Source organism: Telopea speciosissima, unplaced genomic scaffold, assembly GCF_018873765.1.
Source record: "Telopea speciosissima isolate NSW1024214 ecotype Mountain lineage unplaced genomic scaffold, Tspe_v1 Tspe_v1.0106, whole genome shotgun sequence".
Lineage (NCBI taxonomy): Eukaryota > Viridiplantae > Streptophyta > Magnoliopsida > Proteales > Proteaceae > Telopea > Telopea speciosissima.
This window is the reverse complement of record NW_025317442.1, coordinates 12,790-84,878: the sequence shown is the minus strand read 5'-3', so window position 1 is coordinate 84,878 and position 72,089 is coordinate 12,790. Positions and strand designations below refer to the sequence as shown.

At 41.1% G+C, this 72,089-nt stretch overlaps 1 protein-coding gene and 1 long non-coding RNA gene across 3 annotated transcripts; one reads left to right on the top strand and one right to left on the bottom strand.

Moving 5' to 3' along the window:
* Nucleotides 1-13,890: 13,890 nt before the first annotated feature.
* On the bottom strand, nt 13,891-58,685 carry LOC122647646. 2 transcript variants are annotated; one of them, XM_043841005.1, is made up of 9 exons: nt 58,492-58,685; nt 53,660-53,847; nt 53,513-53,573; nt 53,337-53,385; nt 27,140-27,194; nt 26,976-27,063; nt 18,406-18,524; nt 14,781-14,906; nt 13,891-14,138 (listed from the first exon to the last, which is right to left on the bottom strand). In XM_043841005.1, exons 1-9 carry the CDS (start codon nt 58,682-58,684, stop codon nt 13,983-13,985), a joined length of 1,035 nt encoding a protein of 344 aa, XP_043696940.1. In that variant the 5' UTR covers nt 58,685; the 3' UTR covers nt 13,891-13,982. The 2 variants fall into 2 exon arrangements, with proteins under 2 accessions (XP_043696940.1, XP_043696941.1); XM_043841006.1 differs by having other exon boundaries at nt 14,008-14,131.
* Nucleotides 41,092-44,661, top strand: LOC122647647. Its single transcript, XR_006330944.1, has 3 exons — nt 41,092-41,201; nt 43,137-43,138; nt 44,482-44,661. It is a non-coding gene; the product is annotated as an uncharacterized LOC122647647 (long non-coding RNA).
* Nucleotides 58,686-72,089: the final 13,404 nt, after the last annotated feature.

Sequence of the window (72,089 nt, the reverse complement as noted above, 5' to 3'; positions counted from 1 at the left end):
GGTTCACCTTGTTCGTCGTCCTCGTGTTGATACAGCAACCACGGCTCCTTCGGCACCTGCCACGTCAACTTCGGCTGTTGATCTTGTTCCAGAGGTAACTGTCCCTGTTTCCACCTTCTAGTGATGTTGTTAATTCTTATCTTGATGTTCCATCTTCCAATTTTGATGCTGCTCCTTCTCATATTGATGTTCCCATTGCTCTACGCAAGGGGGTTCGTAGTTGTACACTTGTACCCAACGCCCTTTGGGTAACTTTGTATCTTATTCTTGTTTTTCTGACTCTTTTCGATCTTGTCTTACCACTATTTCGTCTCATCCTATTCTTAAGTCAGCTGCAGAGGCATTGTCTAGTCCTGGCTGGAGGACAGCTATGGAGGAAGAATTATTGGCTTTGGAAAGTAATGAGACTTGGGATCTTGTTCCGTTACCTACAGGTAAGACTGTTGTTGGTTGTCGATGGGTGTTTGTTGTGAAGTTAACCCTGATGGTTCTCTTGCTCGTTTGGAAGCACGTTTGGTAGTAAAGGGGTATACCCAGATCTATGAGGTTGATTACCTAGATACTTTTTCTCCTGTTGCCAAACTTGCTTCTATCCGTATTTTGATCTCTCTTGCAACATCCCATCACTGGCCTCTTTATCAGTTGAATGTGAAGAATGCCTTCCTTCATGGTGACTTACATGAGGAGGTATATATGGAGCAAGCTCCTGGGTTTATTGCTCAGGGGGAGTCTGGTTTGGTTTGTAAGTTGAACAAGTCACTGTATGGGCTGAAGCGGTCTCCTCGGTGTTAGTTTGGTAAATTTACCAGTGTTGTTCTTCAGTTTGGTCTGTTGCAGTGTGATAGTGATCATTCGGTGTTCTATCATCTCTCCAAGGCGGGTAGGATATTTTTGGTTGTGTATGTGGATGACATGGTCATCACGGGAGATGATGCTGAAGGCATTGTGCAGCTGAAGGCACATTTGCAACAATTGTTTGAAACCAAAGATCTTGGAAAATTGAAGTATTTCTTGGGTATTGAAGTTGCTCAGTCGAGCAAAGGCATTTCTCTTTCACAGCACAAATATGTTTTAGACTTACTCATAGAGACTGGTATGTTAGGTTCTAAAACTTTGGATACTCCAATGGATCCTAATGAGAAGCTTGTGGCTGATGAGGGTGACGTGTTGAGTGATCCTAAGAAGTATCACAGGCTGGTAGGTAAGCTAAATTATTTGACGATCACACAACCTAACATTCCTTTTCCAGTTAGTATCGTGAGTCAGTTTCTGTCCTCTCCCAAGACATCTCATTGGGATGCTGTCATTCGGATTTTACATTATCTGAAGAAGGCTCCAGGCCGTGGTCTTTTGTACTCTGATCATGAGCATGGGCGTGTTGAAGGGTTTTCTGATGCAGATTGGGCTGGGTCTCCTGTCGATAGGAGGTCGACTACTGGATATTGCACTTTTGTGGGTGGGAATCTTGTTTCATGGAAGAGCAAGAAATAGACAGTAGTGGTGAGGTCCAGTGCCGAGTCAGAATATCGGGTTATGGCTCATATTACTTGTGAGCTGATGTGGCTGAAGCAACTCTTGACTTAGTTTTGTTGATATTACTCCAATGCATTTGTGGTGTGACAACCAAGCAGCTGTCCACATTGCTTCCAATCCAGTGTTTTATGAAAGGACGAAGCACATTGAAGTTGACTGTCACTTCGTTCCTGAGAAGCTGCAACAAGGACTCATTTCTACACAGCATGTTCACAGAGGAGAACAGTTGGCGGATGTTTTTCTAAAGCTTTAGGGAGTGGGAGGATTGAGTATATTTGTAACAAGCTGGGCATGATTAACATCTATGCTCCAGCTTGAGGGGGAGTGTTAGAAGTATCGTGATCCAAGAGGATCTCGGTATTAGCGCTAGAGCTAATACCGAGATGGGTCCTTCTGGGGTCTTTTTGGTCTTTTCTTGTGGGTTACTCTTGTGGTTATTATTTAATGAAGTGGGGGAGTTCTAACCTATTGGTTAAACTCCCAAGAGTTTACAGCCTCTATAATTCTCTTCTCTCCCTTTTTTTCTCCTCTTTTCTCTTTATTATTAAATTTCCAATAACCATGAATATTCTTTAATTTATTGAGGGAGAAATGAAAAGGGGATTTGGTGAGACCTGGCATTACTCGATTTACCAACTTCATTGCATTGCAAAGCTTTTAGGATAAGATGGTTGGCCTGAGATCTATGTTTGCTAACAATGAGTGGTTTGGTTGGAGAGAGTTGGGCTCTCCAAGGGGTAGGGCAACACAGACTACCATCTCTAGTGACCAATTCTAGTTTGATTTGAAGAGGGTCCTTCTTATATTGGATCCAGTGGTCAGAGTCCTAAGGATGGTAGTGATTTGTGTCACACCCCGCTCCGTATACCTCGGGATGTGTGACTGGAATACCCCCGGTATTCCACACAAACCCCAAGGATCTACGCTTTGCAGTACCAGGTCACGAATCCCACAATCAAATCATAATTCAGAGTTGCAGCAGAAGATATTTAATGCATAAATGATAGTAGTATGTAATAAAGATCGAAGCTAAGATGATAATATAAGTATAAGTATTGGCTTAACTCAATAACCACAATGTTTCCAATACCAAGAAATATATTTACATATAAGTACCAACAGTTAAACCTCGCCAATAATTACATGGTTCTCAATTAACATCTAGAAATAAACATAAAGTAAAATCAAGTCCATTGGGCCCATAGCCCGCACTACTGTGCCCCGTAGGCACTTGCCTCGTAGACACATCCATGATCCTCCTCACCAGGAACTCCCCAGGCTTCGTACACCTCACCGCCTTGGTATTCCTGGTCGACCTCGATTGGTTCAACTACACCTGCATCCACACCTAAAAAAAGCAGTCCCTCGAAGGATGAGCTTCCAACTAAGCCCAGTGAGCGATTAAACCTGTAGACAGATTTAAAATTAGGGAAAGCTTGGATGATCTATTCATCCCAAGCACTCTTTATTTATAAGAGTAATAAAACAGTAAACATTTGTACGGTAGCAATGTGGGACTAAACCACATAATACAAAACTAATAAAATAACAAAGAAAAGAGGTCCAGAATACCCCCACGGTATTCTGGCCATATATCTAACACTCCCCCTCAAGTTGGAGCATATATATCATGCATGCCCAACTTGACTAAGATAGGATGAAACAGCTTGCTACTCAGTCCCTTAGTGAACACATCAACCAGTTGATCAGAAGACTTCACAAAGGGAACACAAATGAGGCCGGCCTCAAGCTTCTCCTTGATGAAATGTCTGTCAACCTCCATGTGTTTAGTATGATCATGCTGGACAGGGTTATGAGCAATGCTAATGGCTGCTTTATTGTCACAATAAAGCATCATGGGAAGATGGACAGCAACACCGATATCCTGCAATAATCCTCTAAGCCACAGAAGTTCACAAATTCCTTGGGCCATCGCACGAAACTCGGCTTCAGCACTGGACCTGGCCACAACATTCTGCTTCTTGCTACGCCATATGACAAGGTTCCCACCAACAAAGGAACAGAACCGAGATAGATTTCTGTCAGAGAACCAGCCCAATCGGCATCGGTATAGGCTTCAATCTTAAGGTGACCCGTGGGAGATAGAAGGATTCCCTTTCCTGGAGCAGACTTCAAATACCTCAAAATACGACGGACTGCATCCATATGAGAGGAATAGGGATCATGCATGAACTGGCTCACCAAACTCACAGCAACTGCAATGTCAGGTCGTGTGTGAGAAAGGTAGATTAACTTGCCCACTAACCGCTGATAAACACCCTTGTCAACAGGCTCACCCTCTTTCTCCCTAAGTTTTGTAGTAGCATCCATAGGAGTATCTGAAGGATGACAGCCTAGCAGCCCTGTTTCAGTCAATAGATCAAGGACATATTTTCTTTGAGAAAGAAAGATGCCCTTTGAAGAGTGAGTAACTTCTATCCCTAGAAAATATTTCAGAGGACCAAGATCTTTGACCTCACACTCACGGCCAAGGAGGAGCTTCAAATCCCTGATAGCATCACCATCATTACCAGTGACCACAATATCATCCACATAGACTATGAGAAGAGTTACCTTGTCACCAACTCGTCTGATAAACAAAGTGTGATCAGCATTACTCTGCCTATAACCTGCTGAAATCATAGCCTTGTGAAATCTGTTAAACCATGCCCTAGGTGACTGTTTCAGCCCATAAAGTGCACGCTTCAGTCTACAAACCTTGCCCTTGGTCCTGTCATCAGAGAAGCCTGGTGGAATGTCCATATATACCTCCCCCTCAAGCTCCCCATGGAGGAAAGCATTCTTTACATCTAACTGTTGAACATCCCACCCAAGATTTACAGCACAAGATAATAGCACCCGGACAGTGTTGAGCTTCGCCACTGGTGCAAAGGTCTCCTGATAGTCAACTCCATAAGTTTGAGTAAACCCCTTTGCAACCAGACGTGTCTTATATCGATCCACAGAACCATCAGCCTTCTGTTTGACCACGAAGACCCATCTACATCCAACTGGTTTCTTTCCCAGAGGAAGAGTCACAAGCTCCCATGTATTATTTTTATGTAGTGCTCTCATTTCTTCCAACATTACTGACGTCCACTTTCCATCTGTAGATGCTTCCTGCCAAGTTTTAGGAATCGAAACAGAAGAAAGAGAAGATACAAAAGCACGAAAAGATGGAGAAAGAGGACTATAAGAAACAACACGAGATATGGGATGTAAAGTACAAGTCCTAGTACCTTTGCGGTGAGCAATACGTAGGTTGGAAGAAGAGGGATTACTAGGAGATGGAGGATCTGGATCTGGAGCCGGCAATTGGATGGGTATTGGTGCTAAAGTGGATTGCAACTGCCCTCTGTTGGTTCTGCCCCTTGTGTAGGTAAGTATGTTGGAGTTGTCAATTCTCTTCAAATTCACCAATAGTTCTCGGGTAGTCGAGCTCCCCCGAATAGGAACATTAACAACAATATTTTCTATGGTCTCCCCCTGTAAAGGATTCCCATTAGGTGAGGGAGGAACAGCCGGAGGAGGTTGGACATCATCCAAAGGAGGTTGGGCATCAGTCAAAGGAGGCTGGGCAGCAGCCGTGGGTGCCATCAAAGGAGGCTGGACAGCAGCTAGAGGAATCTCTAGTAGAGGACTCTCAAAGGGCACATCTTCACTAGAACTCTCCCCTTGAAGAGGTAGTGAAGAATAATAAGAAAGGGTCTCATGGAAAACAACATCCATACTCACCAAGGTATGACGGAAAGGGGGATGGTAACACTTATAACCTTTCTGGGTTGGAGAATAACCCAAGAAAATACAACGGAGCCCACGAGGCTCAAGCTTGCCTGGAGATCTGGTATCCCTAGCATAACACACACACCCAAATACTTTGGGAGGGATAATAAAAGAGGAATGGCCCAGTAAAATATCAGAGGGGGTACGGGAATTAAGAACTCGAAAAGGGAGCCTATTGATGAGATAGGCGGCAGTGAGAACCGCATCCCCCCAATATTGAGAAGGAACATTCCTCGCAAACATCAAAGCCCGAGCCATTTCCAACAAGTGGCGGTTTTTTCTTTCTGCCACACCATTCTCGGCAGGGGTTTCAACACATCTAGTTTGGTGAATAATGCCATGATCAGCCAAATATTTTTGAAATTGTGATTCAGTAAACTCGGTTCCATTATCACTTCTCAATATTTGGAGAGTAGACTGGAACTGAGTTTGAATCATCATATGAAAATGCTGAAAACATGAGAAAACCTGATTTTTAGTGTGCAAAAGATATACCCAAGTGTTCAGAGAATGACAATCAATGAAAGAGACAAACTGGCGATGACCAGAAATAGAGGGCTTGCGACTAGGGCCCCAAACATCAGAATGTACCAAATTAAAACAAGAAGAACTCCTTTTATTTGAAATAGGATAAGTTGAACGTGTCTGCTTGGCCAAAACACAAGCCTCATAAAAAAAGTCATCCTTAGTATGTAGGGTGACCAAACTAGGAAATAAATGAGCTAAAATTCCTAAAAGGGGGTGACCTAACCGAGAGTGCCACTGGTAAAGTTCAGAAGAGACCAAGGAGTTCTGATGCAGCGGAGAAGGCAATGGTGGTGGAGAGAAGCGACCGTCATCAAGCAGGTACAGGCCACCATGCACTTTACCCAATCCAATCGTCTTCCCAAAGTCCAGATCCTGAAACACACAATGAGATGGAAAAAAAGTGACTTTGCAGTTAAGATCACGAGTAATACTACTAATGGAAAGAAGATTAGCAGTAAAATTAGGAATATGTAAAACAGAAGACAAGGGAAGAGAGGAAGTGCAGTTGATGAGTCCTTTTCCAGATATTGAAGAAAGGGACCCATCAGCCACTTTGACCTTATCTTTCCCAGAAGTGGGAGAATATCTGTGAAACAGACTAGAGGAACCGGTCATATGATCTGTAGCTCCAGAATCTATGATCCAAGGATGGGAAGCCACAGAAGCACAATGACCTACAAATGGAATACCTGACCGGGCAAAGTGTGAACCTGAAGGAGCTGAGGAATTGGCAGTAGCTGATGTAGTAGAGGCAGCAGCAGCGGAAGTCCTGAGCATACGTAGGAGTGCCTGTATATCATCCTGGGATAGACCAGTTTCAGTAGCAGGGGCTGCAGTAACAGTCGCAGTCTGATGTGCCTTGGGCTTTGTCTTTATCTTTGTCTTGGCAGCCCGCTTAGCTTCAAAATCAGCCGGTTTCCCATGAAGTTTCCAGCACTTCTCTTTGGTGTGATAGGGTTTGTGACAGTGCTCACAAACAACAGTCCCTATAGTAGAATCACCAAGAGAAGCAGTGCCACTAGGTGCAGAAGAGGCCGGGGCAGCAGCCTTGAGAGCTGATCTATCAGTAATAGGAGGGTGCAAAATGGCAGCCCTACGGTTCTCCTCAGATGAAACCAATGCATAAGATTGTTCGAGTGTGGGAAAAGGCTTATGGCCCAACACTAGAACACGAATTGGATCATACTCCACATTCAAGCTAGCCAAAAAATCATAGACCCCGATCTTGTCCACATGCTTCTTATAGGAAGCAATATCAGCAACTGTAGACGGGTGGAAGTCAGAGAAGTGGTCTAATTGCGCTCACACTGCGTAGAGTAGCATAGTACTTGAACTGAAAGTTCACCTTGAGTGGTATGGAGGACCTTCTCGCTTAAGTTCATATACCTGGGCATCATTGCCAAGCTGCCCGTAGGTTTCCTTGCAAGCAGCCCAAATCTGTGCAGCTGTGTCTAGAAGAAGAAAGTTATGCTGCAAATCTGTAGTCATTGAACCAATTAAGTAGGACAAGAGAACACCATTATTAGCGAGCCACCTGTCCTGAGCAGGGCCTGGGGCAGTAGGTTGAACACTAGTGCCATTAATATGGCTGGTGAGACCACGGCCAGCAATGGCAAAAGAGGCAGATCTGGACCATAAAAGGTAATTCGAGCCATCAAGTTTAATAGGATTTGGTGTGAAGCTGTGGTAGTCAGTCTTGTGGTGACCATCGGTAGGTGGCTGATCTGAAGTAGCTGAAGAATCAAGAGAGTCACCCATACTGCCAGTAAAGAAGTCCAATAATGTCTTCAAGTGAAGGCTGAACTAACTCCAAAAATCAGAGACAGCACCAGTGAAGAGTCCTATATCGATAATATCAGGGTTTTTTTTTATAAAACCTGAATTGCTGAAATCGATGAGGATAATAAGGAGTCCAAAATTCTGCAGAAAAATGGCTTCAACTGAGGTCAATTAACCCTCTATACTGGAAGAAACAGCCTGCAGAAAAATCAAGAACACTGGGCTGCAACAACTCCAAGATCGATAGGTGTCAGGGTTTTGCAAAAAACCCTGTGATAGTAGGATCGATCTCAAGGAGGTCTTCAAATCTGTAGATAAGAACTGAACCAATAAAAAAGGAATCCTGCTGCAGTTTGTGGTCTTCAAAGGAAGGAGTTAATGCCTTGTAGTTGTTGTAGAAGCAAGCTCCAAAAAAACTGAAGATCCAATATCGCAGGCAGGCTTGGCAGGTCCTTATCGAGCAGAATTATAGTGCATAAAAGAGGTAATGGGGGCAGCAACTGGATCGTATGATCACCTCATCAGTGCTGCCCTAAAAAAAATATGGGAATGGAGAACAAGGGAGAAGAAAGAGAGAACTAGAAGAGAAGAAGATCGAAAGAGAGAGGGAGAAGAAAACTGAAATTCGAAGGAGGGGTTTTGTCCCTAACTCGAAATTTGCTCTGATACCATGTAGACAGATTTAAAATTAGGGAAAGCTTGGATGATCTATTCATCCCAAGCACTCTTTATTTATAAGAGTAATAAAACAGTAAACATCTGTACGGTAGCAATGTGGGACTAAACCACATAATACAAAACTAATAAAATAACAAAGAAAAGAGGTCCAGAATACCCCCACGGTATTCTGGCCATATATCTAACAAAACCATACAAGCAAACACAGACAATCATGTATGCACAATCCACCAGGATGCAAGGAATGTATAATGAAATCATTTTATTATTATCCACCTAACAAACAGAATGCCTAAGTCTTTAGGATAAAGTGCTACTGCAACGTCTCTTGGGTGGCATCCCCGGCCTCCAGAGTCCACACAGATAACTATTCGGCAATGACACCCTAGTTGCAGTTGGAAACCTGCGAGACCGGACCCCCTCACCGGGTTGTCTGCAAGCCCCCGATATAATCCTAGCTCTTACCCAAATACCGGTGGTCTGTTGAGAATGGCACCCCAATCCATCAGAAGCTACCCTCGGTTACCCAACAATTTTCCCCCTGTTGGTAAGGGGTGTAGCACAAGGGAGTATGATCCTAACCATATGCATCTAAATGCATAAAGGTACATGCATACGTATAGGCCAGAGGTCAAGTCCATAGTTGTCACGGCGATCCAAGTCGGTGGAGGGGTGTCACGTCGATATATCGACATGGCGAGCAGGTCGACCATGTTTTATTTTTTATTTTCTCTATTTTTAATGTTTTATTAGATGTATACTCAAGCCATGCTTTATTTTTTCTCTATTGTTTCTCAAGTTTTAAGGATGGCAATCTTGTAATTAAGCAGAATCTAAGAAAGGGCATAAAAGGGTTTTGATTTAATGACTAAGGGTAAACTTGGAGGGATGTGTAAAGTATGGACAAAGGGGAATAAAAGAAGAGAAGGGTACTTTAGGAAAAAGGCAAAAATAAGGGTTTGTAATAACCCACGATCGGATTATGGATTTATGGTTGTCTTCAACCTTACGACTTCAGCCTAGGACGGAAAACAGCGCAGTACGAAGGAGATAACTCCTTCAACTCTTCTCGGTCCAGTCTAAACCTTCAGGCGAAGCATCGCCACATCATGTTCTATCAATTCCAGCAAGAACTCATCACAGAAATCAACTAAACAAGGAGTATTTAATTCCTAGAATCAGATCTGGCGACTTCTTAGTTGCAAAACAGAGACAGAGAGACAGGAAGAAGAAATCGAAGAGGGAAAGAAGAAATCGAAGAGGGGAAGAAGAAATCGAAGAGGGACGCCATGGCGACGCCATGACAACTATGGTCGAGTCCATAGTGCCGAAATACCGGTGAGCCCACCTATACTCTCGCCCCCTCTAACTTACACGTACACATACAAGTAGATTGGGTGTGATACCGAAAACACGGTCGACCGGTCACATCCCAATCCAAATCCACGGCACCAACACATATCATCAATCACATTCTCACATATCATTCACAATACATCATTCTCACTTACCATTCACATTTCCATCTCATGGCGATCCCAAGTCCGGCATCACTCACGGCACTTGGCTCCCATCAATAACATTCACCACATATTCGCATATTCATTTCATTCACCAATTCACAATAACCAACATCACCATAATCCATTCAATAACATGTCCTAATTCTCTAGCATTCAACATGATACATGTATTCCACCTTCACCCAACTACCTCATTCATCGTTTTATCCAAACTCATAACCACATGTTCCCGCATATTCATAAGCATATAATAATTAACATTTCACATGCATGAATGGCATCCTACGCAATCCACACAAAAGCATTCCATAAAATAAGGTCAACTGTCTAATCCACTTACAATTATCATAAAGTATGCAATCTCGGGTTCTGTGCAACGTACGCCTTCGTCGTAGATTTAGATTATCCTAACAAGTCATTCCATAGGTGTACAATAGGTGAGATAAGGTTTGCGATCAAATCCTAAAGCTAAAATCTAACTACAGTTCTGTTTCTGTTCACAGTGGACAATAGGCTAGCAGTCGATGCGTATCGTCCGCAGCCTATTATCCGCAAGATTCAACATTCCTGCACCATATTGGCCTCAGCGGACAATGGGCAGCGGCTGATACCTATTGTCTAAAGGCTATCGTCCGTTGGCTCGCAGAGGCTGTTTTACAGCTTGGATTGATTCCAGCCTTGGCTCAAGCCCTTGGGACTGCAGGAGGATCATTTGGGGAGTATAATTAGCCTTCTAAAATGTTAATAATCACAAGTATTTGATTCAATTAAGATTCCCTAAGAGGGATTGGGTCCTAAACATCAAGAATTACTCAATTTGGGAGTTGTACAATGGGGTTTCATGGTGGTTTGGTCATGGGTTGGGGAATTAGTAGATTGGGGTCACAATTAATCATCAATAACACCAAATAAAAGGTCTAACTACAGTAAAGGAAGAAGCCCTATGGTTAGTTTAAAAATTGGATAGATTCCAACAACAAGAATCCTCAAATTGGAGGTTCTTCAAGAGGGTTTAATGGTATTTGGATCATGGAACTGAGAATCCATCGATTGGGGCCATTGATGGGTGTCATTAACACCCAATAGAAGTTCTAAATACAGTAGGGTAAGAAGCCCTAAGATTTGGCTAAGGCCTAGGTAGGGTTTCAATCAAATCCAAATGAAAATCACCTAGAATATGTATGAATTAGCTTACTTACAATAGGGTTAGCTTAGGGCAGCAAAGGGGGCAAGCTTCAAGGCTGTAATGGGGTTGCAACTCTTCTTTCCCACGAGCTCCTAACTCCAAGCTTGGATCTCCAGCTGATTGCGAGGTGGTTTGCACTCAAGAGAGGCTCCAATGGAGGTTGGGGCTCCTCCTTCTCTACCTTCTTCTTCTCCTTCCTTCTTCCTCCTTCCTTAGTCTCCCACGTTTTCTCTCCTCTCTCAGGTGTTAAAAATGATAGAAGTGAGGAGAGGAATAGGGTTTTGCTTGGTTTAGCTAAGTGAGTTAGAGTGTGTTTGGTTGGGGGTGTTTTAAGGTCCAAAATGGGTTTCAAACATTTGGGATTCCAAATAGGTCTTAGGGTTTCCATCTTAGGGTTTAGTTAGGTCTATTAGGGCATACATAACCTTAGGTTAGGCTGTGGTTAAACCCTAGGTTCAAGCCCAAGTCAAAAGTGTAAAATCAGGCTGTTTTTAGCCTCTGCGGATGATGCGGCTGCGGTTGATGCACTTCGTCCGCAGGCCACCCAGGCATGATCCGCAAGGGCAAAATACAGCAGACCTCCGCTCATTGTTTTGGTCATAACTCAGTCAATACATAACGAAATGACGCGATTCAAAATGCATTATAAACTAGACTCAAAGGGCTACATTTTTCATGAAGAAATCTGACTAAATCAGAAAGGAAGGCCCTTGAAATTGGGTTCAAAGATGGCTGTAGTGCATTGACAGCAAACCAGAATTGAATTGACTCCGGATGGCACGTGGTTTTCCTCCGGGGTGTTTGTACATGAAAGGAGGGCATGCGAGAATAAAAATAATGTACATAGAAGCTAAGACAATGGTCAAGAACCAATCATGCAAGATGGGCATACAACAAGGTACGAAGTCGAAGTCTAAAGCTTACCTAATCAAAGTCTTCCTCCGGGACTCCGAAGGGCTGTCCAAGCTACGTTATAACATGCACACTAGTACAATAAGTACAGATTGGGGCACGGGTGTAATAATTTGAGCCACATTATGACCAGGGAAGTTCTGGACATAGTAGGAGTCAGATTTTAAGGGTTCCATATAAGCATATTTTCCCTACCCTCTGGACTATAAGAGACTGAATAAAGATTTTGAGTTTGGTTAATTGGTTTCTGCTACTTTAGTTTCAGTCGTGCCCGAAGATCTTCTTGTTCTTTCCTGACCAACTTTTCTTACCTATTTCGGGATTCTCTTCATTGTTTTCTTCTTTTCAATTCCTTTGTCTAATAGTTTTTTATATTTTTTTATTTTTCTTTCCTCTTTATATCTCTTCTTTATGCTTGGTTTCCTCTTTTTACTATTCTTGTTTCACAGAACTGATAATTATTCCCCTTATTTTTTCTTGTTAAAGGTTACAGGATGTGGACAGCCCTCTCATGTAAACACTTCCATTTCTTAAACCCTGTTCAACCCTGATATACCTAAATATGGCCATCTAATGGTGGCACGCCACGTGGCAATTATCATGGACAGTCCGATGGATAAACCTGTCGGGTCAAACTCACATAGTATCCAACCAACCCGGACAAGAGATTCATCTATAAATGGATGCCTTCCCCCACACGGGAGATTATCTATCCAAATCCTAATATATCAGACGGTTAGCACTGCAGTCCTACAAGGAAGCCATATCCCCCCAAAGGGCGGTGATATGGAAACTGACGACTCCTACTAACTAGGGAAAAACTTTCCCACAAGGACTCTGCCATGAAATCTCCTACCACGAATATAAGATTCAGTATATGAGACTCTCCATCACTGCCTCTACCTACAGTTCACATTATATATATATATATATATATAGATCACAATGATCATCTTGAATTCTATTACTTTGTCTGCTGCTAAAGAGACCTGACTTAGGCATCGGAGAGTCCCTCGCCGGAGAAGACTGGCTCTCCCTTGCTTATATGTTCCTCTGCGCAAGCTACATCCTCGGTGGATCCACCAGACAGTTTCTTGATGCAACAAATCCTATCCCATACCCCACCACCTGTTCTTGTAGTTCGACATTTGAAAATCTATGACTCTAGGCTGTGCTGCATCAAACTTGGTCCCACCTAGGCACCATGGCAACTGACCATCGCCTTGGCTCACCTTGTCGTCATTACAATTATGTTTGTAAGAGCATTAGGTGAAAATGGAATTTGACCCCCAATCTGGGGTACAACTTCCATAGGCTTTACCAGTGAAGCACCATGGCATCTTTCTATGCAATGTTGGTGCAACCCTGTCACTGGAAATTCATGTTCTGCCACTTTAATGAGATCTACTGTCTGCTGATTCACATGGAAGACTCTATTGTGCTTTAATTATTTGCACCATTTAGAATCTGCAATCAATCCTTCTTGCCATTTCTCAATTCTACCATAAAGCTTTATCATCTAGCATCTCTGTTGACGCTAACAAGATCTGATTTTCAAGATTTTGGTATCATTTGTTTCAGGATTCTCCTCTCCCCTTTTTTTTTTCTGGTCTCCTGTGTGATTGTGAAGTTTCACAGGATTCGGACTTCATTATCAAGTCAGGTTCCACATGTTTTCATAAAATTGATCGAAAAGACAAGGCAGCCCTTGAAGAAAAGAACTACTTTCCTTTAGGATTTGGATCCGCACCCAGCCGGTCTTGGTGGGTTTGACAAACCTTCCAGCACCAGGAAGTCTAAAGTATGTTTGAATATTGAGTGCTTTTAGCATCCTTCAATCAATCTTATTTTAGAACTACTACTTGTAAAAGTGCTTACCGACTAAGCAATCTGTGCTTATCATCAGTAGTGTAAAGTCTAACTACATATTAGGAATAATAATTTAAATAATGGACCAAAGGGATTTCTATTACAAACACAAGAGAGAGGGAGAGAGACAAGCAAGCATGGCAATATTCATAATCGTCTTGAGAATAACAGCATGCCATAATGCAAATTGACTAGGATAATTGTAGAAAACAATCCTCAGTAACATGGGTGCCATATTTGAATAGATGCTTACCATTTCCATCAAAATTACCCCACCATCCATCACCACTCCTGTTAACATGCTTAGCCAATGCCCTTGCACCCTTGGTTAAGGTACTACCTTTAACCTCAAACCACAGAAGACAAACAGTATCAAGCAATCGAGTAATTTAGGCAACGTTCCTGAACATTGTAAGGAAATAAATATAGATTAAGCAAGAATATGTTTCCTTGATCCACTCTGACAAGCAAAGCAAAGCAATTCAATACTTATAACTATAACACTACATAAAATATTGAGGATAATGAATTCAGGACACCTAGCATACATTCAATGTGCCAACTGCCAAGGAACAGTCATTTAAACTGTTATCACCAAGGTCACCCAAATGATACAATCTGAACCAAAACCTGGACAGTTCACTCGTCATAATCCTTTCCATTAGAATCTTTAAAAAGCTAGAAAGCTAGGTCCTAGAAAATCAAATTGGGTCAATTTTGTCCCAGCCCCGCCCCCCCCCCTCCCCTACTAGGTGGGCTCATTAAATGAGCATGCCTTTACCGCCATTCAAGAAGCCAGCTTCTTCCCTACCCACTGATCGTGATAAGAACAATCATCTAGACCGAGCTTGCAATGTATTCCTCACTGAAACCATATAAAATGGCAATCTTTACTTCTCTATACATAATAAATTAGAATGAATGAATTGATAATAGCTGAGCTTAATCATAGTTTAGGCAACGAAATGATTAGTCAAGAAAGTACTTACATTTAACTTATGAGGCATCACAAAAGATGATAGCAGAGCATATCTTGGTGGAGGAAGTGCATCAGGAGCTGAACCCACAGTATGGGCCAAGCCCAAAAGTCTACGTATGCCGTCGTAACTCAATCCCTGGATAAAAGTTAGAAACAGTTATTACTTGCACACTGTTTACCAATGACATTGCAAACTGCAAGTAACTCAGATAGGTAAATGTATGTGTGCTTGGAATAATACTATAATAGTAGAAAAAATTTCCTCAACAATATCAGGATACTTGTGATACTAAAGATATCTAGGAGGAAGTATGCATGCTAAATAAGATTTTAGAACAACGATGAAATCATACTAGTCATTCAAAGATATAAAATACTGAATTCCATAACTCATAATGGGAACATAAAGCCATCATCATGCTCCACTCAATGCAATAATTCCTACATCATACATCACATGCATACATTCCACCATGCTTCCAAATGAAAATTTCATACATCACGACCTATACATCTAATTAAAAATAATATAACATCATAAAAGAAACTTGAGAAATTCAATGCAACCAATTTGAATTGCCTAAGGGGAGTACATCATTCTCAAAAAGATAGAGGGAGTAATTTTCATTTATCTCATTAAAGAAACATTATTACTTAATTACATCTTATACAATATGAACTCCCATAACCAGTACCAATCATGTAAACTTCATATTACAATCCTCAAAACAATATGAAAACACACAATGTGGCAAACATGCTAACAGAGAGCCCAACTCCGTACCTAGTTGCAAACACTTTGACGTCATACCTCTGGACACACTATCGCCATAAAATGCAAATTAATTAAAACTCAACCATATATTTTGTATCTGATGGACACAATACCCAACCGTTTGAAGTTCTCTATCAGATTTTTCCGGTCATGATAATCTTAATCTAGCCAATGGCCATTAACTTCAGGCAGTATTCTGGTATTCCATTACCCATCTTCTAACCTTCATTTTTATATTGGTTTCAGCCTCATCCCTTGGCTGAATAGAGCTGTGACTGCAAGTTGCTAATATTCTTCACATAGTTTCTAATTCTGTGGAAGAGCCATTATTCCACATCCAGCCATCCATTGAGATTGAACTTTTGAATTGTTAAAGAGTATCCCAGACCCTTCCCTAGTTCCCTCAATAGCAGTTTGGGCTCCATCCATGGCGTCCATCGATGGCTGTTGCTCATTGAAGTTTTGGCCTTTAGTTTCTAATTTTGGAGTGCTGCTGATTTGAAGATTCTGCTGGTTGGAATACCTTGAGTATGATACATGTTATTTCAGCTATTTAGTGGATGACATATTATTTTGATGGTGAGTTACTGTGTTGGTGTGGAGTTAAGGTTACTAATTCTGAAACTTAGTGGTCATTTTGATGAACATACAATATCTCTCTAATGCAGATTCATCACCAAAATAAACTTGTTTTATTAAGAATAAGTCTAGGTTGGGGTTATATACATGTTGGGCCTTTGATCCCATGGGTTTTCTATGTAATAGGCTACTTTATAGGCTTCAAATATGGGTAATTAGGTTGCATACGGGATTAGTTGTTTTAGTTCCGTACTTAATTTTATTTTGGTGTTTTTATTCATAAATTGAACCGGTTCAACCAATGATTCAATTTAAGTGATTTTTTAGTAGTTTTCTTTTAAGTGTTTAGTGGGGCTAGATTAGAACTCTGTTTTGAGTCTATTTCAGTTTCCTAGTCAGTTTAAGTTACATAATAGGTTAAGGATTGGGTTAGGCCTTTTTTTTTTAGTGTAGGAGTTTTAGTCGGGCTGGATTAGGACTCTGTTTTGAGTCTATTTCAGTTTCCTAATCAGTTTAAGTTACCTAATATGTTAAGGATTGGGTTAGGCCTTTCCTTTTTAGTGTAGGAATCTAATTTTGAGTCTTTTATATAAGGTTATAAAGGGGCAAAGTATTGAACACGAATTTTGATATTAATGAAAAGTTTTGCTGCTCGCACAGTATTGAACACGAATTTTGATATTAATGAAAAGTTTTTGCTACTCTTCTTCTCCAATGAAGATTTTTGTCTTGTGTTTGATCAAAGCTGGTGGGATCGGTGTTTGATCCGATTGACACCTTGCAGTGGGAAGCCCGGGTGGTTCATTGGTGGGATTGGTGTTTGATCCAATCGACACCTAGTGGTGTGAAGCCGAGGTGGTTCTTTTGAAGCTCTCCTTCAAGTTACTTGAAGAGTTCTTTGAAGTTCTAGTTAAAGATCCAAATTTTATTCAAGTTTCATCCTCAAACAAGCTGCTGCCAAGAGTAATCTGCTACTACAGTAAATTTGAGACATCCCCATCCCCATCCTTCTTCTTCTAATCCTCTACAACCCTAACCCTAGTTTTCCCCTTTGTTATTTTCAAATTTCCCATATCCTAAATTCCCCACAGACCTAATCAGCCATCAGAACTTCATCAAACTTCAACCACAACCACCCCTGTCCATAAGCAGAACTCGATCTCCCTTGCTGCCCATCCCAACCACTGAAACCCTAATTCCCCCCATCTCAAATCAAAACCCAAAACCCTAATTTCTCCCCAGCCCAAACCAACCATCATAATGATCTACAAATCTGGCCAATTATCCCTCATACCCTACTAAGAAAACCATTCAAGTTTGGTTAACTTCTGTCCAGCCAAACCCTAGAAATCCATCTTTTCCTCTTTTCCAAAACCCTAAACCTAAGTTGCTGCTTATTCAAGTTTACACACTTCCATTCATCAAAACATCTCAGGACCTTCACTGATAGACTCCCCTACCTTCACTTGACATAACCCATACATCAAACCCTAACCCTGATTTGACCAAAACCCTATTACTCTCCATCCCACCGTTGGATTGAGATCACTTTTGGGGATATTGAAGAGCCTAGGGGGATCATTTATTGCTGTTGATTTCGGCTGACAGATTTGTAAATTGGGACTAATCTTGATGTTCAAGCCTCTAGTTTTGTGAGCCATACAATTCTGTTGATAGGATTCTGATCTCTATGGTAATGTTAGACTGAACCCACCAGGTATTTTGCTTTCTACATTGGCCAAAACGATATGGAGGGGTGTTCAATGTTTCAGTTTTTCCACTGAAATGGACCATAGTTCAGTGCCATTTCAACCATGTCAGTGGCATATTTCAGCCATTTTGGTTTCAACCAGGTCGAAACCGATATCTTGAACCTTGCTTTCAATAGAACGAATCTGAGAAAGAACAGAAGATCGCTGATAAACTAAGAAACATAAAGTTTATTTTTCTTGTTTTAAAAAAAAAAAACAGTTTCCTTTTTCTTTATATTTTTAAGAAATATAGTCACATTCTTTTCCTCTTTAAACTCTTCAAGAATCTCTTAGTTAACTCACAGATGTTAAGCTTGCAAAGGACCAAAAAATTAATTTTCCAAAAATATTGCTAGTCAAATGTGAAATACAGCAGGAATTTCAGAAAAGACCATAGCTTTGGGCAAAAACCACTCCTCGTAGATAAAAAGAGAGCTACACTAGCAAAGAGTCATCCACAACTTAGTCTGTAAAAAATTTAATCAATATGGCTTATGAAATCATAAAATTCAAATAAGAAGCATACTCACAGAAATTATGCCAGCAAGGGAAATGTAAGGCTGAGAAGTTGGTTTTGTAATGCAAATTGCAAGGACACCATTAGACTTTTCCTTCTCTTCTGTATAAAACTTACGATAGATTTGCACACCTGAAAATGTCAAATGCTCAGTAACTTTGGAGGCAAAGCATATAACTAAATACCAAGAACCTGATGGATGAAATTATCTTTTATTATTTGTTTAGATACTCAGAGTAATGCATGTGACAGAACAAAAGCAAGGGAATCTGACTTTGGGCATCAACAGGAATCATGGTTCATACATGCATGGCTATGAAGTAATTTATTATCTATTTATGTATTTTATTTTTTTGGATGAATAAATAATTCAATTACCAAAGGGAGAAGAAAGGGTGGAGGGGAGGTTACAAACGAAAGACGACACAAGCCCTACCAAAAGCAGGGACAAGACAAGGGGCAAAGCCCAACCCAAAAAAAAAAAGGCTCAAAAATAACAAGCCAGGCAAACCAAAGAACCAGAGAGCCAAGCCCAGCTCAAAGAAGGCCAACTAACCCGGGTCAATAGGCTCACCGCTTAGAGCATTAATCACCTGAATATAAAATTGACCTTCTTCCCATTAGGGTTGTAGGGAGGAATAGGAGGAACCACCCATCTCCCACTTTGATTCTTCAAAACAGAGGAAGGACCATAAGACGGGCCACTGTCTATTGCTTCCGAAACAGCATCAACAGGATTAACTTCAAGCACTACATGGATCTCACCTCCTCGAGCTACAGAAACTTCATCAAAGTCTTGGGCTTTGTGCTTCTCAGATTGCAAAAGCCTTAAGCTTGATTCGTTGGTAACCTGCGGCTGGCTTCCAACGTGGGTAGGAGTCCTATGTGTTCTTGGTTGACCCTCTCCAATTGGAAGGAACTGACCTCCAGCCTGGCAGTGGGGTTCACTATGACTGTTCACATTTGTAAATTGAAGCACCTTTGAGACTGTGGTGTTCACATTGGAAGGAGTATGCGGATCTGAAAAAGGTTCTTTCCCTCTCTTACACAAACTGCCGGACATGTGGATATCTGATTGGGAAGGCAAATCCACTAGCAAAGGATCTGATCCATGCAACACTTCAGCAGTTTCAACGGCAGGGTGTTGACTGACATCCACCCACTTCTGTAGCATTAATTCTGTATCAGTCACACCCTCTTCACACGCAAGAGCTGTAAACCTATTGTGGCTATATTCGGGCATGACAGCTAGCTCTTGGTTCAAATGAGAAGGTTGTTGATCCAAAAACATGCAAGCTTGGGCCTGCAAAGATCTGTGTTCTTCCCATTGTTGCAGCTCATCCGCCACTCCCACCCTCTCATTCAGTATCAAATCAGACTCAAGAGCCACATCAGCTCTTGAATAATTATTTATTCATTTCTTTGTTTTCTTTTATAGATATGTTTTGGAATTAAGAAGTTCGACTCCAGAGCCCAGCCCTTACCCCTTAAATTTTGTTGCACAAGTAGAAACAATTCTGGTGCAACAATCCAAACAGACCTAGAAAAAAAAATGTCTTCACAAATTGATATGTAATTGCACACAAAAAGCTTAACCATTTGACTGTTCGGTTGGTTCATGACTCCATGTTACTAGAGCTTTTAATTTATGGGTTACTATAAGCCCAAATTTGCAAAGCCTTTCCTCTTTTTTTACTTGCAAAGCCCATTGAGCATATGAATTTTAAGTCTCAAGTTAGAGTCATAGTCGCTTTGGGAATCAGTTTATTTGAATTAAGTCTAGGATTAAGACTTAAGAGTTAGAGATTTGCAAATAGACAAGCTAGTAGGATGTAATTCTCATTTTTTTAGTTTGGGAGTAGAGAACTGAGAGACTGAGTAAATTCAAGTGAGTATTGCTGGAGCTTCTCAGGGTCACATCCTAGCGGATTTCTGCCTTGTGCTGCTGTTTGCTTCTTCTCACAATTCCAATGAATTGTTGCTATTTTCTGCTTATTTCCCAGCACCAATCGTATAATTATTTATTTCAGCCTGAGTCAAACTGAGTTCCTAACGGCATATACTTTTTTTTCCTTATTTTCAGAGACATCAGATTTTTCAGCACCTTCACCAATTCTACTATTTTAGCCTGGATTAGCAACACTTGTGATGCAAATAGATCACCTAAATGGGCTTATTTTATTGGAAATAAGCTTTGGGTTGGGTTATGTATGCGTTGGGCCTTTGATCCCATGGGTTTTCATTGTAATGAGCCACTTTAATGGGCCTATAATGTGAGTCGAGGCTAGGCATACGGGATTACTTAGTTAAGTGTCTGTATTTCTTTATTTTAATTGTTATTAAGTGTTTTAGTTAGACTGGATTGGGACTCTATAAGTCCAGCCCGGTTTTGAGTTAGTTTCCTTTAATATTTCAGTTTCCTAGTCAGTCTATGTTATAGTTTGGAATCAGAAATAGGAGAATGATTTGACTTGTCATTAATGACAGAGGTCCACTTTATTAATAATGATTACAACCCCAAGGGCAAAATAGTAAAGACGAAAAAATAAATAAAACCCTCAACATACAGAGAAATTATTCCAATCCCACGGTTCTCAATGCTCCCCCTCAATTTGGTGCGAAAATATCAAACATGCCCAACTTGGAGACCAGTGGATGGAACATCTTACAATTTAGGCCCTCCGCCCATGGTGAAAACATCAGTTAATTGATTATCTGAACTAACAAAAGGGTTGCAGATCACTCCTCCTTCAAGCTTCTCTTTAATGAAGTGTCTATCGATCCCAAGGTGTTTGGTGCAATCGTGCTGGACGGGATTATGGGCGATACTAATGGCTGCCTTGTTGTCACAGTAAAGGTGCATAGGATCTTCAGTAACAACTCCCAAATCACCTAAAATCCCTTTAAGCCACATCAGTTCATAGATGCCCTGAGCCATGGCACGGAACTTAGCTTCTGGACTGGAGTGAGAGATAACAAACTGTTTCTTACTTCGCCATGTGACAAGATTGCCACCAAGAAAAAAGCAATATCCAAAAGTAGATCGCCTGTCATCAATGGAACCTGCCCAATCAGCATCAGTAAATATTTCAAGCTGTAAGTTCCCATTACTAGAGAAAAGGAGACCCTTCTTAGGGGCAGATTTCAAATATCGCAATATGCGACTGACTGCTTCGAGATGAGATGTCCTGGGGTCATGAAGGAAGCGACTAACAATTCCCACAGCATAAGCAATGTCAGGTCTAGAATAAGACAAATAGATCAACCGACCAACAAGTCCCTGGTATTGTTCTCTATTGACCGGATCACCCATACCACTGCACAACTGATGATTTACCTCAATAGGGGAGTCTGCAGGTTTACACCCTAACATGCCAATGTCTTGGAGAACGTCTAAGACATACTTTCGCTGGGAAATAAAGATTCCCTTAGCAAACCTTGCCACTTCAATCCCAAGAAAATATCGAGGGGACCCAAGTCCTTGGTTTCAAATTCTCTTGCGAGCAAGGACTTCAAATGGAAGATTTCATCATCACTATTCCCAATTATCACTATGTCATCGACATAAACAATAAGGGCGGTAAGTTAGGTCCCATCCTTTTTCACAAATAAAGTGTGGACACCCTGACTTTGACGATATCCGAACTTTTGCATTGCTTTTAGAAATCGACCAAATCAGGCTCTAGGAGATTGCTTGAGTCCATATAAGGATTTCTTCAACTTACAGACTTGACCAGTAGCTGAAGGGAATGAGAACCCAGGAGGTAGATCCATGTAAACCTCTTCTTCAAGATCACCATTCAAGAAGGCATTCTTAACATCCAATTGTTGGAGATTCCAACCCAAGTTGGCACCACAGGACAGTAATGCCCTAACCGTGTTCATCTTCATTACACAGGGGCAAAGGTCTCTTGATAATCAATCCCATAGGTTTGTGTGAAACCCTTTGCAACCAGACGTGCCTTGTACCTCTCAACAGTACCATCAGCTTTCTGCTTCACTGTGAATACACTCTTGCAGCCTACTAATTTCTTCCCTGTTGAGCAAGGAGTGAGTTCCCAGGTACCATTTTTATCCAAGGCTTGCATCTCTTCTACCATGGCAGCCTTTCACTTGGGATCTTTGATGGCTTCCTTCCAATCATGTGGAATTGACACAAAAGACAGAGAAGAAACAAATGCCTGATAGGAGGGAGATAAAGAACTATATGAAACAAAATGATTAATAGGATGTTGGGTACATGAACGAACTCCCTTCCTATGGGCAATGGGACGGTCATCATGAGCAACAATAGGTGCAGAATCAATAACAGGAGTAGCAGGAGAAATGTTACCGAATGGAGAGGGCAGATCTGGTGGAGACACCACAATGGGTAGTGGTTGCGGATCAGCCATGGTATCCCTTAGCTTGGATTTGTTCCAAGTGTAGGTAATCACGTCTGGGATAGGGACAGAAGGTGTCTCCCCCTAAGTAGAAACAGCAGGAACAGGGACAGGAAAACTACCAACAATAATAGTAGTAAGGACACCTCTTCTTCCTCAAGACTCTCCCCCTGAAGAGGTGTCGTGTAATATGGTTCTGATTCATGGAAAGTAACATCAAGGGTAATATAGAGGCGGCGGGAGGGGGGGATGATTATATTTGTTCCCCTTTTGAGATGCCGAGTACCCTAAAAAAATGCACTGTATAGCATGAGGATCCAATTTGGATTTGGAGGGAGACGAGTTATGGGCAAAGCAAACACACCCAAAATTTTTGGGGGGTAGAGAGGAAGCAATGGTCGGATCTGGGTGGAAGGAAATGGGTTAAGGACAGCATCACCCCAATAGGTTTTAGGAACCCCAATAGTAAATATTAAAGCTCGGGTAATATCTAAAAGATGTTGATTTTTCCTCTCAGGGATGCCATTTTGTTCAAGTGTTCTTACACATGAAGTTTGGGAGAGAATCCCATGGGAAAGAAGGTATTGTTGAAAGGCATCCTCAAGATATTCAATGCCATTATCACTTCGAAGAACCTGAATGGTGGCATTAAATCGGGTATGAAGCATGGCATGAAAAGATTGGAAACAAGCAAAAACATTAGATTTATTGTGCAAAAGATATACCCTGGTGAGACAAGTGCAATTATCAATAAATGTAACAAACCAACGAAATCCATTACAATCAACGATCCTAGAGGGACCCTACACATCAGAATGAATAATAGAAAAAGGTTGAACTTTTAACATTACTAATAGGGCAAGAATCTCTAGTGTGCTTTGCAAAGTCACACACGTCAGAATGAAGCTGTTCCAAACCACAAATTTTAACTAAGTCTGGAAATAAAGAATGCAAAATATAAAAACCAGGATGTCCCAAGCAACGATGCAAATTTTGAAGCTTGGTCAAGGCACTATCAGAACGAAGGGTGTGAGCAGAAAAGGGAAGAGATGTTGATGGAGGAGAATCCAAGTAGTAGAGACCATCACAGACCCGACCATACCCAATCTTTGCGCCCGTAACCAGATCCTGAAACACATAGTCAGTAGAAAAGAAGTGAACAAAACAATTCAACTTAGTAGTTAGGCGATAAATAGATAATAAATTCGCACATAACTTGGGAACATGTAAAACAGAAGAAAGCGAAAGATGAGAAGAACATGAAATGGGACCTTTACCAAAAATAGAGGACATAGACCCATCGGCAACGCATACCTTATCCCGCCCAGAGCAAGGGGTGTAGGTATGGAATACCTCAGAGTTACTAGTCATATGGTCAGTAGCACTAGAGTCAATTTACGACAAAGGACTCGAGGAGGAAACAAGAAAGTAATCTGACTGAGCAAGGTTGGACGAAGAGGAAGAGGTAGAAGTAGAAGCTAATTATGTCACCAATTTTTGGATGGCAGCCATCTGATCAGGAGAGAAAGATGCCACAATAGACGTGGGAGATGCAGTGTCAGATGCTTCAGTAAGGTGTGCCTGGGAACGATTGCTGCCTAGTTTAGGATTACGCCCATTTTTAGGGTGCCCATGTAACTTCCAACAGGTTTCCCGTGTGTGACAAGGGCGACCACAATAATCACACATCACGAGTACTTGTGCAGTAGGGGAAGACTTGGAGATATCTGTAAGAGCCGGAGCAGGTGAGGGAGGGGTAGTAAGCAGTGCAGACCGAATAGGAGCAACTGGAGGCATCATAACAGTCCGTCGGTGTTCCTCAGATTGAACCAAATTATGTCTGAAGAAGAGTGGGAAACCTGCCACGTCCCAAAATTTGCACCCTAATCTGGTCATACTCAGAATTGAGACCAGTCAAAAAATCATATACACGCTCCATTTCCCGTTCCTTTTAAAAGGTGCCAACATCATCAGGGCAGACCATAGGAACTGGTTGGTAGAAGTCCAATTGTTGCCAGAGGGTAGTCAGGACAGAGTAGTATGCCGTAAGGGAGAACTCCTTTTGTAAAAAGTATTACGAACCTGACATCGTATTTCATATATCTAGGCAAAATTTCCTGCTTAGGAGTAGGTCTGGCGAACGACATCCCATAGTTCCTTGGCCAAATTAAATAAAACAAAACTGGAACTAATAAAGGGTTCCATCGAATTCAGAAGGAACGACATTACCAGTGCATCATTGGACAGCCAAGTAGCAGCAGCTATAGGATCAACTGGTTTGGGAGTGTCTCCTATGAGAAAGCCAGAATAATTGTGTCCTTAAAGTGTGAGAAGACATGCTCGGGACCAAGTGAGATAGTTCTGACCATTTAATTTAATAGGTCCAAGTTGAAGATTGTGATGCCCAGTGGTGCTAGATCGACCAAGAGTTTGCCCTACAAAAACCCCAGAAGTGACGGTACTGGTATTCTCATCACCCATGGGAACCACGAAGAAGAGAACTCAGAAGCAGCATGGTTGTCAAGGCATCGCCTAGGCGCCGCTGCGTCCAGGCGCTTTGGTCGACTTGGGCACCTTGGTCGCCTACTTGGTGTCAGCTTTAATTTTTACCCTCTCCAACGCCTTGGGTCGCCTAACCGCCATGAAAACTATGAGAAGCAGTGTAAGGAGAAGTCAGCAACACCGACCGTGGAGAGTCACGGTGACCTACGGGTCACGACGATGGCAACGCCGGCTAGAAGAGGGTCGACGGATATGGTGCGGCGACTGGATGTCCCGACGAGTGGCAACACCGGCCAGAGAAGGGGCCGGCGGATGTGGTGAAGCGATGGAGGTCGAGGCAAGAGGCAGCGTCGGCAAGAGGAGGGCCAAGTGGGATGGCACAGCGACTACTAGTCGCGACGAGACGGCGCCGGCAAGAGGAAGGCCAGGCAGTGTAGGCACGGCGACGATGGGTCGCGGCAAGGCAGCATCGACAATAGAAGGGCCGGCGGATTTGGTGTGGCGACCGAGAAGTCGCAGTGGGCAAAGGAGGTGGCTGCAGAGAGGATGCCGATAGGGAGAGAGTCGGCGGTCAACAAGCAACGTCAGCAGCAATGGAATCGAGAGCGCAGGGAGCAGGCACGGTGGAAGGAGAAATCAAGTGTGCATGGTACAAATATTGTCTACCATGCTAGACGAGGAGGCAAAGCCTCCAAGGCAAGCGGCGGTGGTAGTAGAGAGGACTATGCAAAAACCAAGAAAGATTTTCCTAGGATTTTGCACTCTAATACCAAATTCGGAATCAGAATCAGGAGATTGATTTGACTTGTCATTAATGATAGAGGTCCACTTTATTTATAATGATTACAACCCCAAGGGAAAAATAGTAAAGAATGGAAAATAAATAAAACCATAAACATAAAGAAAGAATATTCCAATCCCATGGTTCTTAACAGTTATCTTATTAGTTAAAGAATGGGTTAGGCCTTACCTTTTTAGTGTAGGAGTCAATTTTTGAGTCTTCTATATAAGTTTGTAAGGGAGGCCAGCATTGTACACGAAAATTGGTTAATGAAAAGGCTATTGCTGCTCTTCTTCTCCATTGAAGAATTCTGGTGTTTGATCAAGGAACCCCTTGTGTGTGATCAAGGCTTAGATTGGTGTTTGATCCAGTCGAACAACCTTGCAGTGTGAAGCCCGGGTGTTTAATTTCTGTTTGTTCTTATTCTTCCATCTTTTTCCTGCCATTAACAAGTTCAGACCTTTCATTCTTCCATAATTCTGTCATATATCAGATTCGATTGGTGATCAATATTCTGTTTTCGATTTGATAAACTGATTTGAGATCTGACTGAAATACCCCTTTCCTAGTGCAACAAGGATTGGGTCTTAAACTCAGATTTGTCCATCGGATTGATCTAAGGTTCACCCCCATAGAACAGAATTCAACCTGAGTTCTATTCTGATCTGACCATCTGATTTGCAGCTATCTGTGATTTCTCTTAAATCTAGGAACTATTCTTTGTGAAAAAGGTCCTGTTTTGTTCTTTCAATTTCAGTACTATATTAAATTGACTACTACTTACGGCCATTTACCTTTTTCTTATCAATAGTTTACTATGTAACCTTCATTGTCTATGTAAACCAATGATTGATCATAAAGAAAACAAAAAAACAAAAAAAGATAGGGAGTACAAAGGATGAGCCTCTTGGCCCTTGCCTTCTTCGATTGAATTTACACCAGGCAGAACCTTTGGAAGGGACTCTAACTCCAACATCGCAGAAAATGAATCATACCGTCTAACATCCTGCAAATAGTCAGAATCTCTTATGGATTAAGGAATTTAAAATTAAGCAAGATCAATCACATGAAAAATTTATCACCTCAACTTCAAGCAACAGACATTTGTTGAAGAGAAGCAAAGCCCCTGATCCAATTCTGTGATGGAGAAAGGGGGGAGAGGGAAGAAAGGGGCTACATATGAGAATACACACAACTACCAACCAAAAAAACTTATGGAGCTGTGACTAGAAGAGTCTTCTGCATTTTGTAAGAACAGACAATAACTGCAAATGCTTAATCACTTTCACGTTAAAATACATAAATGGAAGTGTCAGAATCTCTGGCAAACAGATCAACATGACAATGAAGCAATATAGTATGTTAAAATTTGAAAGAAGAAAATATCTACCCCAAGATCTAAACTATGCAATAACATGTTAACTAGTAGAAATATCATTTGCTTGTAAGCTTATACATTGATGCTTCATCCAGGTGGTCATGCTATTACAATTGGCAGCTAACAAATGCAAAACAATGCTATGTTGAGCCTAAGATACAAAGCTAAATCAATAGGGGGTGTTGGATGTGATACACCCAAAAATATCCGACCAACAAGTGGTCGACATGTGGCAGAATCCCAGCAGGCAGCCAGCAAGACAGATCACGCGACACGTGTCACAGAGCTTGACTTGGAGGGCAAGCAAACACTCAGAACACGATCCAAAAAGTCGTTAGAGGAAACGGCGCATAGGAGGGAATCTCGTTTCCCACTAGGGGACGTCCCCCCTCATTGAGGCAAAAAACCGACCCCACTACCACTACGTGTCAGAAGGTGGGAGACTGGGAAAGCTATCAACTGCCTCGATAACCGTGCCAGGTAAAAAAAGGGAAGAGGGTGACCCAGGTACAACATTCTGAATTTTACTTACTGTTCTCTCCGTACCCCTTCTCTGACTATTCATCTGTGCGCCGGACTAACTTTGGCATCGGAGAGTCCCCCCTCGGAGTCCGCTCCGGGTCTCTTCTTTGTCTTTTCCCACCTTGCAGGTTGCACACATCATCAAGAGACTTTCCGGCGGCAACAGAATGTGACAGGGTTGATGATCATCTTCACCAACTTGCCAAGTGGTAAAGAGGGTGGGTCCATGTAAAAGCTCGATAGAAGTAGTGGAAATTCCTTAAAAGGGGGTTTAAATTGAACAGAAAATTACAAATGATGCCATTATGTTCCATTAAAGTGAAATGAATTCTTGTAATTTTATGGCACTTTAAACCCAATTTTAGGGCACTTCTTATGCCCTGTTTCAGGCTGAAATTTGACTTTTCAGATAGAGTAGAGTCACTATCACATGTTGCCCAAGTGGGTCCATGTTTGTCATGTAGCAAGGGAGTGGAGTTGGGACCAACCATTGATACGTTTAAATTTCCAAATTCAAAAAATAAATAAACAGAGAGTACATAGAAAAACAGCTTATTTTGGTCTCTTGCGCATTATAATCGATAGCTATTTTAAACTAAAGAAAACGCTTTACATATTTATGAATGATAATAGAAACTAACCCAACAACAAACTCAGCCTTATCCCAACTTAATGGGGTCGGCTACACGGATCCAAACAAAATAAAGTAGGGAAAACTGAGGTCTAAACAAAAAAGGGAATGAAGAGATGAGCATTGAAAACTGGAAACTGACAATAAAAGAAAATAAAAGAAACCCTCCAAAATATAAGCAAAGAAGCCCACTTAGAATTGACTTTTTTAACACCATAAACAAAAACAAAACCATCTTAAAGAAACCCTCAGGCACTACAAAAAAGAATTATCTATGAACCATCCCACCACCATACATGTAAGCTTTTAAAAATGTAAAGAACAAACTTGATGGTTTATAAGTTTCATAGAAGGTTTTGGTTTGTAGTGCTAGTATTCCCAGTTAAAAAACAAAAAGAACTGCAACCACCACTAACCCCCCTCCTGGGTTTATCTGAAGCATATCTCAGAAGGTACGAGGAAAGAGAAGCTTCACTGCTAAATAGAAGTTCCAAACAAAAAGCATTCAAGCAGAGACAGGATGATAAGTTGTAACTGGCTTTTACAGAGAAGTCACTTTCTTTTCCCTCTTCCCCTCCCCTCGGTTGCAATTGGTAATGACAAAAAAAAATAATGTATGATGCACATTGCTTTGCTGTGAGTATAGTAAAGAAGAAACAAGAAAGAAAGAAATATCAAGTAGCTTTATCCTAAGCACTCATCTAGTTTCTTCACTCACACTTGCTCAGGGCTATCAAAAGCACCGTATTTCAAGAAATATTTTGGTTTCAACAGATGTTGAAACGAAATCACAAATGAAATGGAAGGGTCGCAGTTTTTTGGTCGAAATTTCAGTCTCAAGTATAAAATGAAAAGTTTCAAACGAAATAAGTTGAAATTTTGACCCATTTCATTCACTTTGCTGGTTTCGACAGAAAGGATTGGGAATACTTGGGTTTTTTGTGATTTTTGCCCTAACCAGTCCCGTTCAAGCGTGGAATAAGTTGTCGGGAAGCAGTGGAACACATTGAAAGCAACGATTTTCTGCATTGTTGGAAGAAGTGTGCAAGATTCAAAGTTGAAGGTATATCACCTTTCTTAAAAATCAATTTTTGCAAAAAATATGGTAAATACTTGGTGACTGGCCTTCAACGTCTTTGGCCAATCTACGGCCTCAAGGAGTAGTTTTTTTTCTTATTCAAAAATAAATTATTTTATTTTTTGAATTTAAAACTATTTTGAAAAATAGCAGAAAATTCAGGAAAATAAGGAAAATTTTCAGTTTTGGACCTTTGATATGAAAATTCTTTAAAATTTATATAAGAATTGTTACCGTATTTACAATACAATTGAAAAGATGGCTCACATTCCATAATTATTTTTTATAAATAAGTGTATTATAATTTTTTATTAGGAAAAAACTATAAGAGTTAGGGAAAAGTAGGAAATAGCTATATTATTGTTTTAGGAATCTCAAATAATGTAGAATAGTTAATAATGTATGTGTTTTTTGTATGGAACAGCGAAAGAAGATTGCACAATGGTAGATGGTAGTAGTGGAGACAACATGGAAGCATGGTGTACCAATAGGGCAATAGGGAATGACAAGAAAAAGTCATAATGTAATTATTGTGGCAAGATGATAAATTCAGGGAGGGGGTATTAGACTAAAGTGGTATCTAGCTGGTCGCTGCAAGGATGTGGCACAATGCCCTAAGGTTCCTAGTGAGGTATAAAATGCCATGGCTGCCCTCATGAAGAGAGGAAGATAGAGGAAGTTGGAAAAGCAAAGGGGAAGGGAGGAATTAGATGACGCACTGCTATAAAGACACCCACCACCAGCAGGGGCAGACTCTAATAGTGATTATATGTCTGTTGATGTGGAAACAGAGGCAGAGAGGAGACAGATATGACAGTTCAAACAACGAGCCGAGTCACACATCAAATGGAGCGGCCTAGGGCTACAGAGATGGGGAGAGAAGTTGGTTCCTCTAGCTCTAGAGCAATTGCACTAGAGGCAGGGGAGAGGAGGAAGAAACAGAGGCAGGAGGATTTGCTTTTCTGGAGCTAACAGAGTGTGAGGGCAGCCCCAGCAGCAATAGTAGTTGATGACGATCACTTCATTGAGGTCCTTCAGCTGGATCCTTCCATATATAGAACAGGATGCCAGCAAAGAAAGCTAAAGCATGTCTGGACTGATTGGAAAAGTAACATGGGCGACACCGTCTTGAAGTGGTTCTTTTGTCATAGCATCCCAATAAATGCCAATGATGGGACCAATACTACCAGAGCATTCTTGAACTATGGGGGAAGGCTAGCACAGGAGTGAAGGGGCTCGCTACAAACAAACAAATGAATTTTTATTTGCCCCCAACAACTAAAGGAGCTGGAGGAGTACATTGATACATTGAAGGGGACATGGGAAAACTATGGAGTGACTGTGATGTGTGATGATTGGAACAAGTCCACTAGACAACACGTCATCAACTTCATGGACTATTGTGATGGTAAGACCATGGTACTAAAACTCCGAACTCGACCCTGGGAAAATCGAGTGGACTCGAGATATCTCGAGATCTCGGTCGAGTTGGTGCATATTTTTTTTTCAACTTGAAACCTGGTTTCGGTGGGTTTTAGACTTAGTTTGGGTCTGAAACTTGGTACTCAACCTATTTTAGGCCATTTAAACACAATGGCACTATCAGATTTTGCAAAAACAAAGTCCAAATAGGAGTTTCACTTAGTGGGAAACCAGGACAGACACTTATGCCAAAAACCAAGACAAACACAGGACAAACACTTATTTACTTAAGATATTATTCACAAATAAGCAAAAACCCCCTATTTGAATCCAATAAAAATAGTTAAAAAATCAAATTCCAAAAGGAAAAAAATTCAACCCCCTAGTTCAAGAACAAAATCTGGATTTTCGGCAGTAGATGCAATTTTCAACTTTCTAATGCTGGGGTTTTTCTCAAATCTAAAAATTCCATAAATCTTAATATGGTAAAACATTGCTAAAAACCAAAAGTACGATAAAATATTCATTTATTTTGATGTCTAAAAAAATATTTTCATCCAGAGCGTATTTGACAACATTCGCACACACCAAATTAAGTCAATATAAATCAGATTTAAGCAATCTTGGATTTGTTGGAAAGCTTTCAACAAAGCTTACCAACAAGTCCAAGATTGCTTAAATCTGATTTATATTGAAGGAGTTATTTACCGGTCAAACTTAATTTGGCGTGCGCAAATTCTGTCAAAATCGCTCTGAATGAAAATATTTTTTTGGACATCAAAACAAATGAATATTGTTACAAATCAGACACTAACTAATCAGTAGAAGAGTGGAGAAGAGGAGAAGAGGCACACTGCCGAGAGAGAGATGAAGGCAGCCTGCGATAAAGCTTGTGTGTTCTATCGCAGGACCTGGGTTCTATTAATAATAAAGGGCAGAATTAAGGTAAGTTGGTTAGGGGTTTATTATGAAATTACCCCAAAGCCCTTACCAATTAGAACTAAACAAATAAAGACAGAAAAGAAATTAAATAACATAGAACCCCAAAACCCAAAATTACTATGACTAAACTACCCCTAATTCTCAACACTCCCCCTCAAACTGGAGCATATAGATCTCACATGCTCAGCTTGTTACAATATGTGCTAAAATTAGGGGCAAACAACGACTTGGTGAAGACATCAGCTAGCTGATTTGAAGGCAAAACAAATGGGGTCTCAACTAGCTTTTTCAAGACGGCATCCCAAACAAAGTGACAATCCACCTCAATATGTTTAGTCCGCTCATGGTAAACAGGATTACTAGCACTATATATAGCTGCTTGGTTATCACAATACATCTTCATCGGCGTAGGCACAGGAAATCCCATCTCAAGAAGGAAAGACCTGAACCACATCAACTCAGTTGTAGTGTGGGCCATAGCCCGGTACTCCGCCTCTGCACTAGACCGCGCAATAGTAGTCTGTTTCTTACTATGCCACGAGACAAGATTACCCCCAACAAACATACAATAACCTGTAGTAGAGCGACGATCACTTGTCTATCCAGCCCAGTCTGCATTAGAATAAGCAACTAGATCCATATGCCAATTAGGATGATAAATCAACCCTTTACCGGGAGCACCCTTCAAATAACGAAGAATGCGAATGGCAGCATCCCAGTGAGCTTTCTGAGGAGTTTGCATAAACTAGCTCAGAACACCAATAGCAAACGAGATGTCCGGTCTCGTGACAGTGGGGTAAATCAACTTCCCAACTAAACTCTTGTACTGGTGCACATCTTTAAGAGGATCTCCATCATCTACACCAAACTTCTGATGAGGATCCATGGGAATATCCACTAGCTTGGACGCAAGCATGCCAGTATCAGATAAAAGATCTAAAACATACTTCCTCTGGGAAAGACTGATACCTTTATTGCTTCTCACAACCTCAATGCCAAGAAAGTAGTGAAGATCACCTAAATCCTTGGTCTGAAAGTTCTGTTGTAAGTAAGCCTTTACTTCAGCAATGCCTGACCTCATCACCATAAACAATAATATCATCAACGTACACAACCAGAATAACCACCTTGCCACCACAACGACGAACAAACACAAAATGATCAGAGTAACACTATGAAAACCTGCAAGATACAACTGTGGCATTGAACTTCTGAAACCATGCTCTGGGTGATTGTTTGAGGCCATAGATTGCTTTCTGCAACTTGTACACCCGAGTACTATTCTCCCCTTAAGCAACATACCCAGGAGGTTGCTCCATATACACCTCCTCATGAAGATCACCGTACAAGAAGGCGTTTTTAATATCCAACTGAAACAAGGGCCAATCAAAATTAATTGCCATAGAAGCAAGAAGGCGAACAAAATTCAGCCGAGCAACAGGAGGAAAGGTCTCAAAGTAGTCCATACCATAAGTCTGTGTATACCCCTTGGCAATTAGATGGGCTTTAAGGTGCTCAACAGAACCATCCGGAAGGTAATTGATGGTGTAAACCCAGCAACACTTAACAAGTTCCTTTCTAGAAGGTAGATCAACCAAACTCCAAGTTTGACGAGATAAGAGAGCATCCATTTCCAAATCCATGGCCTTCTTCCAACCAGGAAGACGAAGAGCCTCAATATGATTTTTGGGAATAGGGTTGGAAGACAAGGACAAGGCAAAAGTATGAATAGAAGAGAGTAAGTGAGAAAGGGACACATACTTATCAATGGAATATAAAGCAATGGACTTTTGAGTGCAAGAGCGAATACCTTTACGCAAGGAAATAGGTAAATCATCAGTAGAAGGAAGTGGAGCTTCACAAGACAAAGAAGCTGGCAGAGGTAGTGAAAAAACAGGTGGAGTCGTTGGAACCTCTTCTTGGGGTACTGTCTTGTCACGACGCTGATAAACCAGTATTGGTGGGGTAGGGAATGGGACAAGAGGAAGAACAGGAGGAGGAGCATCAACACGCCACTCATCCTCAGAGACAGAGGAGGAGGAAGAAAAATAAGAACAGTCTTCAAAGAAGGTGACATCAGTACTCACAAAATACCTATGGGAGACAGGGTCATAACACTTGTATCCTTTCTGGGTACAAGAATATCCAAGAAAAACAATTAGCGGACCGGGGAGAGAGTTTATTAGAATGAGCATATAGATTGTGAACAAAACAAATACACCCAAAAACACGAGGAGGTAAATGAAAACTGGGCTGACTAGGAAAAACAATGGAAAAAGGGGACTTGTCGGCAAGAACAGAAGAAGGCATTCGATTAATTAGGTAACAGGCAATAAGTACCCCTTCACAAAAAAATTGCTTTGGAACATAATAGTGCTGGGAACCTCAAGTAAATGTCTATTCTTACGTTCCGCCACCCCATTGTGTTGTGGAGTGTAGGAACAGCTAGTTTGGTGAATCATACCATGAGAAACACAAAAATCAGATATATCACGTTGAACATACTCCAAAGCATTATCAGAACAAAAAATTTTAATAGATAATGTAACGATCCAGCCCCTCTATTGGCATGCTATTGTCCTCTCTGGCCCAATGGGCCTCAAGGCTTTAAAACGCATCATACCAAGCCGAGGACTCTACTCTTTATCAATAGCTCAAGATCTCCCTCCCTAGCCGATGTGAGACTAATTTTGCACCCCCTCACTGATCTCCCAAAACCCCCTGGAACTAGGCCGTCTCTTGGTGGGGACACCTCACCGATCTCCCAGGTGGGCCTGTACTAGGCCGTATTCTTGGGGTGTTACATTCTACCCCCTTATGGCTCATCCCTACTGTGGCCTCACCACCGGTGTCAGGAGTTTGCTCTGATACCACTGTAACGACCTAGCCCCTCTATTGGCATGATATTGTCCTCTCTAGCCCAATTTGTTGGCATCTATCCCTGTTTAAAACAGTCATCCCTAAAAAGTAAAATTCTTAAACAACTACAATAAAATGTCTAAACATGTATATCATAGACCTCAGCCAAACTTCCAAGAATAGCAAGGTTCCCTTCAATCCAAGTGATCCTGCTCGATCACAATTTCCTTTCCTTTGTCTTTGGCTCCTTTCTCTGTAAAAACATTTATAATAATGGAATGAGCTTGACAACCCAGTAAGCAAGATAAACAATTATTCATAATCAGACATACACTTTATTTTAATCATTACTAGTGTACATGCATCTTTCATTATTTCCATTTTTCTTTATATCGTTCGCACGATACCCGCTTAACATTCTTAGCCTTAATCTCAACTACTCATTGGAAATGGTTTCCTTCCATGCCGGGCCATGTCTTAGCTAAACCCTCAACACCTCTCAAAGCTTTTTGTGTCGGATCATTTTTTGGCTTTAGCCTCAATACCTCTCAAAACACTAATAATTACCATTCCGAGTCGTTTATTGATTTAGACTTTATTTTACATTCTTTCTTAAACGTTTGACTTTCATTATGTACATGTGTACCTTTCCGTTAATTACTCTTAGCCCTATCTTGAACATGTGCGTATTACATAGGGGCATAATATAGTTGTAAGGCACAACATAAGCATAAACATTCAAATCACGTGTAAAGTTCATAAACAATCATCATGCATTTTTCTCATTCATATTCTCAATTGTACATATAATGAATACTAGTATCTTTCTTTATATATATAAAGTTCTCATTTCCATTCTAACATACACATTTTTATACACTACACACACAAAGCTTATAAGTGCATAAAGTCATTCATTTATCCAATTGATCATTCATATATACATTCATTTAGTAACTATACATTCTAATATGATCGTGTATCGTTAGTTATAGTTCAACGTTTCCAAAACTCCCAACTTTGAAACCGATTTTCAGGTGGCCCTAAGGGTCATCAAAACATCCCATGTATAAGTCATTTTTGGCGTCCAAGGACCGACCAATTTATAGAACAAAGCTATAAGATCAATTTTTGAAAAATCAAAATTTTAATTTTTGGGACCTTTCTGCCTAGGGGACTGGTCGACCGGTTGGTCCCTGGAAGCATGGACCAGTCGACCGGTCCATGTTGCAGAAAAATCTGATTCTTTTAAAAATTTAGGGGAAACTCTCCAAGCTTTGGGGATTTCATCTCCCAGCTTTCATACTTGAATTACCCTACTGAAACCCCACAAAAAGATTTTCTAAAACCCCTCAGAAACATAAAATAATTACTAAATAAATCAATTTAAGAATCAAAAGGAAATACCTTCTCTTTCAAGGAAAAACCCCCAATTCAAGTGTTCTTCCTTCAAATCCTCTATCAAATCATGGAGTCCCGTCAATTCCACAATGATTTAACCTCTTTGTAACCTAAGCAAGAGCATTAAACCTTCAATTTCATAGATCCATCATTTAATTTCAAAAACTAAAACTAAAATCAAGCTTTCTTACCTTCAAATTTAAAATAGGAGATTATCCCTTCAAATCAAGGCTCTAATCCTTCAATTACCCCTTTAATCTTGCTTCAACAACCCTCAATTTCATTAAATCATTCATCAAAACTTCAATCCCAAGCTTTTCCCCTCTCTCTTCTTTTCCCCCCTCTTTCACTTCTTTAGAAATGCTAAGAGAATCTCCAATCGTCTGTCTTAGCTCCTCATAATGAATATTTATAATGCATGGCACTTTTATAAATAACAAGTCTCCTCATAGAAATACCCAAAAGTCAAGCAAAAAGTCTAAACCCTAATCTTAACATCCAATAGTGCTCAAAGATATGGTATCTAGCTAAAGTCTTTTACTAGAATACCCTTAGTTCTATTACTAGGTTAAGATTCACTTAAATCAACCTAAACCAAATGAACCAAAATAAACCCAAATTCACAAATGAGCTCAAAAAAAATATAATACATCATAAACTAGGCCCATAAACAAAATAAAAACCATGGGCTTTTTTAAAAAAAAAACATCATAAGGCCCATACTTAGCCATTAATCAAGAATAAGCCCATAAACCATTTTAACACAAGTAAAATCATAATTACAAGAGAATTTTTACAAAAAACAAGCAATATCGTACAATAGAATCTATCTCCTTCCATTCAGTCCAATCATTCTATAAAATAATCAATAACTGATATTAAAAGACAGTACTTGGGTCGGGGTATTACATCCTCCCCTCCTTATAAAAATTTCATCATCAAAATTAACGTACCTTGATCATCAAACAATTGGGGATACTTTTTTCGCATGTCGAACTCAAGCTCCCATGATGCTTCTTGGCTGGTATGATTCTTCCAAAGGACTTTCACTAACGGGACAACTTGATTCCGCAAAACTTGATCTTTCCGATCTAAGATCTCCACTGGTTCTTCCACATATGAAAGATCTTCCTTTAATTGTAGCTGTTGATAGTTCAAAACATGAGATGAATCACCAACATACTTTTTCAGGATTGATATGTGGAAAACATTATGGACATTGGAGAACTCCGGTGACAAAGCAAGTCTGTAAGCCACTGGTCCAACTCTTTCAAGAACTTCAAAGGGTCCTATATACCTCGGACTCAACTTTCCTTTCTTCCTAAACCTCATAATTCCCTTCATTGGAGCTACTTTCAAGAATACTTTATTGCCTTCATCAAACTCTTATGGTTTCCTTCTCAAATCTGCATAGCTCTTCTGTCTACTTTAGGCTGTCTTCATTCTTTTCTGTATCAATTCCACCTTTTCACAAGTCTGTAGTACTAAATCTGGCCCCAAAATCTGTCTCTCTCCTACTTCAGTCCAGCAAATAGGTGATCGACATTTCCTCACATAAAGTGCTTCATAGGGTGCCATCTCAATAGTGGATTGAAAACTATTGTTGTATGCAAATTTGAACAATGCTAAGTGATCACTCCAATTTCCTTTTAAATCAATTATACATGCTCTCAACATATCTTCTAAAATCTGGATGATCCTTTCTGACTGACCATCAGTTTGAGGATGGAACGCCGTGCTGAAATGCAATCGCGTACCCAAGGCCTTTTGTAAACTCTTCCAAAAGCGAGAGGCAAACCTTGGATCTCGGTCAAAAACAATAGAAATTGGCACTCCACGCAACTTCACAATTTCATTCACATAAAGCTATGCAAGCTTGTTCATTGAGTAGTTAATCCTGATAGGGAAAAAATGGGTTGTTTTTGTCAATCTATCTATAATCACCCAAACTGCATCATAACCTTGCGGAGTCTTTGGTAAAGCTGTAACAAATCCATAGTAATCCGCTCCCATTTCCATTTAGGCAATGAGAGTGGTTGTAAAAGACTAGAAGGTCGTTGATGCTCAACTTTCACTTGCTAACACGTCAAGCACTTCTAAACAAACTCCGCTATCTCCCTCTTCATGTTGTTCCACCAATAGACTTCCTTAAGCTCATGATACATCTTAGTTCCACCTGGGTGAACGGTGTACGAGCTGTAGTGTGTTTCTTCCATCAAAATCTTCTTTAGTTCATTGTCATTGAACACACACAGTCGAAAACATTAGTGGAGATCCTAGATCTGAAGGATAAAGTTTTGCGGAATCGAGCTGTCTCGTTGGTGAAAGTCCTTAGGAGGAATCATACTTGTCAAGAAGCATCTTGGGAGCTTGAGTTCGACATGCGGGAAAAGTATCCCCAGTTGTTTGATGATCAAGGTACGTCAATTTTGAGGACGAAATTTTTATAAGGAGGGGAGGATGAAAGACCCCGACCCAAATACTGTTTTTTAATATTAGTTTATTGATTATTTTATAGAATGACTGGACTGGATGGAAGGAGATCGATTTTACTGTATGATATTGATTGATTTTAGTAATAATTCTTTTGTAATTCTGATTTTACTTGTGTTAAAATGGTTCATGGGCTTATTCTTAATTAATGGCTAGTATGGACCTTATGATGTTTTCTTTTACGGCTCATGGTTTTTATTTGATTTATGGGCCTAGTTTATAATGTGTTATATTTTGGGCTCATTTGTGAATTTGGGTTCATTTTGGTTCATTTGGTTTGAGTTAATTTAACTGAATTTTAACCTAGCAATAGAACTAAGGGTATTTTAGTACGAAGACTTTAGCTAGATATTTTTATCTTTGAGCACTAATGGATGTTAAGATTAGGGCTTAGACTTTAGGCTTGGCTTTTTGGGAAATTCTAAGAGGAGACTTGTTATTTATAAAAGTGTCATGGACTATAAATAATCTTTATGGAAAGCTAAGCCATACAATTGAAGATTCTCTTGGCTTTTCTAAAAAAGGGAAAGAAGGGGAAAAGAAGAGAAAGAGGGCGAAAAGCTTGGGTTTGAAATTTTAAAGAATGATTTGATGAAATTGAGGGTTATAGAAGCAAGATTAAAGGGGTAATTGAAGGATTTGAGCCTTGGTTTGAAGGGGTAATTTCCTACTTGGGATTTGAAAGTAAGAAATCTTGTTTTAGTTTTAGTTCTTGAATTTAAATGATGGATCTATGAAATTGAAGGTTTAATTCTCTTGCTTAGGGTACAAAGAGGTTGAATCCATGTGGAATTGAAGGGACTCCGTGATTTGTTAAAGGATTTGAAGGAAGAACACTTGAATTGGGGGTTTTTCCTTGAAAGTGAAGGTATTCCATTTGTAATTCTTAAATTGATTAATTAAGAAGTTATTTCCAAGGGGTTTTAGAGCATCTTTTTGAGGGGTTTCAGTAGGGTAATTCAAGTATGGAAGCTAGGAGATGAAATCCTCAAAGTTTGGAGAGTTTTCCTTAACTTTTTAGAAGGATCGGATTTTTCTGCAACATGGACCGATCAACCAGTCCATGCTAGCAGGGACCAACCGATCAACCGGTCCCCTAGGCAGAAAGGTCCCCAAAAAAAATGAATTTTTGTTTTTTCAAAAATAATTGCATGGCTTTATTCTATTTTTGGTTAGTCCTTGGACGCCAAAAATGACACATAAATGGGATGTTTTGTTGACCCTTAGGGCCACTCGAAGATCGATTATAAAGTTGGAAGTATTGAAAGCATTGAACGGTAAGTAATGATACACGATCATATTAAAATTTAAGGTTATAAAATGAATGTATTTTTTAATGATCAAATGAACAAATGAATGAGTGTTATTATGCAACTCATAAATTTTGTATGCATAGTATATGAAGATATGTATGTTAGAATGGAAGTGAAAATTTTATTTAAATATAGAGGAAAATGATAATTAGCATTATATGTACGATCGACAATATGATTGAGATAGATGCATAATGATGGTTTATGAACTGTACGTGTGGATTGAATATTTATGCTTATGTTGTACCTCGCAACTATGTTATGCTCCTATGTATTACTCACATGTTCAAGATAGGGCTAAGAGTGATTAAGGAAAAGGTACACATATACATAATGAAAGTCAAATGTTTAAGAAAGAATGTAAAATGTAGCCTAAGTAAATGGACGACTCAGAAAGGTAATTAATGGTGTTTTGAGAGGCATTGAGGCTAAGGCCAAGACATGACCCGACATAAAAAGCTTAAAGAGGCGTTAGGCTTTAGCCAAGACACGGTCCGACATGAAAGGAAACCATTTCCAATGAGGAGTTGAGATTAAGGATAAAAATGTTAAACGGGTATCGTGCGAACGATATAAAGAAAAGTGGAAATAATAAAATATGCATGATACCCTAGTTTTGATTAAAATAAAGAGTATGTTTGATCATGAATGATTGTTTATATTGCTTACTGGGCTGTCAAACTCATTCCATTATCGTAAATGTTTTTACAGAGAAAGGAACCAAAGACAAAGGAAAGGGAATTGTGATCGAGCAAGATCACTCAGATTGAAGGGAACCTTGTTATTCTTGCAAGTTTAGCTAAGGTCTATAATATGCATGTTTAACCATTTTATTATAGATGTTTAAGAATTGTACAAGAGCTAGGTCGTATTCTTGGGGCGTTACATTCTCCCCCCTTATGGGCACAACGTCTCCGTTGTGCCCTCACCACCGCTGTCGGAAGTTTGCTCTGATACCATTGTAACAACCCAGCCCCTCTATTGGAATGATATTGTCCTCTCTGGCCCAATGGGCCTCAAGGTTTTAAAACGCGTCATACCAAGTAAAGGAGTCTACTCTTCATCAATAGCTCAGGATCTCCCTCCCTAGCCGATGTGGGACTAAGTTTGCACCCCCTCACCGATCTCTCGAAACCCCATGAATCTAGACCGTCTCTTGGTGGGGACACCTCACCAATCTCCCAGGCGGACCGGTACTAGGTCGTATTCTTGGGGTGTTACATTCTCCCCCCCTTATGGGCACAGCATCCCCGATGTGGCCCCACCACCAGTGTCAGGAGTTTGCTCTGATACCACTGTAACGACCCAGCCCCTCTATTGGCATGATATTGTCCATCTGTAAATCCTTTAACCTCTGTTTATGTTTTGAGCTAAGAGCCGATCAATTTGAACAAGGTTTGAGGCCCAACATTCGAAAGGCAATGGCTACTTTTCAGCTCAAAACATATAAAGGGAACACCCAACCTGAGGGTGAGGCACCAAAGAAGAAATTTAAACCCAACAACTTTAAAGGAAAATGGATTAAAGATCAAAAGAAGAAATTTCAAGACAAAGGACCTAAGATGGAATGTCCCAAGTGTGGCAAAAGTCACAAGGGAGAATGTTTGATGGGGACCACTACTTGCTTCAAGTGTGGTAAGAGTGGACATTATGCTAGAGAGTGTAGGGTTGGAGGTGGTTATCAAAGGCTTGAAAAGAATGATGAGACTGGTAAGAAAGTTATGGAGAACCAGAAGCAGAAGACTCCTAGTAAACTTTATACCATGACCGCCAAGAATGCTGAGGTTTTACCTACAGTGGTGGCAAGTATAGTTTTCTTTTATGATTTATTGTTGTAATATATATTATGATTCATTTAGGACATAATATATGATTGATGATATGTTCCATATTTAATGTTAATGTTTAACAGGTATAATGAATATTTCTGGTATGCCTGTATATGTCTTATTTAATTCGGGGTCTATGTACTTCTTTGTTTCTTATGAGTTTGCTAGTAAGTTGGATGTGGAACCTAAGAGTATGGATTTTCCTTTGTATGTGTTTACACCTTCTGAACATGTCTTGGAAATGGATATGATCTATGACTCTATGAGTCATGTACTATAGATCTAGATGGAAAGAGACTTGAGGCCAACCTAGTGTTATTTTACATGAAGGACTTTGATGTAATACTAGGGATGGATTGGCTGGCAGCCTACCATGCCAGTGTGTTATGTTTTGAAAAGTTGGTGGTACTTAGACCGATTGGAGAACCAGAATTTAAAGTTTCTGGAGTTAAGATAGGAGCACCACCACCAATGATGATTTCTGCTTTACAAGCTAGGAAGTTGCCAAGGGTTCTTGGGAGCAGTTCATGACACTACAGCTAAAGAATTGTTGATAACTGATGTACCTGCAGTGTGTGATTTTATAGATGTCTTTCCAGAGGATTTACCAAGAATACCTCCAGAGAGAGAGGTGGAGTTTGGTATTGAAATTCCACCCGGCACGGTGCCAATCTCAAAGGCACCATATAGGATGGCTCCTATTGAGTTAAAGGAATTGAAAGAGCAATTACAAGAGTTACTGGACAAGGGTTTCATTAGGCCAAGTGTTTCTCCATGGGGAGCTCCAGTGCTTTTTATAAAGAAGAAGGATGGTACAATGAGAATGTACATCGACTATCGGGAATTAAACAAAGTGATTGTATAGAACAAATACCCATTACCCCATATCAATGACTTATTGGATCAATTGCAAGGAGCTAAGGTCTTTTCCAAGATTGACCTTAGATCAGGGTACCATCAATTGAAGGTTAGAGATGAAGATGTTCCCAAGACGGCGTTCCGGACACGATACGGCCATTATGAGTTTCTTGTCATGCCTTTTGGGTTAACAAATGCACCGGCAGTATTGATGGACCTTATGAACAGAGTGTTCCATGATGTGCTGGACCAACAAGTGATTGTATTCATAGATGATATCTTAGTTTATTCTAAGAGTGAATGAACAACATGAGGAACATTTGAAAGCAGTCTTGCGAACATTGAGGAAAGAGAAGTTGTTTTCAAAGTTCAAGAAATGTGAGCTTTGGCTTGACAGAGCTATTTTCTTAGGCCATGTGATATCAAAGGAAGGCATAATGATGGATCCACGAAAGGTACAAGCAGTAATGACTTGGGCAAGACCGATAAATGTTACAAAAATAAGGAGCTTTTTGGTCTAGCCGGTTATTACAGACGGTTCATTGAAGGATTCTCCAGTACTGGTGTTCCATTGACTAAGTTAACAAGGAAGGGAGTTCGTTTCATATGGTCTGAAGAATGTGAAAGGAGTTTCGAACAATTGAGCAAAAACTTGTAACAGCCCTGGTTTTTACTATTCCTACAGAATCAGGGGATTTTGTCATCTACAATGATGCTTCAAGGAAAGGTTTGTGTTGTGTGCTTATACAACATCGCAACATGGTGGCTTATGCCTCTAGACAGCTGAAGCCACATGAACAGAACTACCCCACTCATGATTTGGAGTTGGCGGTAGTAATTTTTGCACTTAGATATGGAGGCATTATTTGTATGGTGAAAGATGTGAAATCTTTACAGATCACAAGAGTTTGAAGTACATATTCACCCAGAAAGAACTTAACTTGGGACAAAGAAGGTGGTTAGAACTACTGAAGGATTATGATTGTAGTATTAACTATCATCGTAGTAAGACAAATGTAGTTGTAGATGCCCTAAGCAGGAAATCTCAAGATTTCACAACAGCACTTTTGACTAACCAGCCTCACATTTTAGATGATGCGAGGAAGTTAGATTTGGAAGTTGTACTACCCAATGCTTCAGGAATGTTAGCTAGTCTACAAGTACAACTCTCCATCAAGGAGAGGATTAAATCAGAACAGTTCAAGGACCCATTCCTTGAAAAAGTAAAGAAGGAGATTGGTGAGGGCAAACGGGCTGATTTCCATATTGATAATGATGGATCCTTAAAATTTAAAAACTGACTGTGTGTGACTAATGATTTTGAACTAAAGAAGTTTTTTATGGAAGAAGCACACTACAGCCCATACACCGTTCACCCAGATGCATTTAATATGTATCACGAGCTTAAGGAAGTCTATTGGTGGAACATGAAGAGGGAGATAGCGGAGTTTGTACAGAAGTGCTTGACGTGTCAGCAAGTAAAAGTTGAGCACCAACGACCTTCTGGTCTTTTACAACCACTCTCATTGCCTAAATGAAAGTGGGAGCGGATTACTATGGCCCAACCTCTTTATCGGCATGATATTGTCATCTCTGGCCCAATGGGCCTCAAGGCTTTAAAACACGTCATACCATGTAGAGGAGGCAACTCTTTATCAATAGCTCAGGATCTCCCTCCTTAGCAAATGTGGGACTAAGTTTGCACCCCCTCACCGATCTCCCAAACCCCCTGGTACTCAACCGTGTCTTGGTGGGGACACCTCACCGATCTCCCAGGCGGGTCAGTACTAGGCCGTATTCTTGCGGCGTTACATTCTCCCCCCTATGGACACAGCGTCCCCGCTGTGGCCTCACCACCGGTATCGGGAGTTTGCTTTGATACCACTATAAAGACCCAGGCACCCAGCCCCTCTATTGGCATGATATTGTCCTCTCTAGCCCAATGAGCCTCAAGGCTTTAAAACGCGTTATACCAAGTAAAGGAGTCTACTCTTTATCAATAGCTCAGGATCTCCCTCCCTAGCCGCTGTGGGACTAAGTTTGCACCCCCTCACCGATCTCCCAAAACCCCCTGGTACTAGGCTGTCTCTTGGTGGGGACACCTCACCGATCTCCCAGGCGAGCCGGTACTAGGCCGTATTCTTGGGGCGTTACATTCTCCCCCCCTTATGGGCACAGCGTCCCCGCTATGGCCTAACCACCGGTGTCGAGAGTTTGCTCTGATATCACTGTAACGACCCAGCCCCTTTATTGGCATGATATTGTCCTCTTTGGCCCAATGGGCCTCAAGGCTTTAAAATGCGTCATACCATGTAGAGGAGGCTACTCTTTATCAATAGCTCAGGATCTCCCTCCCTAGCCGATGTGGGACTAAGTTTGCACCCCCTCACCGATCTCCCAAACCCCCTGGTACTCAGCCGTGTCTTGGTGGGGACACCTCACCGATCTCCCAGGCGGGCCAGTACTAGGCCGTATTCTTGATACGTTACAAATAAACTAAACTGAGTTTTAATTTCATTATAAAATTTTTGAAATACAAAGAGAAACTTGAAACGATCCTTCAAGAGGTATAACCATGTGAGACGAGAATGGTCGTCCAAAAATGTGACAAAATACATGAAACCACTCCGATTCTTAACACGATAAGGACCCCAAATGTCCGAATGGACTAAAGAAAATAAGGACGAACTACGAACCATAGTACAAGGGAAAGAGGCACGATGATGTTTTCCCAACTCACAAGCTTCACACTCTAACCGAGACACAGACTTAAAAGAAGGAAATAATAACTTTAACCTAACTAAAGACAACTGGCCTAAAGGACAGTGCCACTAGAACGAAGTCACTCCACCAACAGAAGTAGCAGCGGCAGATGAGGAAAGAACACCAGGGTCAAGGTAGTAGAGTCCATCTTTTTCACACCCTCCACCAATCTTCTTCCTCGTGTGAAGATCCTGAAAAACACAACAAGAAGGAAAGAAAGTCACAGAACAATGCAAAGTTTTAGTTATTTGACTTACAGAAAGAAGATTCAGTGGTAACTGAGGAACGTGTAACACAGAGGAGAGACTCATGGAGGAAGTGGGAGAGACAGTACCATGCCCAAAAATAGGGGTAGGAGAACCATTTGCAAGGATAACAGGAGATGATGAATGTGTAGGTGAATAAGTGGTAAATAAAGATGACTCACCAGTCATATGAGCAGAAGCCCCGGAGTCAATAATCCAAGATGGAGTAGTAGTGGTAAGAAGAGCAAGCGTACCTGCATGAGCTAGAGTAGCAGAAGAAGAAGAGGGCCCAGTGGATGTAAGACTGGATGCCTCCAAGTGTTGTAAACGCCGTAATATCTGGGAGAGATCATCACGGTGAGGAGCTGTAGTAGAACCACTATCCGGTAGGGAAGCCTGTGGAGAATCACTATGGGCAGTACCATCACTACCCCCTTCAGACACTGCATGATTGGCAGACTGAGTTGCCTAATCTGGCTTACCATGCTTGTCCAAATAAAAATCAACAGTGTGTCCAATTTTCCCACAATGAGTACACTTCCGAAAAGGTCTATCACCTGACTGACCACCAGTTCCACCACCACCACTACCACCACGTCCTCCCTCGGAGCTACGTCCACAACCAGCCACAAAGGCAGAATTCTCCTTGGGAGAAGAGTCAGATTTCCTAAGAGAAGTGATACGTTGTAGGCGAGAGATCGTGTCAGCAAGAGTAGGGACAGTTTCTCCAGCAAGAATATGACCCTTGACAGACTTCAAATCAGAATCTAGCCCAGCCAGAAATTTAGACACAAAAAATTCATTCTGTTGTGCTTTTAATTTGTCAATATCAGTGGTGAGAGGCTGAAAAACATTTAATTCCTCAACAAGGCCTTTGAAGGTGTTGTAGTAGTCTTGGAGAGGTTTGTTGGACTGCCGGAGCTGAAAGAGTTTCTCATATAAGTCATAGACTCGATTCATGTTTTTGTCCTGTGAATAGGTATCCTTCAAATCATCCCACACACCCTTAGCAGTGGTGTGAAACATCACGTTTGCAGCAATCTCTGGTTCCATGTTGTTCCATAACCAAATCAAAATAATGGCATTGTCTTGCATCCAATCCTCGTAATCTTTTGAATCGGAGGCAGGTGGATCGGAGGTAAGATACTTGAGTTTCTTCTTGGCCATAATGTAATCCTTCACACCTTGAGCCCATAACAAATAATTCGAACTCCCTTTCAACTTGATAGAGGTAATAGTAACATTCACAGTGTCAGTTTGAGATGTAACCACTGGATTATTTTTGTTCTCTCCCATAGCACCAATAGGGAAAAATAAAACCAGTAAAAAAAGAACCACAAGGGAACAGCCAGCCAACGATAGGGCAGCAACCACTCAACAAATAATGAATAAGAAGTCACCAACTGTAGCAGCCAACAATAGAGCCACAATCACACACAAATCATCAACTGTAGCAGGATTCCAGAGTAGCTGGAGAGGGAATGAAACCCCAAAAGATCAGGTGGAGCAAGTAAGCTGAAACCCAGATGGTGGAGCAAGTAAGCTGAGCAGAAACTATGAAGCCAACTGTAGGGCTCAAAAAGGCTCAGAAAACAGAGCAGCCGCAGGTACAACTATCACAATATGTAGAAAGACCAAAGGCAATCGATCAGGCCACCAAACCAGAGTGAAAAACAGGTCGAGTCTCCCTTTAAGCAGATACAAATAGTCCTCCAAAACTCAGAAAAAGGAGATACTAAACTTTCGAAGAAACTCTATTCTTTTGAATTCTGAAAATAGAAGCAGCAGAAAATAGAAACCTTCCCATCCTCCAATCGAAACTTCAAGAGAAGGTCTGCACATCACCAACAACTATCACAAAGAGTACTCCATTCGTGTATAAGGAGTATTCAATCCATTAACCCAAAAAAAAAAAAGGAGCAGCAGGTGGCTGCACACCAGAAAACTGAAAAATCGAAAGAGGAATCAGCAGAAGGAGATTAGAGAGAACCCTTCTACTGATTAGTAAAGCTCTGGTACCATGTTACAAATCAGACACTAACTAATCAGTAGAAGAGTGGAGAAGAAGAGGCACACTGCCGAGAGAGAGATGAAGGCAGCCTGCAATAGAGCTTGTGTGTTCTATCGCAGGACCTGGGTTCTATTAATAAAAAAGGGTAGAATTAAGGTAAGTTGGTTAGGGGTTTATTATGAAATTACCCCTAAGCCCTTACCAATTACAACTTAACAAATAAAGACAGAAAAGAAAGTAAATAACATAGGACCCCAAAACCCAAAATAACTACGACTAAACTACCCCTATTTCTCAACAAATATTTTACCGCACTTTTGGTTTTTAGCAATGTTTTACCATATTAAGATTTATGGAATTTTTAGATTTGAGAAAAACCCCAGCATTAGAAAGTTGATAATTGCACCTACCGCCGAAAATCCAGTTTTTGTACTTGAACTGGGGGGTTGACATTTTTTCCTTTTGGAATTTTATTTTTTAACTATTTTATTGGATTCAAATAGGGGGGTATTTGCTTATTTATGAATAATATCTTCAGTAAATAAAAAACATTTACTTAAATGATATTAGGCATAAATAAGTGTCTGTATACCAAGGTTTGCATAGATAGTTGTCTGTATACCAAGATTTCCCACCGAGATCTCGAGATTTGGCACTCATATAAAGGAGTTTGGGTCGAGATCTCTCTTCAGTTGTTGCACTTTTTCAACTCGTATGCCATCTCGTCTCGACCCTAGGGAAAAATGAGATCTCGCTCAAGATCTCGCGAGTTTTAATTCTATGGGTAGGACCAAGGTTCAAGAAGTTTTGACCCTAGTCGAAATCGAAACAATTCAGATTTCGACCAAAACCTGTCCGCAATCCTGCAGGTTTTGGTGCATGGTTTCATTTGACCGTTTCGGTGGTCAAACGACAATATTTTTTACTGAAACTTGGCAGAGACCCCAATTAAGCATCCCTAGTCACTTTTAAAGTATTACCTAAACTCTTCCGACTGAATATGATAAAGCCTATAAAACGATGGGACCCAGGTTGAGACCATGTAGATAGATCACCATACGTCTCAGGAGGGGTCATCCCCGTGGTAGGAAACATGTCCCAGTTCCTTACCTCCAATTACCCGGTATCACTGTCTTTTTTACCCCTGGTTGTTATTTCGTGTTCTTTTTCTTTTTGTTTTCTCTCTCGGTTCCATTGCTAGTTGTTGTTGTAGACGCCGTTGATGAATTCAACCACCGATGTTCAGAGATTTGTTGCTTCTGTTGATGAACACAATGGAACCTTTAGATTGTCGAAAAACAAGAAAAGATCCTGGGATTAGATCAATCTTCTAAGGAATGTCCCTCATGGCAGTAATCCTGCTAGTAACTCTTATGGGATAAGTTCAGCAAACTGTTCAAGCAATTTGCCAACCTTGAAAGGTATAGGAGTGCCCTTAATTAGAGGTACAGCTAGCATCTTTAGTCAGTAGAGCATAAACTACCCCTGTTTCACAATCTTCCGTTTCAAACTTTCGCCTAGTCAGCAAATTCTCAGCTTGGATTCTATTAGTTTGCCTTGTCACACTAATGACAACTTTCTTAAGAGGCAGCAACACTGCCTTCGCACCATCCCTCCAAATGGCATGCGTGTTCTTTTCTCCATCATGAATCACCACCTTACGATCAAATTGCCATGGTCGCCCAAGCAAGAGGTGATAGGCATCCATTGGTATGACATCGCATCAAATTGGATCCCTGTAGGATTTCCCAATGTAGTAAGTGACCAAGCATCTCTTGTCGACCATAGTTGTCAAGGCGTCCAGGCGCCTTAGGAAGTGCCATAGCTCTGAGGCTTAACTGACAAAAAAACCGTGGATATTTCCGGCTAGAAGGTGATGACCCTAATGAATACAACTATGAAGTAGAGTGGAGACGTCCAGTTGGGCCACCCGGGAACCCTGTCACTGTTTGCTACACTAACCCATGGAGTGCGAATTCTTTCCTATTGTCACAACAATCAAGCACTAATAAGTGCACATCACCCATCAGGGACACCAAGCTAATGGGAAATAGAGAATTCAGGATCCACATTGTTGCTCAGGTTTCTGAATGACGGCTGCCAAGTGCCGACCTGAAACATCCATCTTGCTTTCATCTGGGCTTGGCACTTGGCATGGCATCAGTGAAGTTTTTAGAGTTACTTTGCAGGTGAAATCAAAGAGGGAAAGTAGGTCATCTGGAATGAACAACATGGTTTGTTTATGTCGAAACAGCATATGGGTCAAGCTCTTTTGATTCCCACTCCCTCCTGATGAATTCTCTATTTCCTGGCAGCATGATGCTCTGTCATCCCATGGATTTTGCTCCCTCACCCCTACTGTCTTCATTAACTCTGCTCGATACCCACCCATCCCACCATCTAAAACCCATAAACCTCCCCCATCCTGTTCGACCTCAGCACCATAAATCGATATGGCTTCACCAGAACAATTAGCAATGAAGTTAAAACCTTCAAACTCAGGAACCAAGTTTGTGCGTCTGGCCTGCCATCCCCAAGATGTCAGAACCAGACAGCAGCTTTTCCTCAAAAGACAGAGCAAGTCAAGACAATAAAAGTCAAGAAGAACCAACTACATGAGACACCAATTACCTGTGCTACACTTCTATTAGAAAACCGGAGACGATAAATGCTACCTAGCAGAAAAGAGCTTAAACAATCACTGGAAGTTTTGTACTGTATTGAAGCTCTTCAACCAAGGGGAAAAAGTAGTACATCATACATAGAAAAATGTCGCAACTATATGTTACAGTGGAAAAAAAATCATTGACGAGGACCATCTCCACCCAGTAAAATGCATGGCCAATTTTAGCTAGCAATAGTCCAATAACAAACATTACCAGATGTAACCATACGTGCTCCTCTCTAGTAGGATCTCCAATGAAGCCAAGTCATATCAAAACAGAAATGGATGCTGAAGTGAGAATTAATAGAGACAAAGAATTAGAGCCATCTACTAGAAACTGGCATCCTCAAGTTGATCTAGAAGAATGTGGCCAAGAAGAAAAGCATTTGGGTTGAGTGGGTCTACTAGGGACTTCTCCGTAATGATTCTATTTCGACTGCTCCCTCCATTTCAGATGCATCCTGGGTTTGGCGCAAAATCCTCAAGCTTCCTCCTCTTCCTCTTAGGGCTATCTCTAGTCAGATCGATGACGGCAATTCCACCTCCCTTTGGCTGGACCATTGGCACCCTATGTGAGTCCTCCTTCACTTGGTTAGTTCTAGAGTCATCTACAGCACGGGCCTTTGCAAGCAATCTCTGGTCGCAGATATCATTTGTCATGGGCCTCATGACACATGCGCAACCCCCCCTGACACCTATGGTTTGAGGTCTCGCGAGATCTCGGTAAAAAAGGGGGTTTTTTCATGTACCGAGATGAGACATGCCACGAGTCAACAGAAGTGCAAAATCTCGCCGAAATTTCGGTATCTCGTTGAAATGACACAAAGTCAATTATATAAATACCATGTTTCGGCTTTTCTCGGTCAAAATTTTGACCTATTATTGGTAAACTCGACTGGTTTCGTCAGTTTGTCAAGAAAACAGCTCCAAATCCCTTATTTGCTCCAAATCTTACCAAAAAAAGCTTGGAACACTTGGATTTGATGCTCAAGAACAACATTTAGAGGAGATTTGAACTTGAAGGCCAGGCACTCATTCAATAATAGGATGAGCATATAGGGATAGGGGTGACTTGGTACTTGGTAGTTGTTGGCTTGTATTGTTAATTGTTGACTCAAAATATATTTGACTCCATGTAACAAACAATGTTAAATGTATGATCTATAAAAAAAAGTTCATAATTTGATGTTTTTCATTCCTATTGCTTATGTAAGTTGTTCTAATTGAATTATATGCGTTCTAATACCAAAGATTTTATATATATATATATATATACACACACAGCGTACACTACCAACCTAGGGTCCTAACTCAACCTATGGGTGTGATTTTTCAAAAACTAAAGGTTCCACCATGTTTATAGGGCCTAAAATAGGTTGTCTGCAAGTTTCATGACCTAATTAAGTCCTATGGCCCCCGAAATCAAGGGCCAATTTTTAGAGGAAAAAAAATTTAACTCGGCCAAGATCTGGACGAGTTACCAAGGCAACTCAGTTTTTGGGCTGACTTAAACCAGCTGAGATACCAAGACCTCGATCCTTGCTGCCACCTTCCTCTCTGTTGCTTGCTGATGTCTGGAACGCCTTGCCTACCTTAGGTAGTAGGCCTCATGGTAGAGGAGACAATATGGTTTGGGCTGCATCTCTGTCTAGCCTTTTCAGTTCTGAAGCGGCCTGGGAGCTCATCAGATCTTGCAGCCCCCTTTCCCACTGGCGCAAGATGATTTGGTTTGCGAGCCATATCCCTCGTCACAGCTTCACTGTTTGGAGGGCTCTCTCTAATTGCCTCCCAACGCAATATTTCCTCATTCATCGCTAGACTGTTGTATCCCCCTCCAGCTACCTTTGTTAGAATGCTGTGGAAGATGTGGATCATCTCTTTTTTGCTTGCCCCCTTTCCTCGTCAGTATGGAAAGGGCTTCTTACAAAATGTTGGCCGTGTTCTCGTAAGATTCTTCCATTTCAGAGGGAATGACTTTGGGTCGACATGATTTTTGCTGGGAAATCTATCTGCAATCAAGTGGGAAAAATGATGGCCTTTGCTGCTGCCATTAATCATATGGATGGAGCATAATATTAGATGATGCTCTTCTGCCTCTAGATCTCTCCAGAAGATCTCAGACTCCATCTCCTTTGCTATCAAAAGCAAGTTATCTTCTCTAAGCCATCATTGTACTGATTCCCTAAGAAAACAGGCACATTGTTGTGTCCTGGGGCTTCCCCGTCTATCCCGCAGCCCCCCACCTCTCCTTCAAGAGTATAGGGTTCTTCTTTGCTAATTTGTTAGCGATCTTATTTTTTCTTCTTCCCCTTTCTGGGGCCCCCTGTATCGCTTTTCTCTTTGGCAATGAATTATATTATTTACCCAAACAATAGTAGGAGGCTTTAATCCTTACCAAAGAAAAGTTACAGCACGCAGAGGTTCCATACTTCAATCAAACAAAGACATAATTACAACAGAGATGAACCCCAAGAGGTTTTGCTCACTTTTGCCAGCACTAATTCATGCTATGGTAAATTATTTGTCAACCAGGCTCCCAAAAACTAACTCTTTTAACGTTCAAGTTCAATTCGACAGCACCCGGATCGATCGAACTGGTAGGACTACCTAACATCTCTGAAAGGAGAGTATCCTGAAACTATAGTGACCTCTTTGGAGGATTGTTAGACATCCTACTAGTTGATGGGAATCATCAATAGTTTTACGCCCTAAATGATAGAGGAAACTAACAAATGTATAATTGTATTGAGGAAATATGCCATCATTTCCTATCCATAAATCTATTTGAAGCTTAGAACAAACACATTAAATGACAAATATTACAAAATATTTAGGGAATAATAATGATAAAGTCATCATTGTCTCTTACTGGTTGTAACCACCAACAGCGCACCTTCCTTCAATTGATTTTTGGCCAGCTGTGGATAATTTCAATTGCAACTCATAAGCACTCCACTTGTTTATGTTTAAATTAGAGGGAAAAAAACCTAAAAGAAAGCACATAAGTTCTCAACTCTTGAATAGACAATCATGGATTAATTTTACCTCTTAGCTGTGAAAAGAATGGCTCCTGGACACGAAGTTCAAACTCAATGGCCTTTAACATCTGAAAAATTGCAATTACATAAATAATGCTAAGACAAGCTTATCATTGAACTAATGAGAAAAATAATATCAGAAGCACAAGCTTACATTTGTTAACTCAAATAAATTATCCAAAACTAGTTTATTCCACTCATCTTCTTTTTGCTTTATGGACTTATCTTCCTGGAAAATTAACCCACTAGATGTTCTCTGAAAGGATCCAGAAGTTTGGAACTGGCATAAAGCAGATGCTAGAGACTTGTGTAAGGGATAAAGCGGCACACCCCCAGCAGTATCTGCAACATAAACAACAACAGTAACAAGAAACTAAGTTTCTTTCAAACTATTTGGGGCCGGCTACACTAATCTTGTTCCACAATACATTACTGAAATGAACTAGATCGTGTTATGAGATACAATGAATCATAGATCTGTCAAGTAGGGCTATAATTATCATATTGAGGTATGTCATCCACCAGCGGATTCATGGGTAGGAACCAGTTGGGGCCCTATACAACACTTGACCAATACCAACGAAGCACCAACGACCTTTAAAGGCGCTTGACGGTTTTGTCTCCATGCAAGCTGGTCAGATGCATGGGGCAGTGGGCTCATGGTACCCCCCTCCCTTTCTTGATCCAGCCTTTTCTTCGCTTCGGTAATGAATCACCAACTAAAAATAGAGGCAGTCTGATATCAGGTCAATTACAAAACTTGACCAATACCAACGAAGCAGCAACGACCTTTCAAGACGCTTGACGGTTTTGTCTCCATGCAAGCTGGTCAGATGCATTGGGCAAAGGGCTCATGGTACCCCCCCCCCTTTCTTGATCCAGCCTTTTCTTCGCTTCAATATTGAATCATCAACTAAAAATAGAGGCAGTCTGATATCAGGTCAATGAGGGTCTGCCTCCCTATGTTCAATTACTTCTCTCTCTTCTCTCTTTTTTCTTTCTTATATTCAGCCCTATTCCGTATTCAGATTTACCACATGGTATCAGAGCACTGATCTAGGGCATCTTCCTTTCTCTCTCTAACTTCAGATTCCTCTCAATCGATTCCTGATTTCCCTCTACTTAATCAGGAATCAATTCCTTTCTCTCTCCTTTTGTTGTGTGTGCTGCAGCCTAATGGTTGCTGGCTTTGTTAGTAGGGTGTATAACCTTCCCTTCTAAATCAAATTGACTATAGAAGGGGCTGATCAGTGCTGTGCCTGGATCAATTGGTATCTGTGATTGGATTTTTATTTTTTTTAATGGTGTGATCTGTGCAATAGTGGGTGATTTAAAAGAGTACCGGCTGTTGTGGCTCTTTATCTATGAGTAAAAGACTAAAAGTGAAGCCGAGTGTGACTATTATCAGCATTGTGATTTCTGTAATCTCTCCCCCGATGAGTACATTGGTTGATTTTTTGCACTTTATTGCTTGTTGTTGGAGTAGTAGAATGGCTAATAATAGTAATAAGAAACTATCTAGTGATGCAACTACTATTCATATTTAATCTATTAAGTTGAATGCGTCAAAAATTTTACTGTGGGAACGAGCTGTGACAGCTTATAATGGTTCAAGGGGAAAACTTCGTATTCTATCTGATCCTCCTCCTAGTAAGGATGATAAAATTAATCTGGAATATTGGGGGCTAAACCGGCTGATATACCTATGGATGCTAATGCTAAACTTGGCAATGAGAGTAATGCCAAATTTGTAGATAAACTAAGGTATATGCATTTTGTCGGGAATCTGATTTACTTAATTGTAACTCATCCTAATCCTTTGCAATAAGTGTTGTTAGTCATTGATGGAGGCACCAAATGAATTCCCATTTGGAGAATGATTGTCATGTATTCCATTATCTGTAGGATGCTCTGGGAAAAGGTTTGGTTTACAAATGACATAATCATCTTAATGTAGTTGGCTATTCAGATGTTGACTGGGCTGGTTCAGTTGATACAAGGTCTAGTACTGGGTATGATACGTTTGTAGGCGGTACCCTAGTTGATTGGAGAAGTAAAAAGCAAAGTTAATGTAGTCCTAGATAGGTAGAAGACCTACTAGGAGCCAGACATCCAGGACCTATTGAGCTGCTGGTTCGATGGGACAGAATTGGTGTTGTAGGTCAAGTTTAGGGTTAGGGTAATGGATATGTATCTTATATGGTAAAGCTGGGCAGGTTTAGGGGAGTCTAATGAACTAGTTTTTATTGGTTTTGGATGAGTAGAAGTAGTTTAGATGTAATTGGGCAGCAACTAGGGTTAGGGTTTTGGGAAATAGGGAAGTGATGGAATCTAAGGTTTAGAGGTGGAGTTAGGGCAAGGGCTTTAGGTCAAGTGTGGGTAGGGTGGAGGGGAATATATGCTGAAACTAAATCAGATGGTTAAATCTGGAGTTATGGAGGTTTCCTAGTAGAAGTAAGAGAGGGGTAAAACTGTAATTCAGACAATCGGCTAGGTGAATGGTGCTGAATTTGAATCGAGTCTCTCTTAGGGATTGAGGAAGATCCGATCAAATTTTTAGTAGGTTCTAACGGTAAGATTTGGCTGGGCAAAATTCTCACGAAAATCACCTTGCATGTGACCTTCTAGAAGGGGAGAAGAATAGTTGCAGGTTTTAGGTTTTTAATGGATCTAAAGTTTTAGTTTGAATGAAATTGGATGGTGGAATGATGCTGGACAGAATGTAGAAGGTCTAGGGTTTAATGGATCGATGGGTTTTAATGGTGGATAACAAGGGGAATCGATGGGGATAGATAGGGCTTAGGTTGGAGGATGAGAAGAAGGTTGAATGCTGTAACAGTAAATTACTTACTTGAAAACTGATCTTCAATGGCAGCAACAGCTTTGAAGATGGATAAGAGAGCTTCCCGATCTTAACAGATGCAAGGAGTCGATTGGAGATCCACCAATCCCTTCACCTTGATATTACTCACAAGGCACACTCATGATGGAGCAAAGGCAGCAAGCATAAAACTGAGTTTTTATTAATCAAATTCGTGTTCAATACTTTGCCCCCTTACCACTTTATATAAAAGACTTGAAATTAGACTCCTACACTAAAAAGGAAAGGTCTAACCCAATCCTTAACCTATTAGCTAACTTAAACCGACTAGGAAACTGAAATAGACTCAAAATAGAGTCCTAATCCAGCCCAACTTAAATACTGAAAAGAAAACTAATAAAATCACTTAAATTGAACCAGTCAAACATTAAAAACATGAAAATAGACTAACTATAGGGCTAATCCCGTATGCAACCTATGTACCCATATTTTAGGCCCATTAAAGTGCCCTATTACTACATAGAAAACCCTTGGGATCAAAGGCCCAACATATATATATCCCAACCATAGACTTATTTATAAAGAAATAAGCCCATTTCGTGATGAATCTGCATCAAAAGTCCGATTGCTAGATCGAGTATTGAAGTTGAGTATCGTGCTACAGTTCACACAATGGCTAAGTTGATATGGTTTAAAACTCCCATAGGAGAAATTCGCTTGTCACTAAACCAATGGAGATGTCGTGTAATAATCAAACTACCATTTATACTGCTAGTAATCCTATATCTCATGAGAGAACCAAACACATAGAGGTGGATTGTCATTTTGTTCAGGATGCAGTTATGAAGAAAGTTATCTCTACTCCTTATGTCAATTCTTCAAATCAGTTGGGTGACATTTTCACCAAAGCTATGAGCCATAGTCTATACTTAATCATGTGTTCCAAGTTTGGCATGGGGGATGTCTATGCTCCAGCTTAAGGTGAAGTGCTAATGAGATGTACTAGATCATGTAATGAGACACACCGAATCATGGCTCTGTTAAGTAAGGGTATAAATTTCATATTGAGAAATTCTATAAACATAAAATCGATAAGGGGCTGCCTGCCTATGGTTGATCACTTCTCTTCCCTTACTTCTCTTCTCTCTTTTTCCTCTTTCTTTCTTATGTTCTGCCCTATTCAGTTCGGATTTACTACATTGAGATATTATATTTAAGTATCAAATTTCTAAGGGGCTGCCAGCTGCCTGCCTATGGTTGATCACTTCTCTTCCCTTCAAGTTCAGATTTACTACACCATCCATATGCGAGACACACGCATACAAAAGTGAGAGTAAAACAAATGACATATAAATTTATTGGCACTTAGTAGTGACCGGGAGCCTGGGGCTAGGGAATACTGTGTCCTTTATGAAGAAGGAACAGTCACAGAAAAAATTACTTGCATTATCATATGAAGTATTGAAAAAAAAAAAAACATGAGCGCAGTCACATCATTACACAAAGATGCTTCTTGACATTACACAGTGTGTGCTCGGTTTAGCAAAAATAGGGTGTGTTCAAAGTATTGCCATAACAAAACTGCCAAAATATTTAATTAGGGATCAAAATCTGATCACATATGGATTTGGGGCAACACACACAGGTCAATTGTTTGAGTTCACAGTATCAGATCAGGTATCGGCCAGTTCTAAAACCGATACGTATACATTTTGGTCCATATCGGATGCTTTTGCCCTCAAAGATATCAATACCAACATGGATTTTGACCATTGTATCTTCTGTCCCGATCAGGTACCGGCCAGGTCTCGGTATAAGTGTAATCACTAACTCTGCTACCAAATAGAAGAAAAATTATCGATTTGCCATTATAAAAAAATTAAATAAATAAACTGCGACTCCAGAAAACTAAAGCACAACTCTCCAACTACAAGTAAGCTGAATAAAGTGGAATAAAGGTCTCACAAAATATTAAGTAAACTAATGGACATGAAAAAATGCATCATCCATCACTTCAACGCAGAAGCAAGCGAAGACCACAAATGAAATCCAACAACTTCTTTTACATCCCAACACTACAATCCTTAATTCGGAATAATTTCAGTTTAATTTCTACTACTATTTATTGAAAATGAGAAGTGAAGAAACAAGATCGATGATCTCACCAGATCGATCCGAATTTAGGTCACAGTGATCAGCTCTAAGGAGATCGGTGCAATATTCCTTCGACATACCAAGATCGAATTCTAGTGTTTCATTGACATAAGACGAAAGAGTGAATCTTAAAAGCTCTTCGATACAATGTGATAGTTGGAGTGGTGAGACTCCTCGAGAAGATGGCGAAGAAAGTTCTTCCATTGCTCGCTCCACTGTTTCTCTTCCCCGCCTGGTCAATCATCCAAATTCGAAATATTTACAAGGACTGGAGAGGACAGTGAAATGCCCTCTTAAAAGACGAAAATCACAAGAATGCCACAACATGTGGAGTCCGGGATCTTATCCCCTCGAGTTCCCTGCTCGGCCCACTTCCCCAGTTCCTCTAACAAGGGGGGCTGGAATGACCATTCTACCCCTGTCCGAACACTCTGCCTGGCTGGTCGTCCGGATCTGCTCCCCATGTGGGTAGCTGATCCCAACTCCAACATGTGGAGATGGGTCGAGTTGGTTATAAGCTATAACCCTATATAATACATCCATCGATCTGATCGTTAAAAAATGGTTCAGATTTGCATCATTGGATGAAAGAGGATGCCTCACATTTTTTTACTTCTTTTTGGTAGTAAGACTAGAGTGTATTACACATGGAAAGAGTCGAGCATAACTCCAAAATCCATGGATCAAAATTCGGCCAAACTATTGTACGCCTAACAGAGAGAGTTAGCAACACAAATTTCCTCCCTTGGAACATGAGAAAAAGTGAATGAAATATAAAAAGATGATAAATAAACAATAACAATAATAGTGCCACATATCGGTCCAAGGAAATGCCATGTCAGCATCCCCTTATGCTTCATCAATGCCACCTATCATGGATTCGGCTCCTCTCCTACGAGGGCATCACCCAGAGAGTCTCTAATGAGCTCTATGAGGGCAACACGTGGAAGATTGCGATCCGACAACCCTGATTAAGCTACCCAGGTTCAAATGTTTTTCACCCATTTAGCTCAAATTCCCAGCAAATTACCCAAACCCATTTCTACTCCTATCTCTATCCCCTCCTTTTCTCTCTTTGTCTTCCTCAACTCAAACTTGCGAGAAGATTTTGTTGCAAAGTCCTAACTACTCTGCGATCCTCTTCATACCTCTTGACTGTGAATCATTTTCCCCTTCTTCCTCGAGTCAAATCACAGCACTCCTGCTCATCTTCAAAACCTTAACTCCTCTAGGCTATGACTCTTCTTTTGATTTCTTCCAAGCCTCAAATTCCTACGATCCTGCGATAGATGTGCAGCTACAGTGTCATTTGGCTCCAGTGTACGTTTTGCTGATCAACAATTGCTCTTCATCTTAAGCGCCGACATGAAGATGAAGAGCAATCGTCGATCAGCCAAAGGTACACTACAGCCGATGACACCGTAGTTGCACATCTATCGCAGGATCGTAGGAATTTAAGGCTTTAAAGAAATCAAAAGAGGAGTCGCAACCAAGAGGAGTTAGGGTTTTGAAGATGAGCAGGAGTGTCGTGATTTGAGTCGAGGAAGAAGGGGAAAATGATCACAGCCGAGAGGTACGAAGAGGATCGCAAAATAGTTAGGGCTTTGCAACAAAATCTTCTCCCACGTTTGAGTCAAGGAAGACAAAGAGGGAATAGAGATAAGAGCAGAATCGGGTTTGGGTAATCTGTCGGGCATTTGAGCTAAATGGGTGAAAAACATTTGAGTCTACGTAGGTTAATTAGGGATGTCAGATCGCAATCTTCCACGTGTCGTCCTTACAAAGCTCATTGGACACTCATGTATCGTTGGCTTCATGGGCCTAGCCATGTTTGTTGAGATCGTGGTTGTTACAACGAGTCACTCGAGTCGAGTAGAAAAAAACATGAAACTTGGTCAAGAGTCATGAAGACTCGTCTAGGTTTAAGAAATGACCAGACCAAGTCCGAGTCGGTCTGAAATTTTTATTGACTCAATGTTTTTGCTCGAGTCACGTGAAGCTCACCGAGTCTGATTTTTTTTGGGTCACATAATCTTCATAGACCATAAGTTTATGATACAACTAAGCGAAACCTATAATTTTTGTTTATTGTCTTCAATGGCCTTGGTCTCATCTCATAGGTTTAAGAAATGACCAAACCAAGTCCAAGTTAGTCCAAATTTTGATTGACGTAGTGTTTTTTCCCGAGTATGGTTTTTTTTTTTTTTTTTTCCGGGTCACATAGTATTCATAGACCATAAGTTTGTGATACAACTAAACAAATCCCTAGATTTTTTGTTTATTGTCTTCAATATTAACCTTTTTGTTTTTTTTTTTTTTCTCACCTATGAAGCAGCCTAGCCTTAGTCCCTTCTCACTTGAAGAAGGAGAAGAAGGAAAATTCAAAAAAATGACTCGCCCAACTCATTAGATTTTGGAATTGGAGTCAAATTGAAAAACCTGGTTTTCCATTATGATTTGTATTAGTTTTGTATGTATATTTACACATGGATTATACTTTATATTTAGATGAAGGTATACTATATAACTTAATACGTAGACTCTGGTTTTTTGGTAAAATACTTGGACTCTCATTAAGTTGCCGAAATTTAATGATTCTGATCTAATGGAAGGACAAGCCGACAGGACCTACACTACCAAGGAGAGGATAAAAATCCTCTCCAATTCGCATATCGCCGAGTGCAATGCATTTCTACCTTGAGCGATTGACACGTCGCATGAACAGATCGTGCGGCTCACATTTTTGCCCACTTCCATTGAGTGCTACCCATTATGCTCATTTGGATTATAGTTAACCCGCCCATTTGTCCCCAAAAGATTATAATCCTCTCCTTTCCCGCCTGTGAGGTTCATCCCCTACGAATAATTTGGGGATTTCACCTCATCTCTCCTACGATTTCGAGGTTCAGGCTTCAAAAGCGATCTTCAGGCCACCTCTAGATCTGTGGAGCTTGCGTGGTTGTTATCTTTGTCTTCTCTAGTGGTCTATTGCAGAAAATCTCTAATCTCCCGCTCTGGTATATTTTTTTGGGATTTACCCTAACTCTTTTGAGATTTTTATTGGTCGTTTTCTCTGGTGGTTTTGAAGAGCAAACCCCTCCCCATCTTCGGCTTGTGATCCGATGGTAACTCCACTTTAATCCATCCCTTTGTCTGTGATTCTTAACCAATTTGGTTGTCTTACTCTTCAAAAACCCTAACTAGTTCGAATAAATTGAATTGATTATTACTAAGAAGGTATAACATTTTCTTTTCCTTTCTTTCAACTAAGCATGTGATTGAAGTTGCAATTTATTTTTAGAAAGTTATGTTACACAACAACTGAGTTTTCCTATCTGGGAGGTGAATGTAGCATTTTCTTGTGCAAATTACCTTGGATTTTCGTGTAATTATTGGACAAATTGTATGTTTTATTCTGGTTAGACTGGTGTTATCTTTTGCTATTATGATAATGTGAATTGTCAACATTTTATGGTTGGCTTTGATAGTAGGAGTTTCATTTGTGTTTTTTTTAATTGATTTTAGTAAATAAGTATGATTAGAGAATATGATGTTTAAATAATCTTCAAGCAAGAGGTATTAATTAAACAGACACTTTCTCTTTCCATCAGCTTATATTTTACAGGAATGGATGAACAACCTCCGATGTGTAGCTGTGGCCATGGGAGGATGGTCATGCAGACTTCCCACACATAAAAAATCTTGGGCGGTGATTTTATAGATGTCCGATCAATGGAAGACATCCAGAGGTTTTTATCTGGGTGGATCAAATTTCGGGGATTGTAGACACATGGGCATGTCAATCATATATCTCTGTTGGCATTCACACGTAGTTGAATTCGGTTGCTCCACAATGAGCATCTGGCCCACAAGTGCATAACCAAATACTTATGGACCGGACGTTACTCAACCATTACTATGGAATGACCATCTTCCTCTGTATTTGGGTATTGTTTCTTTCGTGCAATGTATTTTATGCAAAGGCTGAGTAAACTTTATACGACTTCCATTTTGATAGACTTTGATCGTATTTTGTTATGAGTAATGTAGTATCAACAAACTTTGGCCAATTTGAGCATGGTTTAAGTAGGTACTAAGTTTATATTTCTTTTTATGTTATTTACATTCAGAATTGATCTAACATTTTTTTAAGGTGAGTCCTTAGCTCAAAATGGAAGAGCACCTGGGAATTTTTCAGGGTATGATGGTTCGATTTCTTTTTATGATATTTACAATTAGATTTATCTAACATGCTTTTTTTAATGTGAGTCCGTAGTTCGAAATGGAAGAGTACCTGGGAATTATTTAGGGTATGATGGTTCGAATCCATCAGGATTCATACATTGTTCCATGTTGTGAGAGATGATGACATTTTTTTTATTTTATTTCTTTTGCCTTCTTAGAGTGACTGCATTTCCCTTTTGTACATTGCTCCATTAGGATTCGTACATTGTTCCAAGTTCAACTATTCTTTTAGCCTAGCCACATTTGATACAACTACCCCAATGGTTCAATATAATTTACTAACTCTTGCTACTATGTGAAAATTCTAAATGCGCATGCCTTCGCAGCAATGATGTTGGATAACAATTTCAGTTCTTCGCCCACCTTTTTACACTAGTTGTGCAACCACATCCAACATCCATATTTGTTATCCTGATTATTGTAGATATTGAATTTTGTCACCCCCGATGATGATGAGAATATAACATGGACATATGGCGTCTCTCTCAAGTCACCCAAGAACCCATAAAAACACCCCAAAAAATGACCACTTTTATAAAACGATCACCCAAAGACCAATGGAGTCAAATGGAGCCGACCCAGGGCCAGTAGCACTACCTAAGGGCCTGGTAGCACCACCAAACGGACTGGTGGTGTAATACCTCATCCTAAGAAAAATATATAATATTGAGTTTTATTGATTAACAAATGTAAGCGAGTTCGTTTTGATGGAATCTAGTGCGAGTTAGCCCAACGTAGGAATATTGAAATGCAAAGGTAAGTGAGATTTTTCATCATTTACAAGTATTAAACAAGTTAGAACGACCCTTAGATATGTTTCGCCCCTTATGAATGCCATGGATCACCTCAAAAAGTACCAACTCAGAATGGCGAGAGCCTTCAACAAAGGAGTTTGTCCGCTAAACATTGAAGAAGGAGATTTGGTTCTTCGAGAGCAAAGGGCACCTGTCCACGACCCAAGGAGCAAGTTCAGGCCAAATTGGAGCGGACCTTATCAAGTAAAGGAAATCCTAACCGAGCAAGCTGTTCGACTCGTAGATCTTGATGGAGAAGACATCAAGGGCCTTGTCAACATGGACCGACTCAAGAAATATTTCGTGTAGCTGCCAGGTCTACATGAACTACGTTTGACCTGATTCCTTTTCAAAGGATAAGTAGGCAACTTGGCATGCTCAAGTGTGGTCACATCAACCCCTCATCAGGGGTATATTCTAAAATCTGCCACCCGGCAATCTCCATCACCCATCCAAAAAAATTCCGCCGTCCAACAAAAATTTTCCATCCGGCATCTCCTCGTGTGTTATTAGTAGGAGCTGACTATTCCTTGAGTCCAAAAAAAAAGAAAAAAAAAAGAGAGATCTTTTCCAGTTTACTAAGAAGTTCTTTGGTTGGGTACAAGTAATATGCATCCCCTAACGAAGGCAACTCTCGGCGAGACTTTACGTAATGGACTGTAGACATGAGTGCGGACGATCCAACCGCTTTGGAAGATGTACATCTACTAATCCTTGGCAGGATTATGTGTGTGGAGATCCATCATGACATGCTTCGGCAAGTATACCAATGTTGGGATCCAGAATTGCACGTTTTCAGATTTGGGGATGTGAAGACAACCCCCACAATTGAAGCATTTCGAGCTTGCATGCTTTCACCACCGTCAAGAAGACTTTTTTGTCCCCCTCCACGGAACAGCTATGAAGAAGTTCTGCAAGATTTCTTCGGATGGCCCAAGAAGGAAGTCAAGAAGGTCATGGAATATGGCAGAGTTGACATTATGAAAGTAGCATGAATCTTTCCCAAGTAAGAAAGCATCGGAAAAACTCAACAAGAGAATAGGAGGAAAGCATATTTAAGATTGGGAGATACTTGTTGCGCACCCCGAGAAAAAGTGTTTTCCCTATAATAGCCGACGTTGTTCAACAGCTTCTAGAAGGATGTGATATCACCCCTACGGTGCTAGCTGAGACTTTCAAAGGTTTGGACGACATGAGTGCTTCCCAAAATATTGCATAGATTATTATGCAGGGTCCCCTGTAGGTTTGCAAATGTGGTTGCTGGAAAGGCTATGATTGGTCCAACCAATACCCGATGCCACATTGCACTTGAAGCATTTTCGAATCCAAAGAGAAACGATAGAGTTTCATGCAATCAAGGATTGGAAGAAATATTTGGAAGAAAGAATGGATGAGGAGAATCAGTGGAACTGCCATTGGTGGAATACAGAAGTCCCAGTCTTCAAAATTCAGGATTGTGACTATGTGTGGTTAATGGGTTTGATTCATACTACCTTCTACCTGCCTCGTCTTGTATCCATACGATGTCATTTGGCTCCGAAAGAAGCAACGGCGAAGGTTCGACCACCAGAAGAGCTAACGCCGAAGATCCTGAATCCACTGGACGAATTGTGGATGAAACATGTAATTGCGGGATGACCTTATTGGACTATGTCACATTTCCATCACTCTCTTTTCCATTGCCATACACTCTTTTCCATTGCCATACCATTCCCATACATGTAACAATCAGGGATTAAATGAAAGACATTTGGGATTGTGCCTTGCAAAGGAAAAAGTAATTGATTCAAGGTAATTAACCTACTCTGTTCATAAGATAAAATGAAAAAAAATAAAATGCAACATCTAACATTCAAATAACAATCTAAAATCCATACAACCTAAGAATCCATACAAAAAAAAAAGAGTATGTTCAATAACTGGGGAGGGGGAGAAGGCTAATTCTCGCCGCCAAAGGATGTGGCCTCACTATCGGCCTCCGGGATACGCTCATAGCTACCGTCGTCTCCGTCGTCATCATCATCATCATCATCATCCCGCGCTGGAGATGGTGATCGAAAGAGTCCTGCATGCGCTAGCTGCCTGCGAAGGTGCCTGTTCTCCTCAGAATACCTCCGACAGCAACGCTCGAAGTGGTTTCGAGATTCTGTCATCTCTTTAAGCTGATCGCTTTGAAAGAGAAAAGGATTGAGATTACTTCAAGAAAAGGAATAAGATTCCAAAGGAAAGAAGGGAAAACATCAAAAGATACAGAAGGGGAATTACTCACCAATCACTGGATGTCACGTATCCTCTCCTGGAACTCGACGTCCACACTCACCTGCATTCGGCGCATGTCAGTGTATCTCTTAGCACTGATCTATTATGATGATACCAAGCAAAGGTCAGCCAAGACCAAGGAATTAATCATAAAGTGAAGAAGAAAAAGAAGAGATAACGTACCCCAGCAAAGCGAATCAGGAGCCCCAAGTCGTGATCGAAAACCCGGCAGGCAGGGAGGATAGTTTGGAGGCTGATATCGAACCTAGAAGGGATGATCCACCCCCTATACCTTGGGATGAGATCGCCCATCTGCGCAATAGGTAAGTCAGCACCAGCAGCATGAGAAGGGCGAGAGCTCACACTGCAGCCACGTGAGGGAGGCAATCCATATTCGCCAGGAATCAGGCTACGATCTGGGTACTGCAAAAAGGAAGAAAGAAAAGAAGAGACAAGACTGTCAATTTCAAAAAAGAGAAAAGAGACAGAAAATGTCACAAGAGGAGATAAGGTTTAGGGGAATACCACAGGACCCTCTCGGGTCAAGCGAATGCAAATGGTTTCCCGATAAAGGAAGTCCTGGTAATTTTGGTTTACCACAACCAGCTTTGAAGCTGAGGTCACCACCCTCAAGGCCTCATTGTCTAGAGATAAGAGAGGAGCACGCATATGAGCAGGGGGAGGCCGAGGCACTATCTGAGTAGGATGCCACTGGCGGGTCACCCTCTCCCCAAGATAGAGCTCTACCCTAGAGGACCCTCAAAGGCTATCCGCTTCTGGATAAGCCCACAGGTGAACTGGTACTCCTCCAAGTCATCAGGATACACAATCTACTCCTCATCGTAGGGTTGCCAGCGGATCTGCCAATAGAATCGATTCAGCTAAACAAACAAAGAGGAATCAGTTCAGAAAGAACAAAAGGGGTTTAGGGAAGTTTCTTGGATCATTACCCGGTTAACTGCCAGATCATTGGGCTAAAGACATACTTGTAGCTCATCGATGAGAGAACACCTAGCCTTCCCCCAGCAAGTCACTCGGGGGATGTAAGGAGCCGACTCATTAGGGAGACCAGGGGCATGGATCCCTAGAACCTCATAGCACCAGACCTGTCAAGAAAATAAGAGAGCAATATCAAGAACCAAACAAAGATTGAAGGCTAAAAGAAAAAAAAAAAAAGAGGGATCAGGGGAGAGAAGCATACCCAAAGAATGTAGTCGCAGTCGGTCAAGCCAGGAGCGCCAAAGGCAAGACTATCTAACATCCTCAAAAAGTGAGCGTAGGTAGACCTGCTTCAGTCGTAGGAAGCTGCCTCATCGAAATCCTCAAAGCAACAAGCAAGAAGAGTATCTGTCCAGCCTCGCCCGTCATAGGAAAGGACATTGGAGACAAGATAAAGGAGAAAACTCCTAACAGCCTGGTCTAATAACTCCCTAGGGAAGTTGTCATCGATCACACGGTTGTCCTACTCCTTCTGCAGGGTGGACAAGAGAATGACGCGAGAGGTCACTGTGAAACCCAAGAGCTTCCCAATATCCTCAAGGGATCTCGTCTCAAGTGAAGGAGTCTTAGAAATGGGTCTCCTAGAGAAGGGGATCTCGTCCCAAGGGGGTGATGGTTACCTCCCCAGCAGGCAGATGGAATGTGTGAGTCGTCGGCCACCAACGGTCCGCCAAAGCATGAACTACGGGAGTATCCAGCTTGGGCGAAACTACCTGAGCAGTACAACCCAAGTCTGTCAAGTCCACCCTATCCCTCACGGCAGGATGAAGGCACAGTACCATGACAAGATGTCATTGGTACAACAATACTTCTTGTAACCAGGGGAGTAAAGCTCCTACAAGATAATGGGCGGAAATCAAATATTGAACAAGAACATGAGTTGCATAAAAAAAGAAGAAAAGGCAAGCACCACTTACCTTCTTTAGAGCCTAACCCCAGATGGTGCAACACTTGTGGAGTGTAGTGCCCACTAGAATACTGCCTGGGTACTACTCTGCCTTCAAGTCGCCGGACACCTTGAAAGAAGAAGATGATGGCATACCTCGTTTGGATGAAGACATGGCAAATGGCTAGTAAGAGAAAAAAGGAGAAAAAGCAAAGAAGAAAGAGATAAATGAGGAAGAGCAAGGAAGAGAGAGAAAGAAGAGAGGGGGGAGCCCAAGAGGGAAGGAGCCAAAACAAGGGGAGGGGAGAATGAGAAATGAGTGCCACCCCCTCCTTTTAGAAATTTGGCCTTGGTGGAGCCGCGGGACCGTGGTCGCATGCCTGGCGGCACCGTGCTGTAGCGCTGCGGCCTAGGCTGCGGCCCTATGTGGCATTGCTGCGCAGACCTATGGCCCCACATGGCACCGTCGCGCAAAATCGGAGGCCCCACGGCCAAGAAAAAATAAATTTGAGAGGGGTTGCGATGCCACCTCACCATACACTTTGCAAAACTGGTCGCAATGCCATCTCATTGTACTTTTTCCAAAAAACTTGGTTGCGATGCCATCTCATCGTACTTTTTTCCCAAAAACTGGTCGTGATGCCACTTCATCGTACTTTTTTCAAAACTCGATCGCGATGCCGTCTCATTGTATGCTTTTCAAAAATTGGTCGTGATGTCGTCTCATTGTTACACATTTCAAAATTTGGTTGCGATGCTGTCTCATTGTTAGACATTTTAAAATTCGATCACGGTGCCGTCTCATCGTTACACTTTTCAAAATTTGATCGCGGTGCCGTCTCATCGTTACACATTTCAAATTTTGATTGCGATGCCGTCTCATCGTTATACATTTCAAAATTCGATCGTGATGCCGTCTCATCCTCACACATTTTAAAATTCGATCGCAATGCCGTCTCATCGTTGCTCATTTCAAAATTTGGTCGCTATGCCGTCTCATCAAATTTTGGTCACGCTGTCGTCTCATCGTTACACATTTCAAAATTTGATCACGACTCCGTCTCATCATTACACATTTCAAAATTCGATCACGGTGCCATCTCATTGTCACACATTTTAAAATTCAGTTGCAATGCCATCTCATCGTTGCCCATTTCAAAATTCGGTCGCTATGCCGTCTCATCAAATTTCGGTCGCGATGCCATCTCATCGTTACACATTTCAACATTCAGTCGCGATGCCGTCTCATCATTACACATTTTAAAATCAATCGTGATGTCATCTCATTGTTACATATTTTAAATTTTGGTCACGATGCCTTTCCGATCGAGCAATGCTTAAAACCGAAACTCCAATCGAGCGTTGCTTAAAACCACAAATCCCTGCCGAGCGTTGCTCAAAGTCAGATTTCCTACCGAGCGTCGCTCATGAATCAGAATCCATCGGAGTGTCACTTAAAATCGTTACCCTATTTGATCTATTGATCACCCATTGTCATCCGATCCTCGGATCGCCTGCTGCCATTTGATCTGTTGATCATCTGTTGTCATCCAATCTTTGAATCGCCTGTTACCATTTGATCCGTTGATCACCCTTTGTCATTCGATCCTCGGATCACCCATTGCCATTTGATCGGTTGATCATCTGTTACCATTTGACTTTTTGATCACCTGTTACCATTTGATCTGTTAATCACCCATTGTCATCCGATCTTTGGATCGACTACTACTATTTGATCTGTTGGTCACCCATTGTCAACTGATCCCCGGATCGCCCGTTGCCATTTGGTCTGTTGATCACCCATTGTCATCCGATCCTCGGATCGCCCGTTACCATTTGATTTTTTATCACCTTCTACCATTTGATCTGTTACTGTCATCCGATCCTCGGATTGCCCGTTGCCATTTGATATGTTAATCACCCGTTGTCATCCGATACCTAGATCCCCTACTGCCATTTGACTTCATGATTATCCGCTATCATCCGATTTGTTGATCGCCCGTTGCCATCAAATCTTTGATCCTCTAGATCTAGTGATTGAGCACCAGTTGCTACCGGACGGTTTGCTGAGATAGGTTTTATTGTTCAAAATAAGAGTTTTCATTGGATGATTTACTGAAATAGGTTTTACCATTCGAAACAAAAGATTTCATTGGACGGTTTGCCGAGATGGGTTTTATCGTTCAAAACAAGAGACTTCACCGAGCGATTTGCCAAATTAGGTTTTATCGTTCAAAACATTGTCACCTATGAGCAAAGTGGCGATAGTAGTTGCTCAACCCGAGGAAGTTTACCAAAAGATTTACTAAGGGACCTCTATTACCTTTGAACAAAGTAATGGAGTAGTTGCTCGGCCCAAGGAGGCTCACTAAAAAGTTTACCGAGGGAACACCGTCGCCTATGAGCAAAGTGACGGTAGTAGTTGCTAAAAATATTTGTCAAATAGTTTATCGAGACGCGATTTTAATTGTTCAACTTTGCCACCTATGAGCAAAGTGGCGGTGATGTATCCTCCTAGTGACAAAATCAAGTAGTCTTTTGTCTTTGCCCTTCGGCTATTGGCACAGGTCTCGCCAAAGAGGGGCAAACTGTAAATGCTGGATTTTGCCACCCCCCAGTGAAGACGACAATCGGACGTGAAAGACTAGTAATGCCCTTTAAATACTGTTTTCCCTCAGAGTGACTCGGACACCCCCTATTCTACCTCTTTTCCACCCGTGGTCCCCCCGCATCCTCAGAATGACCCCACACGATGCCCTCGCCTGAAGCCTTGACCCAGCGGCATTGGGCGCCGTTGCGGCACTGCGCTACAGCATCGCGCATGGTCGTGGCACTGCATGACAGTACCGCTCTCGACTGTGGCACCACACGACAGCGCCACGCTTGACCGCGGTACCGCTCGACAGTGCTGCACTCGGCCGTGGCACTGCGGCCAAGAGGGCCTGCCTCCTGTGGGGCTGCCTGGTACCCAAATCAAAATTTTTGTTGATTCCGCAGTGCTGCCAATTTCGTCGCGACACCGCCAAACGGATTTTTTGGCTATAAATATACCCCTACGGCCCTACCCCTCATTTGAACATGTCTCAAGTTGAGGAGAGGGGGGGACCCCCATAGCTCCAGTTTTCAGTTTTTTTTCTTTTTTTCCTAGTTTTGGGGCCCTACCCCTATCCGATTTTGAGCTTTCGAGCCTCGTCCCCCTGTCTAGAGTCTGGGTCCTCTAGACCCGCCTTTCCTAACCCATTTTTGCCTAAAGCCCCGAAGCCTCCCATGGCCTAGTCACCTTGCTCGACGTCTTAATTCCTAGTTTCTGAAGCGCTTTTTTGACGTCGTTATTTTGTCCGAGGTCCTAGTACCCGAAGCCCGTGTGTCGTTACTCTGCCCGATATTCTAAGAAGCCTAGTTTTTGAAGCTTTTCGATGTCGTTATTCTGTTCGAGGTCCTAGTACTCGATACCCGTATGCCGTTACGCTGCCCGACATCCGAGTAAGTACTCTCCAAATATTTTCCAACGCTGTTATTCTGCCTGATATCCAGGTAATTACTTTTCAATGTCGTTACTCTGTCCAACGAAGGATAAAGCCAATCTTTTACCTCCACCTGAGCTGGGGGACGCGATTTGTCCCGTATAACTGCATTGGTTTAAACGCATATAGGTATTTAATCCTTTCATCGCATTTTAATTCCATAACAATGTAGACTTTTAAATTATGACTGTGTAGTGTACAATAGTTAATTTAATTAAGCAGTTTGTGCATCATTTTAGCTGTACATGTGGAAATAGGACATTATGAAAGAAGAATGTTCGAAAACCAGCATCTAGTAGAAAGATCGGTTTACCCGGGCGAGGTGGGTGCCTAACACCTTTCTACTCTCGTAACCGGACCACTTACCTCGAATCTCTAACCAGACCAAACGAAGTCCTATAGCCCTTCACAGGGCTACACCAATGGGTCCTAGGCCCTAATCCTAGGTAGTGACTCCATTTCATTTAATTGTATGACCCCCATCCCCTAATAATCCATGAACTCTGAGAAGACATAGTCCTCTCTCTCCAATCGAGGAGCATAACCCCGAAACACCCTCCGAGCTGTGCGAGAAAAAATGTGCGCAGTTCTGGGAACAGATCCTCACACATAGGGTACTTTGGACATTTGGTTTCTTTCTTTATCAATTTTAGGGCATTGATCTAGGCTCAAAGTGCATACCTTGTCCATTGGAGTGTCTATGAGTTTTGAGTTGTTCATATGGAATCGCTCCAGAACTCTCTTTATGTAAGTCTCTTGAGATAAACTAAAAAATCTGCTAGTGCGGTCCCTCATAATCTTCACGCCTAACACAAAGTTGGCTTCACCCATGTCTTTCATCTAAAAAGTAGAGGACAACTACTTTTTAGTCGCAACAATCGACTCAATGTCATTCTCAGCCA

What these genes read in the sequence shown, in the direction of transcription:
- LOC122647646 (XM_043841005.1), bottom strand. Translation starts at nt 58,684, where the DNA reads ATGGAAGAACTTTCTTCGCCATCTTCTCGAGGAGTCTCACCACTCCAA. An exon ending in CCTAAATTCGGATCGATCTG is followed by an intron (nt 53,848 to 58,491) that starts GTGAGATCATCG and finishes TTTATGTTGCAG; the next exon opens with ATACTGCTGGGGGTGTGCCG. An exon ending in TGATGCCTCATAAGTTAAAT is followed by an intron (nt 14,139 to 14,780) that starts GTAAGTACTTTC and finishes CTGTGGTTTGAG; the next exon opens with GTTAAAGGTAGTACCTTAAC.